Below are 72,089 nucleotides of genomic sequence, written 5' to 3' on the forward strand. Positions count from 1 at the left end.
GAGTTAAAGAGGTTCCAGTAATAACCCCACACCTATTTATTGGCCAGTTCTAGGATGTCAGAGCTATATTTTTAAACTGAATATTAGTAAAAAAAAAAAAGTTGAAATTCTGATATAAGATCTATGGAACATTATCCTACTGAACAAAATAAAAGGATGTTATTGTGAATTTTGAAACAAGAGCAAAACTCTGGTAATATAGACAGTCCACAACTTACAATGGTTTGGTCTACAAATTTCTGACATTACAATGATATAAAAATGGCTGGTGTTATGGAGTAGTGTGTAAAGCTAATACTTGTGATCTGACTTCCCATATGGGCACAGGATCATGTCCTAAATGCTCCACTTCCAATCCAGGTCCTTGAAAATAGCCTGGGAAAAGAAATGGATCATGGCCCCTGCCACCTACGTGGGAGACCTGAGTGAAGCTCCTGGCTCCTGTCTTTAGGCTGCCTGAGCCCTGGCTGCAGTGGCTATCTGGGGAGTGTACTAGCAAATGGAATATCTGTGTGTGTATGTGTGTCTGTCTGTCTGTCTATTTGTCTCTCTGTCTCTCTCCCTCTCTCTCTCTAATTCTGCCTTTCAAATAAAATAAATAAATCTCTAAAAAATACAATAAAAATAATTAATGTGAAAGCTATTTATGTAACCATTCTGGTTTTTACTATCAGCACTCAAAAGATAAAGTGATCCTAAAAGTACTCAATAAATTACATGACATAATCAATGTTTTATCATCAAATAGGATCTATGTTATGTGTCCTTACCAAATGTCGGGCTAATGTAAGTATTCTGAGCATGTTTAGATCTCACTAGGCTTAGCAGAAATCTTTGATAAGTTAATTGGCTTCAATGCAATTTGACTAATGATATTTTCAATTTAAAATGGATTTATCAAGACATAAGCCCATTCTAAATCAAAGAATACCCATCTTAGAGAAATAAGAAGACAATTTTTGAACAAAACCATAACTTCTGTAATAATCAAATGAGAAACTTACATAAACTAAATAACAAAAGATAAAATTAAAATGGAAATTCATGGAGATCAACGCAGAAAGGACAAAGAGTAAAATGTTAAATGTTGCAATATGCATAAGAGGCAGAAAATACAGTTGCAATCTCAGAAGATAACAGAGTAACGAACAGAACTCATTAAAGAACACACAAAAATGTTCCAACTTATACAAGATTGAATAATACAGATGAAAATTCTCATTAGCTTCCAGTAGGAAATAAAAGAAAGCCCTTCACAAGCATTCATTCTGAAAATAATCTGTAAAATACTGATAAAGAAAAATTCTCGTCTTTGAAAGGAAAAGTATGTTTTTAAAAGGAAGTTTTTGTTTTGTTTTGTTTTTACTAAAAGGCCAAATGTAAGTAAATCAGATATCATAATGACCTTGGTGTTTCTTTCTGAAATACTGTCATTTAGATAGTGCTCTCCAGTTACAAGTAACAGAAACTTATGTCAATTACCAGAAGTGTTCTGAGGATGATAATGGCATAACCAACATGAGAGACCAAGAAGGTATAGTAGTTAATGGAATTTGAATAAAAATGAATGGACCATTAAATATGCAACAGTTATGAATTGCAGTAGATGCTATCTTATGATATCTTGCTGTCCCCAAATATTAATTCTTTATTTTCCAAGAGATATAAATTTCTAATTATTGGTAAGGTTGCCAATTTGCATACTCTATTCAGTTGTTTTCAGTTAATTAACTTTGACAAGTATGGTACAATATGATATGAAATGATATAATGAGTGATTTCCAGATGATCTGCTTAAACACAAAACCCTTAGAGAAAAATCCAAGTACAATGATGAAAGGGCCAAGTTAAAAAGAAAAAAATAAATATAGACTAAAGAATAGCCTGGTAAAATAAATTCCTATCCTATTTGAAATACTTACCATGGTCATTGATTTATGATTATTTTGTTTTTTTCTCAAATTATTCCACTTTTTACAATTTCAGTTAACACTTGTGTGCATTTTTATGAAGTACAGTGAAATATTTCCATATATACATAACTGTTGTGGAACAAACTAGGCAATTTATCTTTTGATTTCCTTATCTGATGTGTTGTCAAATTCGATTCACTAGTATTTTGTTGAGAATTTTTGCGTCCTTGTTTATCAGGGAAATTGGTATGTAGTTGTCTTTCTCTGTTGCATTTTTTTTTTTCAGGTTTAGGAATTAAGTTTATGCTGGCTTCATAAAAAAATATTAGCAAGGATTCCCTCCTTTTCGATTGTTTTGAATAGCTTGAGAAAATTGGAGTTAGTTCTTTAAATATCTGTTACAATTCAGCAGTGAAGCCATCAGTCCTGGATTCCTTTATTAGAAGGATTTTATTACTGATTCAATTTTTTTTGACAGGCAGAGTTAGACAGAGAGAGAGAGACAGAGAGAAAGATCTTCCTTTTTCCATTGGTTCACCCCCCAAATGGCCACTACGGCCGGCGTGCTGCACTGATCCAAAGCCAGGAGCCAGGTGTTTCCTCCTGGTCTCCCATGGGGGTGCAGGGCCCAAGCACTTGGGCCATCCTCCACTGCCCTCCTGGGCCACAGCATAGAGCTGAACTGGAAGAGGAGCAACCGGGATAGAATCTGGCGCTCCTACCGGGACTAGAACCCAGGGTGCCGGCAACAGTGGCAGAGGATTAGCCAAGTGAGTCATGGCGCCAGCCATACTGATTTAATTTTGATCTTGGTTACGGCTCTGTTCATGTTTTTTTTTATGTCTTCATGGCTCAATTTAGGTATGTTGTATGTATCCAGGAATCTATCCATTTCTTCTATGTTTCCTGGTTTGTTGGCATACAGCATTTTGTATTAATTTCTAATCATTTTTATTTCTTTAGTGTTTGTTGTTACATTTCCTTTTTCATCTCTGATTATATTGATTTGGGTCTTCTCTCTCATTTTTTTTTTTGGTTAGTTACACCAATAGTGTATCGATTTTGTTTATTTTTTAAAATAACCAGCTTTTTATTTCAGTGATTTTTTGTATTGTTTTTGGCTTCAATTGTGTTTATTTCTTCTCTAATTTTAATTATTTCCTTCCTCCTACTGGTTTTGGGTTTGGTTTTTTGTTGGTATTCTAAGTCCTTGAGATGCCTTCACAGCTCATTCATTTGCTACCTTTTCAGTTTCTTCATGTAAGCACTGACTGCTATGAACTCTCCTTTTAACATTGCTTTGATGTATCCTATAGATTTTGTTATGATGCATTTTCATATTATTTTGTTTCTAGAAACTTTTTGATTTCTCTTTTGATTGCTTCTATGACCCATTGTTCATTCAGGAGCATTTGTTTAGCCTAAATGTATTTACATATGTTCTAGGGATTTTTGAATTGTTGATTTCTAGCTTTATACCATTGTGGTAAGAGAAGGTGAATGGAACAATTTTGATTTTTTGAATTTGCAGAGACTTGCTGTGTGTCCTAGCATATGACCTATCCTAGAAAATCTTCCATGCACTGTTGAGAAGAATGTGTATTCTGCCACTGTGGGGTGAAAGGTTCTGTAGATATCTGTTAGCTCCATTTGGTCTGTAGTGTCAATTAACTCTGTTGTTTCCTTACTGATTTTCTGTCTGTTGATCTGTCCATATCTGAAAATGAGATAATTTGTTGAGATAATTTATTTTGTAACTTACATATGATGTATCCTAGAAACTATTTCATGTACTGTTGAAATAAATATATTTTCTGCATCTGCTGGTTGAAATGTCCTATAAATAGGCACTTAGAATATTGGATTTTTATTTTAATTTAATTCAACTATCTGGGGACAGCTAAGAACAACAACAAAAAAGAGTGAGGATTTTTAAGAGTCACTGTGAGTGGAACTTGCCACAAATGCCAGCACTATGTGCTTACCTACAATTGCTCAAAGATCCAGGCTTGAGTTTTGTCTGACAATGGTCCACCCTAATTAGCCAAATGATACCACAGAGCCAAGCCAGATGGCCTCATCTGATCACAAAATTCACTACCACCCATGATCTTACCCATCCATAGTCTCAGGGAGTCTCCAGAGAATCATAGACGCTGCCAACTTGTCCAACACACAGTGCTGGGTTGATTGATGGAGACTTTCACTCTGAAGCTAGCATTTACAGATTAGAAAAGGTGACTTTTCTCAAACAAGCAGACACAGATATATGAATGCAACAATCACAAAGAAATTGACAATAGAATAGGAAATATATAAAGCTTCAATCATTAACTCCAAAAAAATGGAGATGTACAAATTGCCTGACAAAGAAAACACATTGTCTTAGAGAAGTTTGGCAAACCACAACAGAACACATAAACTAACAAAACAAAAGAAACAGGGGCATGCACTGTGTCATAGTAAGTTAAGCCTCTGCCTGTTGCACTGGCTTCCCATATGGGTGCCAATCTGAGTCTTGGCTGCTCCAATTCTGATCCAGCCCCCTGCTTATGGCCTGGGAAAGCAGTGGAAGATGGACCAAGTTCTTAGACCCCTCCAAGTGCTTGGGAGACCAGAAAGAAGCTCCTGGCTCCTGACTTCAGATCTGCCCAGCTCTGACAGTTATGGCCATTTGGAGTGTGGACCAGTGGATGGAAGACCTCCTCTCTCTGTCTTCCCATCTCTCTGTCTTTAACCCTGCCTCTCTAGGAAATAAATAAATCTTAAAAAAGAAAACAATAGATGAACAAGTTGAGGGTTTCCACAAAGAAACAGAGTCCATAAAAGTGCAAAATGAAAAAACAAAAAGAGTAACCCTAGACAGACAGACATTTATCTTAGAGGTTATGATGCTACTTGTGATTCTTGTATCACATGTCAGATTATGGGTTCAAATCCTACTTCCACTCCCGATTTCAGCTTCCTATTAAAGAACACCCTGGGGGGCAGCAGACAGTTGTTCAGATGATTGTGTCACAGCCACATATGTGGCAGACTAAGATTGAAATCTCAGCACCTTACTTCGTTATGGCACATCATAACGTGGAGGATTTGAGGAAAGATCCAGTGGATGGAAGACATTAATCAGCCTCTAGCCCTCTCTCCCTCTCTCTCCCTCTCTTTCTCTCTCATCTCTCTGTTTCTACCTTTTGTGTAAATACAGTTTACACAAAAAGAAAAAAAAAGTGAAAAAAGATCTCTACAATGAAAACTACAAAACCTTACAGAAAGAAATAGAAGAGGATACCAAAAAATGGAGAAATCTTCCATGCTCATGGATTGGAAGAATCAATATCATCAAAATGTCTATTCTCCCAAAAGCAATTTATACATTCAATGCAATACCCATCAAGATCCCGAAGACCTTCTTCTCAGATCTGGAAAAAATGATGCTGAAATTCATATGGAGACACAGAAGACCTCGAATAGCCAAAGCAATCCTGTACAACAAAAACAAAGCCGGAGGCATCACAATACCTGATTTTAGGACATACTACAGGGCAGTTGTTATCAAAACAGCATGGTACTGGTACAGAAACAGATGGATAGACCAATGGAACAGAATAGAAACACCAGAAATCAATCCAAACATCTACAGCCAACTTATATTTGACCAAAGATCCAAATCTAATCCCTGGAATAAGGACAGTCTATTCAATAAATGGTGCTGGGAAAATTGGATTTCCACGTGCAGAAGCTTGAAGCAAGACCCATACCTATCACCTTACACAAAAATTCACTCAACATGGATTAAAGACTTAAATCTACGACCCGAAACCATCAAATTATTAGAGAGCATTGGAGAAACCCTGCAAGATATAGGCACAGGCAAAGACTTCCTGGAAAATACTCCAACAGCACAGGCAGTCAAAACCAAAATTAACATTTGGGATTGCATCAAATTGAGAAGTTTCTGTACTTCAAAAGAAACAGTCAGGAAAGTGAAGAGGCAACCAACAGAATGGGAAAAAATATTCGCAAACTATACTACAGATAAAGGATTGATAACCAGAATCTACAAAGAAATCAAGAAAATCCACAACAACAAAACAAACACCCACTTAAGAGATGGGCCAAGGACCTCAATAGACATTTTTCGAAAGAGGAAATCCAAATGGCCAACAGACACATGAAAAAATGTTCAAAATCACTGGCAATCAGAGAAATGCAAATCAAAACCACAATGAGGTTCCATCTCACCCCGGTGAGAATGGCTCACATTCAGAAATCGACCAACAACAGATGCTGGAGAGGATGTGGGGAAAAAGGGACACTAACCCACTGTTGGTGGGAATGCAAACTGGTTAAGCCACTATGGAAGTCAGTCTGGAGATTCCTCAGAAACCTGAACATAACCCTACCATACAACCCAGCCATTCCACTCCTTGGAATTTACCCAAAGGAAATTAATTTGGCAAATAAAAAAGCCATCTGCACATTAATGTTTATTGCAGCTCAATTCACAATAGCTAAGACCTGGAACCAACCCAAATGCCCATCAACAGTAGACTGGATAAAGAAATTATGGGACATGTACTCCATAGAATACTATACAGCAGTAAGAAACAACGAAACCCAGTCATTTGCAACAAGATGGAGCAATATGGAAAACATCATGATGAGTGAATTAAGCCAGTCCCAAAGAGAAAAATATCATTTGTTTTCCCTGATCGGTGACAACTGAGCGCCAAAGGGGAAACCTGTTAAGTGAAATGGACACTATAAGCAACAATGAACTGATCAGCTCCTGTCCTGACTTTAGATGTACAATGTAATACTTTATCCTTTTTAGTATTTGTTGTTGTTGTTGTTGTTCTAGTACTATTGGTTGAACTCAGTAATTAACACACAATTATTCTTAGGTGTTTAAATTTTAACTGAAAAGTGATCCCTGTTAAATCTAAGAGTGGAAAAAGAGAGGGAGGAGATGAACAATTTGGAACATGCTCAATCGGACTGGCCGCAAATGGTGGAGTTAGAAATGTGCCAGGGGATTCCAACACAATCCCATCAAGATGGCATGTACCAATGCCATCGCACTAGTCCAAGTGATCAATTTCAGCTCACAATTGATAGTTCTGATAGGTCTAAGAGTCAAAGAGATCACACAAACAAGACAAGTATCTGCTAATACTAACTGATAGAATCAAAAAGGGAGAGAAAGATCCAACATGGGAAGTGGGATACACAGCAGACTCATAGGATGGCAGATGTCCTAAACAACACTCTGGCCTCAGAATCAGCCCTCAAGGCATTCAGATCTGGCTGAAGAGCCCATGAGAGTATAGCAGGCATGGAAAGCCAAGATATCATGGAAAAAAAAAAAAAAGACCTAAATGAATGATCTCTGTGAGTGAGATCCCAGTGGAAAGAACGGGGCCATCAAAGAAGGAGGTACCCTTCTCCGAAGGGAGGAGAGAACTTCCACTTTGACTATGACCCTATCGGAATAAGACCAAAGTCAGCGAACTCTAAAGGCTTCCATAGCCCTGGCAACTCATGACTAGAGCCTAGGGAGATTACTGACGCCATGAACAGGAGTGTCAAATTGTTAAATCAGCAACAGGAGTCACTGTGTACTTACACCCCATGTGGGATCTGTCCCTAATGTGTCGTCTAAAGCGAAGTGATGCTATAACTAGTACTGAAACAGTATTTTTATACTTTGCGTTTCTGTGTGGGCACAAACTGATGAGGTCTTTACTAATTATATACTGAATTGATCTTCTGTATATAAAGAGAATTGGAAATGAAAAAAAAAAAACAACCTGGTGTTAAAATGGAAATGGCATAGAAAATTAATTAATTTGAAAAAAAAATTATGTAGGATCTCTGTCTTTAATGTGCTGTACATTGCTATTTAATGCTATAATTAGTAATCCAATGGTAGTTTTTTCACTTTGTGTTGCTATATGGGCAAAATGTTGAAATCTTTACCTAATATATACTAAACTGATCTTCTGTATACAAAGAGAATTGAAAATGAATCTTTACATGAATGGAAGGGGAAAGGGAGCGGGAAGGGGGAGGATTGCGGGCGGGAGGGAAGTTATGGGAGGGGGGAAGCCATTGTAACCCATGGGCTATACTTTGGAAATTTATATTCATTAAATAAAAGTTAAAAAAAAAAAGAAAAAAAAAAGTGAAAAAAAAGAAGACTTAAGGGACAGCATCAAGTGAAGCATTATATATGTATGATAGATTATTTACCAAGAAAAGAGAGTGAGAAAGGTGAAGAGGGCTTATTTACACAAATAATGACTGAAAATTTCCAAATCTAGAAAGGGAAAATAATGTCCATATTTATATAACCCAAAGATTAGGTTTAACTTTAAATAGGTTTACACTGAAACACATCATTATTAAATAGTCAAAGTTTAAAAAAAAAGAATTTTAAAATGGCAACAGAATTCCCACATAGAAGAAAACTGTAAAACAATACTAGTGAGTTTCTTTTTTTAAAAAGATTTATTCATTTATTCGAAAGTCAGAGTTACACAGAGAAAGGAGAGGCAGAGAGAGAGAGAGAGAGGTTCTCCATCCAATGATTCACTCCCCAATTGGCCTCAATGGCCAGAGCTGCGCTGATCTGAAACCATTAGCGAGGTGCCTCCTCTGTGTCTCCCAGGCAGGTGTAGGGGCCCAAGGACTTGGGCCATCCTCCACTGCCCTTCCAGGCCACAGCAGAGAGCTAGATCAGAAGTGGAGCATCTGGGTCTCAAACCGGTGCCCATATGGGTCACCAGTGCCCCAGGCCAGGGCGTTAACCTGCTGCACCACAGAGCTGGCCCTGACTAGTGATTTTCTTAACAGAAACTTTACAGGCCAGAAGAAAGTAGAATGATATATTCTGCTGTTAAATATTAATAAATAAATTTCCACAATGAATATTATACCTAGCAAAACTGCCATTCAAATATGAAGAAGAGATAATGAATTTCCCAGAAATACAAAAACTGAAAAAGTTCATCACCACTAGACTTGCTGTACAAGAAATGCTAAATGGGTTTCTTTGAGTTGAAATTAATAGACATTAAATGGCAATATGAAGGCAAATAAATTAAAATGTCACTGATAGCAAATATATAGGAGAATACAGAGTATTGGGATACTATTATGATAAAATCACATTTAATAATGGCATACATTTTTTAAAAGCATGACCAATAGCTATTACCATAAAAATTATTTGATGGGTGCACAATATAAACAGGAGTAAAATCTGACACCAATAACAAAGAATGACAAGGTGGGAGAGTGCAAATGTAATTTTCACAATTGACTTCATGTTGTTATATTCTCAAACAAAGCTATTATGGTGGTTACTACTATAAGGGATTTGATGGAAACTTAAAGATAACCACAAACAAAATTCTTATAATAGATACACTAGAAATAAAGAAGTGTTTTATTATTCTGTTGGGATACATTTTGCTATAAAAAAGGGGGGAAATATGTACCATCAAGAGTATTGAGCAGCTGGCGCTGTGGTGCAGTAGGTTAATCCTCTTGCGGCGCTGGCATCCCATATGGGTACCAGTTCTAGTCCTGGCTGCTCCTCTTCCAATCCAGCTCTCTACTGTGGCTTGGGGAAGCAGTAGAAGATGGCCCAAGAACTTGGGCCCCTGACCCACATGGGAGACCAGAAAAGAGGCACCTTGCTCCTGGCTTCAGATGGGCACAGCTCCAGCCGTTTTGGCCAATTGGGGATTGAACCATTGGAAGGTAGACCTTTCTCTCTGTCTCTCCCTCTCACTGTCTGTAACTCTACCTCTCAAATAAATAAATAAAAAGTCTTAAAAAAAGAGTATCGAACCACTAATCTTCCAACATATAATTCATGTGTCAGCAAGGGAATCTCAGTAGTCAGCATAATAGAATAGTAGTTCTTCCATCCACTGGTTCTCTCCCCAATTGGCAGCAATGGCCGGAGAAGCACCGATCCAAAGCTAGGAGCCAGGAGCTTCCTCCAAGTCTCCCATGTGGTTTCAGGGGCCCAAGGACCTGGGCCATCTTCCACTGCTCTCTCAGGCCACAGCAGAGAGCTGGATTAGAAGTGGACCAGCTGGGACTTGAACTGGCGTTCATATGGGATACCTGCACTGCAGGCGGTGGCCCCACCTGCTACACCGCAGCACCAGCCCCATACATAGAATAAATTTTAGTCAGAATTCACATGTTTATGATTTTTCAAAGACTCCTATCAAAGTCTATATCTCATTTTACAGGGTTGCACACTTACCTAGGACATACTATGTTGTATGATAACATTTACAATCTTTCTGTCAGAAAATATTCCACACTTGTTAAGGTACTTGGGAAACTTTCTGATGAAATTAATGGGCCGAATATCATATCTGGTGAAGTAGTGATCCATAGACCCAGATAATGCCAATTTCTCACTTTATTATCTTACTTGAACATACTTTCCTCTTGTTTCTAATATAACATGATTATCTAAAGCTTTCCTTATGTACAATCCTTATGAAGACATGATCTTATAATTGACCTCTCGAGTTCTCCTTTTGGCAATATAATTGAAATAAAACTATGGCATTGTAAATCTCCAAAACTTCTGTTTTTTTAACTTGTTTGAAGCAAAAGAGGCAGTTAAAGCCTGTGTTGGATTGATTTTCACTTGTAGGTTTCCATTATAAGAAAAGACTCAAAATAAGAAAATGTTACTTAAATTCTCTTGAGGTGCATAGCCAATCTTGCTCCTTGATGTTATCATTGTTTTATAGAAGATGGGGTTGTTAAGAGGGACATTTCCATTTCTGTAAGTTTTTTTTTATTGTTAATGAAATGCTGATGAAAGGACTTGAAGGAAGATTATACTGTAAATAAAAAAATAAAAAGTAGAAAAATTGCATGGAGTCGACTAATACTTTTTCTTTTGACTTTAATTTCCTTTAAGTTGAAAGCTGAATTTCAAGATAATTCAAGAAGAACCACAATTAATATATACACAGAATTCATTTAATATGAAAAAGTATTGTTATCACTATCTTATTTCTAGAATCAGAGTGTTTGAATCATTGAACATACTTAACTGTGAAAACAGTTTAGTTTTCAAAGCTATGAAGTGTCATCACTTTGTTGGGATTTATTAACAATATATCAAACAAAATTTACAATTTTCCTTGTGAAATATTTTATGAAATGATGATGCTTGTGCCACTTTTTAAAAGCTTATGATTGAAGAAGATATTTAGGACTTTTTCATAGCTTCTATAAAAATGTTTTATAAAATGTAGCCATAAGAAAATATAAATACCATAAATAAAGTGAGAAAATTTGTACATTTTATAGATTGAACCAACAGTGTCACACATTTATGGGCTATTGCAAAGCACCTGAAAATTTTAGCTCTTGGAGACAGTGCTCATTTCTATTTTTCAGTTCAATGTTATTCAGTAAAACAGTTTTGTCATATTTTAAAAATATGTTCCCTGTTGTGTACTTGACAGCTTCTTTCCAAAATTTTAAGGGCATAATTTTCCTTCTACACAAAATATTCAAGGTTAACAATATTTTTATGGATGTGACACCAATCATAGTATTTCAATTATTAACAATTTTCACTATTATTACTGCATTTGATATTTAAAATTAAAAAGTAGCTACTCTCAAAGTAAAAATGCCCTTAGTTATTAATGTTTGTATCTACAATTATGTATGACATATTAAAGCATGTAAATATGCTTTTCTGTCACTGCAGTCACATATAGTTATTTGTCCCACCACTAAATGATAATAATTTAAGATAATGATATTCAGACTAATTCATGAGTGACCAAAGCTTACGGAAAATAGTTTGGCTGTAGTAATCAAAAGCCCTTTAATGTAGGATGATACAGTGAAATAATCAAATGCTGTTATTTGTCATGGACAGTGGATGAGAAATATTTTAAGTATTTTCAGTACTGTTAAAAAAGTAGGCTGTTATGACTCAAATGTAAAGTCCTCATTGAGAAATTTCATTCAAGATATAGAAAAAAATCAGAATAGGTTTATGTTTTGCTTTAAATATCACAGAGAATGGGACAGTGGGTTAAACCATATTCTGCAGTGCTAGCATCCCATATAGATGCTAGTTTAAGTCCCAGCTGCTCCACTTCCAATCTAGTTCCCTGGTAATACTGGGAAAGCAGCAGAGGGTGGCTCAAGTCCTTGGGCTGATGCACCCACATGGGAGACCTGAAAGAAGTTCTTGGCTCCTGGCTTCGACCAGGCTCAGCTCCAGTCATTGTAGCCATGCCATCTGGGGACTGAAGCAGCAGATGGAGATATTTTTCTCTGCTTCTCTTCCTCTGTAACTCTGCCTGAAAAATAAATTTGTAAAATCTTTAAAAAAAATCATGGGGGGGGGCGGGAAATGAAAGTGATAGGGAAATGGAATAATGTTTTGGGCATTGTGGCATGTTTCTTGAAATTGGTATAATGTCCTCAAAGGACAGAAATAACTGTGGCCAGTATTGTGGCTTTACAGGTAATGCTGCAGACCAAGAAAAAACTCTTTGTTCCTGGCTTTGGCCTGGGCTAGACATGGCTGTTGCAACCATGTGGAGAGAGTAAACCAGCAGAAGGTGGATCTTTTTCTCTCTGTCACTCCCTCTCTCTGTAACTTAGACTTTCAAGTAAATAATCTTTTTAAAAATATTTTTTCCTATTTTTGATTTAAAATGATAATTATACTAATAAGTATGATGTGATTACTAACATTGACTCCTTTCTATTGATGTGATATTATAAAAGTGTTCTAAGAGACTTTTCATTCTAATTGTAATATTCCATGTGGCAAAAGGTATTTTGGGGGGGGAATTTTTATTTATTTATTAGATAAACAGAGTTACAGAGAGAGAGGGAGAGAGAGACTTCTATCTGCTGATTCACTCCCCAAATGGCCACAATGGCCTGGGCTAGGCCATTGAGAAACCAAGAGCCTGGAGCTTCTTCCAGGTCTCCCACATGGATGGCAAGAGCCCAGAGACTTGGACCATTTCCACTGCTTTCCCAGGAGCGTTAGCAGGGAACTATAGAGGAAGTGCAGCATGTAGCCTTCAAGCCAGCACTACATAATATGTAAATACATATGTATACAGATATACACCCAAAATATTAATATTTTCTTAGTTTCTTATTTACCAACAAATAAAAGCTGCAAAGCTACCCCTTAATTTTCAATTTAGTGATTTAATGATGCATACCCTGATAGAATAGAAACAGCATTGCTTTTTTTTTTTAAAGATTTGTTTTATTCATCTGAAAAACAGAGTTACAGAGAGAGATAGAGACAGAGAGAGAGATCTTCAATCAGCTGGTTCACTCCCCAGATGGCTGCAACGGCCAGAGCTGTGGCAATCTGAAGCCAGGAACCAGGAGCTTCTTCTGGGTCTCCCGCGTGGGTGCAGGTGCCCAAGAACTTGGGCCATCTTCCTCTGCTATCCTAGGCCATAGCAGAGAGTTGGATCGGAAGAGGAGAAGCTGGGAATAGAACTGGCGCCCATGTGGGATGCCGACACTTCAGGCCAGGGCTTTAACCAGCTGTGCCACAGCGCCGGTCCCCAGCATTGCTTTGAATGAGAAACTGTTGGAGGAAAAATAATAATTATTGAAAGTAATTAATTGAACTAAAAGAAAGCAGAAAAAAATCACAAAAAATCAGATAGTATAAAGTAAACATGAATGTGGATTGAAAATTCCAAAATAACACTGTGTCCTTAGAAACATATTGAAATATGCAGATAAAAATAGAGAGAATTTTGAAAATCTATCAAATTTCTGGCTTCCATCTCTGATATGGTAAAAGGTTGAAAATCATCACACAGGTCCTTAAAAATTGGAAGAAAGATGATGAAATAATTGAAAATCAAACTCTTGTAGGATCCATAAGAAAATTGAGAGGTTAAATAGCAAAATGACATGATTAAATCTAGAACCAGATTAACCAGAAAGTCCTGGTTGAGTTCAGCTTATTTTGAGCACAAGAGAAGGAGATGTAACTACCGGAAACACTTTAATTTTAACTGTGACTTATTGTTGTAGGGTAAGCTTCAAAGAGCCGAGAGTGAGGAACCCTTGGGGATCACAATCCCAGAGACATCATCACATTTTCTGGGTCTCATCTAAAGAAGCTCATTGGGTTCTGAAAGGAAAATCTGATAAAGTTTATGCTTTTCACTACATCAGAAGGAGGAGAAAATAAAAATACAAGCCTGTAGAGTATATTCTCAGACTAATTAAATAAGTAGAAATCAGTAAGAGGAAAAGAGTTGGAAATTGCTAAGTATTTGAATTTAAACAATATTCTTCAAAAAAAAATAGGGTGGGTTGAAGAGGGAGGAAGGGATCACAATATTCTTAGAATTAAGACTATAGGGCATAGAGGGTTAGGTCGCCTGCAGTGCCTGAATCCCATATGGACACCAGTTTGAGATCCAGGTACTCCACTTCCGATCCAGCTCCCTGCTGTGGCCTGAGAAAGCAGTGGAAGATGGCCCAAGTTCTTGGGCCTCTGTACCTGTGTGAGACACCCTGAAGAAGCTCCTGGCTCTGACTTCAGATCCACACAGTTCTGGCCATTGTAGCCAACTGAGGAGTGAACCAGTAAATGGAAGACCTCTCTCTCTCTCTCTCTCTCTCTCTCTCTCTCTCTCTCTCTCTCTGCCTCTCCTTTGCTCTAGGTAACTCTGACTTTCAATTAAATAAATAAACCTTTAAAGAAAAAAAGACTATAGGGGCTGACTGTGGCATAGTAGATTAAGCATCCACCTGAGACATTGGCATCCATAAAGGGACCAGTTCGATTCCTGAATGCTCCACTTCTACTCCTGCTGATGGCCTGGGAAAGAAGTGGGAGATGGTCCAGGTTCTTGGGTCCCTACACACATGTGGGAGACTCAGAAGAAGCTCCTGGCTCCTGGCTTCATTCTGGCCAAGCTACAACTATTGCAGCCATTGGGGAGTGAACCAGTGGATGGAAGACCTCTCTCTCTCCCTCTCCCTCTCTCTCTCTAACTCTGCCTCTCAAATAAATAACTAAATCTTTAAAAAAAAAGAATTAAGACTAAAAACTACATAGAATGTTTTCTCCTTGTATTAATATCATATTAACATGAAAATTTGAAAGAAAAAGAAATTTAGGATTGTTCTGATTATTGGATGCTGTAGAATGTATATGTATCAGTATGGTTGCCCTCACAATTATCTAATCCTTCATTTTAAAATCTTCTTTTTCCACTCTATTGTACTTTAACTTTTAATTCCATAATTGAGGAAATAAAAACATTATAGTAAAAGAAAATAGCACCTATGTCAAAGACAAAACTGAACACTAAAAACGTATTTTGAAGTGAATTAAAATTAAAATAAACACCATTTATTTAATATGAGAAATGCAGTGAAATTTTTAGTTTATCAATATTTGCCTTTATAAGGTTTTATTACTTTTTCCCCTTTTTTAAAATGGAAACATAACTGAATGAAAGGGTAAAGGAAAGAATTTTTACAGAGATGTCACAAGGAGGACTCTTCTGGTATCATGTTTTATCTGAAACTCTCAAACGATAACATTTCTCTCATAAGATATCCTTAGTACTGAAGGACAGGAAGTAACACTCATGAGCAAAAGAAATAATAATAATGCTTTTAAGTTTATTACAGCCCAGAAATATTTTCATTTGTCTTTGTAAATCAACTGATACATAATGTTTCATAAAATAATGAAACAGACCTATTCAAATCGTCATCTGTTTTTCATAATGCTATCTTACTTTTATTTCACAAAATCATACTTATTAATATTATAAACAGAGCAAACAGAGAGGAGAGAGAATATGCACTCACAGCCAAAAAAGAATGATTCAAAAAAAATAAATTCACAGAGGTGACTGATTGCCACTGTGTACACATGATGAACTCATGACAGAAACACAGTCCTCCATTAGGGTCTTAAATATCTTAGGAAGGGCTAAGGGTCCAGAGGGGAAGGCAGTGGGGTGAGCTGAGTTAGTTTATATAGGTTTTTCCTGAGCTTTCAATCTTGGAAAAGAATACAGAGGGTGAGGCTGGGAACAGTACAGGGCATTGGGTTGAGCTGGTTTTTTGAAAGAATGCAGATGTATAGTCCCTCAAGAAATTTGATTTACTATAAGGCAAAGAAGTAAAATGGCTGAGGCTTATGTTTGTTCTATCAAATATAATGTAAAGGATGTTAAGATAAATATCTTTAAGGAAAATATATTGCATCCTTTATCTGAAAAGGTCAATATAATGAAGACACACACACACACACATATGTATATATACAGGTTAATCTGAAAATTGATGCAATGATGTCTTAACACAAATTGATTATACCACATAACAAAATTCTGATAATTAAGCTTTTTTATCATTGTATAGAATAAGGAAAAGAGTGAGAAATCCAGAAAGGAAAGGAAACCGAATATGAGCATACAAGTCTTGTAGCTGTTCATATGTTGGAGTTCCATACAATTTAAAATGCATTTAAATGAAGAATGGTCTTCCAGATATCCTATTTTTCAAATAGTTATGGGTCTTGGAACTTATCCTTTTGCAAGACTCAGAATAAGCTGAAAATGTGGCATCCCAGGAAATGAATTGCCTTAGGATTCAACTGAAGACTGACATCAAACATAATTGGGTTCTTTCATCTCTAAGTTTAAAAAGTGGTCAAATTTTCTCTGGATGTGCCTTGAGAGAAGCTGACTTGTCTTTATGTATCTTTAATAAGTGAATGACTTTGCACAAACTTGATAGGCACCTTGAGAAAAACATATAATTTGTAGTATCATGAATTCTACCTATCACCATGTTTTGCTGTTAGAAATACTTCTTTTTAAAATAAATGATTAAAATAAATCTGTTTTTATTCTGATCTTATCCTAAAAAATTATCTTGTATTGACTAAATAGAGTCTTCTCTTGGAGTCCTGAAAGTTAGAATGAAGCAGAATTCAGGTGACTAAATCAATGGGAAAAAGTCAAGAACAATCAAGGAAACCTAGTACAGGATGGCTTAACATAGAAGTTTTTAGTTTCTTTTTCTTTGATGTAATACATCCATGCCAATTGCTTTAGTCTTAGGTTTTGAAGATTTGTTGTCTTATGGAACAGCAGCAAGGATCAGGTTCTTTGCTAAGCTGCATAGGAAAAACACCAGAACACCGTGATACAAGATGAGAGACACACATCAGACAGAGAAACTAGAAACACAGAGAATAAGAAAGCACTCAACATGAGCTCATAAGACACCCAGACAGAGGACTGGAGTTGATGCCTATTTATCTCAGGATCAAAGGTAATTAGATGGTATCAGGTTGTAGATTTAGGTCTTTAATCCATTTTGAGTGGATTATCATGTAAAGTGTAGGGTCAGTCTTGCTTCATACTTCTGCGTGTGGAAATTCAGTTTTCCCAGAACCATTTGTTGAAGAGACTGTCCAGGATCCAGGGATTGGTTTTAGCTACTTTGTCAAATATAAGTTGGTTTTAAGTGCTTGGGTTGATTTCTGGTGTTTCTATTCTGTTCTGTTGTCTACCAATCTGGTTTTGTATCAGTACCAGGCTATTTTGATTATAACAGCCCTGGTATTTTGATGCCTCGGGCTTTGTTTTTGTTGTATAAGATTGTTTTAGCTATTTGGGGACTCCTGTGCTTCAATATGAATTTCAGAATCATTTTTTCTATATCTGAGAAGAGTGTCTTTGGTATTTTGATTAGTTTCACATTGAACCTGTAAATTGCTTTCAGAAGAATGGACATTTTGTTGATATTGATTCTTCCAATCCAGGAACATGGAAGATGTTTCAATTTTTTTTGTAACTTCTGTTTCTTTATGTTTTGTAATTCTCATTGTGGAAATTTTTGAGATCCTTGGTTAAATTTATTCCAAGGTATTTGATGTTTTTTGTAGCTACTATGAATGGGATTGATCTTAGCAGTTCTTTCTCAGCTTTGGCATTGTCTGTGAACACAAAGGCTGTTGATTTTTGTGTGTTAATTTTATACCTGCTACTTTACCAAAATCTCCTGAGTTCCAATAGTCTTTTGGATCTCCTATACATAGATTCATGTCATCTGCAAATAGGGATAGTTTGACCTCTTCTTTCCCAATTTATATCCCTTTTATTTCTTTTTCTTGCCTGATGGCTTTGGCTAAAAGTTCCAGGACTCTTTTGAATAACAATGATGAGAATGGGCATCCTTGTCTGGTTCTGGATCTCAGTGGGAATGCTTCCAATTTTTTCCCCATTCAGTAGGATGCTGGGGTGGGTTTCTCTTAGATTGCCTTGACTGTGTTGAGGAATGTTCCTTCTATACACAATTTGCTTAGAGTTTTCATCAAGAAAGTGTATTGTATTTTTTCAAATGTTTTCTGTGTCTATTGAAATAATCAGATGGTTTTTGGTCTTCAGTTTGTTAATGTGATGTATCATATTGATTGATTTGCAGATGTTGAACCATTTCTACATACCAGGGATAAATCCGACTTGGTCCAAGTAAATGATCATTTGGATGTGTTGTTGGATTTGATTGGCTAGAGTTTTGTTGAGGATTTTTGCACATATGTTCATCAGGGAAATTGGTATGTAGTTCTCTTTCTATATTGCATCATTAGAGAGACCTAGAGAAACCCTGAAAGACATTTTCACAGGCAAAGATTTCTTGGGAAAGACCCCAGAGCACAAGCAATCAAACCCAGCATTAGCAAATGGGATTACATCAAAATGAGAAGTTTCTGTACTGCAAAAGAAATACTCAGCAAAATGAAGAAGCAACCAACTAAATGGAAGAAATTATTCATAAACTATGCAACTGATAGCAGATTAATAACCAGAATATATAAAGAGTTTAAGAAACTCAACAATAACAAAACAAACAACCAAGTTAAGAATTGGACAAAGGAGTTAAACAGACATTTTTCAAAAGAGGAAATACAAATCATGGGAACATACCCATGAAAAAATGCTCAGGATCAGTATTCATCATGGAATGCAAATCAAAACCACAATAAGGATTCACCTCATCCCTATTAGAATCACTTTCACACAGAAATCAACAAACAGCAAATGTAGGTGAGGAAGTGATTAAACAGGTTCCCTAATCCACTGTTTTTGGGAATGTAACTGGTGAAGCAGCTATTGAAGACAGTATGGTGATACCTCAAAAATATGAATGCAGACCTACCATGTCACCCAGCCATCCCACTCCTGGGAATTTACCCAAGGGAAATGAAATCAGCATATGAAAGAGTCATTTGCACCTCCATGTTTATTGTGTCTCAGTTCACAATAGCTAAGACATGGAATCATCCCAAATGCCCATCAACTGAAGACTAGATAAAGAAATTATGGGATATGAACACCATAGAATGCTACACAGCAATATAAAAAATGAAATTGTGTCATTCACAATTAAATTTATGAATTTGGAAAACATTGTACTTAGTGAAATAAGCTAGACCCAAAGGGACAGATACTATATTCTCTACCTGACTTGTTATAATTAACAGAATACCTAAAAGGCAATCTGTAGAAGTGAAATGGACACTTTGAGAAGCAATGACTTGAATATCCCTTGTCTTGACTTTTAAGGAACAGCTTTTGTTTTTTCCATACTATTTGTTGAACTCTTTACTTAGTGTGGAGTTAAACTTATGTGTATAAAGTCAATTGCAAATAGACCTCAGTAAAAAATAAGAGTGGGAATAAAAGATGGATGAAGAAGAGGAATGGGAGTATGGGCGGGAGGGTGGCATGGTGGGAAGAATCACTATGTTCCTGAAGTTGTAATTATAAAGTGTATGAAGTTTTAACTGTAAAGCTGTATAGTTCTGCATAGATTCCTACAGACGTGCTTCTAAGGGTACAGTTTAAAAACTTGCCATGGGACCCCAAGTCCCCTTAAGCTGAGTGGTAAAAATACCATTATAAGCGTTAAAGTGATAATATGAATAGGATTAATTGTCTGGTAATAATAATAGATAGAATTAACAAGGAGTGAATACTCCAACATGAGAAGCAGTCTACCCAGCAGACACATAGAATGATAATTGCTTTTATAGCATTCTCACCTCAAAATCAGCCCTTAAGGCATTCTGGTCTGGCCGAAAAACCCACAAGAGCAGTTCAGGCATGGAAAGCCATGACACTGAGGCAAACATTGTCCTACATGAAGGACCCCTGTGAGTGAGATCTCAGTGGAAAAAAGTGATTATTAAAGACAGAGATTCTTTTCTCTGAAGGGAGGAGAGAACTTCCACTTTGTTTATTGCTTTGTCTGGATACTGATGGAGTTTGTGGATTCAAAAGTCTTCCATAGCCTAGGCAGCTCATGTCAAGAGCCTTGGGTGATCACTGACATTATACATAAGAGTGCTTATTGTTAAATTAACAACAACTCACTGTGCACTAACTTCCTATGCAGGGCCTCTGTCCTCAAAGAGTGTGTTATAATTATGTATAAGTGTTTGCAAAAAATGTATCATTCTTAGGTGCTTCTTTAAATTAATTCAATTTCTTAAAAAAAAGAAGTGAAATTAACTTCAAGATGCAATGACTTTGAACAGCCCTTGTCTCCACCATTGAGGAGCTGATTTTTGTGTGTGTGTGCAAATTGTTAAGCTCTTCACTTGGTATATAGTTGGTCTTCTGTGTATAAAGTTATTTAAAAATGGATCTTAGTGGAGAATGGGACTGGGAATGGGAGAGTGAGGAGGAGAGGGAGTGGGAGTGTGGGTGGGAAGGTGGATATGGTGGGAAGAATCACTAAATTCCTAAGGTTTACTTATGAAATGCATGAAGTTTGAATTCTGTAAATAACAGGTTTATTTGAGAAAATAAATAAATAGATAATTAGGTAATAAAGATTATTAGAATATCATGTTACCTGAAAAAAAATAAGAATGGCCCCATTTACTGATAACTAAAATAAAGATATCCATAGAGACAAAAAGCAAAACAGTGTTTACCAGGGTGTGTAGACTGGGAAACAGTGGGGCAGGGGAGAGGAAGGAAGAGTTATTTTTCAGTGGGTTCAGAGTTTCTTTATGAAATGATGAGAAAGTTGTGGGAAAGTATAGTCATGAAGTTTACATAACATTGAAAGTATATTTAATGCCACTGTATTGTAAACATTGTTAAATATATTCATCTATGACTAAAGAAAACACTCAAGCAACCAAAATACAGGAAATATGAAGTACAGAAAAATTTATGAACTGGCAAACAATGTAATTGGCAAAATACAGACTGTGACAGTCTGCAGATTAAATCATCACTCCAACAAAAGAAGGAAGGTAGAAACAGACAGGTGCAGAGACAATGTACTTTTAAGATGAGAGACATGTCAACATGTAAGAATGCTGTTTGAATTCCAGTTTGAAGTGCAAAAAAAATTAACAAATGCATTGTAACCCCATTGAGAAAATGGAAAAGTTGACCTTTAATGATCTTAAGGAACTATGACTGTTAATATTTTAGATGTGATAATTATACCATCGATGTGGTTTTTTGTAAAAGACTTGATCTTTTAGAGAAACACACAGGAATATTTTCAGATGAATTAGTGTGGTAATGTGACATTTGCTTTAAAATAATCTGAGGATGGGTGAATAGGGCAAAATGACTTATCATTGTTAAAACTAAGTTGTGGGCACACTGAGTTTATTATACTATGCCTCTTACATACATTTGAAATTTTCCATAGCAAAACATCCAAAGAACTAATGGAAGTAATTATCAGAGGCTTGTGCATTACTGATATTCAGTAGGCACAAAATTAAGTTAGAAAAAATAGCTTTGAGAGTAAGGGCTAAGTTATGTGTGTGAGAATAAATTAAGTCATACTAATTACAAATCAATGTTAGATCACACAGAAAAACACAATATAAACTTAAAGGAAATTGAATATATCCTACTACTAATTTACAATGTGTTCTATTTTTATGAGACATTTCTGTTTCCAATTTTTTGTAATTATGATTGAAACCACTAAAACCAATTATTTACAGATTCTTGTGTAAAGATACATTTTCAATTTCCCTGGCATGAATGAACACTTTGGAGTGGAATTGCAGGATCATCAAATGATAAGTGTTTATTCAGCTCTTGACAAATATGTCAAAATGTTTCCCAAAAGAATTTTACCATTTCACATTTCAACCAGCAAGCCATGAGAGCAGTTCTACCTTGTTGCCAACACTGAAAATCATTAGTTTTTCATTTATTCTTGCATAAACGTACTGTGATTCTAACAGAAAAGCAATCATATAACATTGTAATTTTAATTTGTATTCACAAATTACTGGCAACATTGTGTATCACTGTATATTTTCACCCATTTATTTTCTTGTTTGATGGGTTGGTTAAACATTTGGTCCATTTTTCAATGAAATGTTTACTGAATATTTGAGTATTACCTATTTGAATCACTTGGAAAATTATTTCATCTGATATGTTTCTCACATATTTTCCCATAGTCAGTGGTTGATTTTTTTCATTTATATTAGATGTTTTTAAAATAGGAGGAAATTTTCATGTTAATGAAATCCAGGTATGGCATTTTCTTTAGAGCCAAAATCTTGTGCCATGTTTAAGAAATTTGTGTCTACTGTAATATCACAATTATACTCATGAGTTTTATTTTAAAATTCTTAAAGTTTTAGGCTTTACTTGTATTTATTATCCAATCAGAAAAATATATTTTTAGGTTATCAGACATTTGATTAGATTTTCTTCACATGGGGAATTCCAGTTGTGTTATTATCATATGCTGCAAATTTTTCCCTATTAAATTTTCTTTTGCTTTTGTTTTAGATTAAATGTTATTTATTTATGGTTTTGTTTCTGTATTCTATTCTTCTTATTGATCTGTGATTCTATCATTTGGACAAATCTACTTAGTCTCAATTATTATAAGCTTAAGGCAAAGCAGTAATCTATATGATGTGGATTTTCCAGTTCTACTCTTTTGCAATTTTTTTTTGTTTTTTGAATCTCATTGCTCTTATTCAAAAATTTTTAAATAAGCATTCAAAAAAAAATAAATCCTACCAAGGCTATGAATGTGTTTTCATTGAGTCTATATATCAAATTTGGGTGGCTTTGCTATCTTCAAAATATTGTCTCCTATTTTGTAACTACTATAAATAATTCTTGTTTTGTGTTTCAGTTTCTAATATTTTAGATTGAAGGTACACAACAGGCATTGGGAAACACATTTTTTTCAAAAAATATAGTAAATATTCACTTTGCCTACCTCTGTACTACTTGACTTTGTAATGTAGAAGGAAAGTCAACAGAGAGATCACAAAAGTTGAATGAGTTGTGTGTGTTCCAACAAAAAATTATTTCCTTCCTACACCTTCATTTGTCAAAGGTAATGATTCTTCTTTTGATTTCACCTATTGTTTAAAAAATAATTAAACTGGGAATTAGTTTTTGGTGCAGTGGTTAAGATGATGCCTGAGACATTTGCATCCCATAATGGAGTAGCTAGGTTTGCATCCTAGTTCTGTTTCTGATTTCACCTTCCTACTGATGCACACCCATGGGGTAGCAGATGATGGTTTATATAAATGAGTCCCTGTCATGCTGGTGTGAGACCTGGATTGTGTTCTAGGATTCTGGCTTGAGTCTGGTCCAGCCCTGGCAGTTGTGGCCAGTTGGGGAAATGAAACAGTGATGAAATATCTCTCTATGTCTGTCTTTGATTCTGATTCTTTCTCTTTGTCTCTATGCCTTTTAAATGAATATGAAAATAAAATAAATAAAAATTATTAACAGAACGTAGCACAAAAAAAGTATGGACCCATGTACTTTTTGTATGTTGATCATTTATCTGGCAACATTGCAAATTGCACATCTGAGATCTGACAACTTTTTTTGAAATTATTTTGGATTTTTGAAATAAACCAACCCATAATTTGTAAATAGAGTTTTGTTGTTTCTAACATGTATACTTTTGATGTTCTAAAAAAAAATAAGAAAGGTAGAATGACAGAAAAGAGGGAGAAACACATCAATACACAGAATGAGAAAAAGAGTGATATCTTTCTTCTGCTGATTCAATCCCCAAACTGCTGCAACAGCCAGGTCTGGACCATACCAAAGCCAGAAGCCAGGAACACCCATTCTGATCTCCCATATGGAAGACAGGGTCTCAAATACTTGGTCCATCTTCTGTTGCTTTCCCAAGTGTATTAGCAAGAAACTGAGTGGGAAGTTGAGCCTGGACTTAAACTGGAACTCTGGTATGGGAAAAAGTTGTCCCAATCAATGGCTTAACCTACCACACCACAATACTGGTCCCTGGGCAATTGTATGTCATACTCTGAAGAACCTTCTTTAACATTTCTTAGAGATTAGTTGTGCATGTAATAAATTATCTCAGCTTTGACTTGAGTAAACACAATCTTAATATGCCTTGAGATTTTGAAAAATGTCTTGGATTATAAAATTCTAGTATTATTTTCATCTTATTTTATAATTTAATGGACAGCAATTATATTTCGAATTTAATAGTTTTGATGAGAACTACACTAAGATGTTCAACTATGTCCTTCTTTTGGTAATTTTTTTGTTTTTGTTTTTGTTTGTTTCTTTGTTTGTTTGTTTTGTCAGGCAGAGTTAGACAGTGAGAGAGAGACAGAGAGAAAGGTCTTCCTTCCGTTGGTTCACTCCCAAAATGGCCACTACGTCCAGTGCGCTGCGCCGATCTGCAGCCAGGAGCCAGGTGCTTCCTCCTGGTCTCCCATGCAGGTTCAGGGCCAAACTTGGGCCATCCTCCACTGCCTTCCCGGGCCACAGTAGAGAGCTGGAATGGAAGAGGAGCAACCGGGACAGAATCTGGCGCCCCGTCCAGGACTAGAACCCAGGGTGCCAGCACTACAGGCAGAGGATTAGCCAAGTGAGCCATGGCGCTGGCCTTGTAATGTATTTTTAATCTCTGTATGCCTTCCAAATAAGTTGATTTTTCTTCACACTTTGATTTTAGGCAGTTTTAATAATATGGATAGACTTTTGCTTTAAAAATTTGATTTTTAATTGTATGTTTTCAAAAATATTGGCCATATGTAAACAGAATCAAATATAAAGAAATCCTTAACATAATGTATGTTTTATATATATATGTATATATATATATATATATATGATATATAAATAGTCCCAAAATGATGTGAGTAACAAATTGATAACAGAACCCAGAAGCAAAATGTTGCATAGAATAAGGCAGCTTGAACTGACCAGAAAATATGAGGTTCAGGAAAAAGTAATATAATTCATATTATCAGTGTCTGGGAAACAGAATACAGTGAAAAAAAGGTTTAAAGAGAGTATATCTGGGTATACAAATAGATAATAACCAGCACCATCAAGTTAAAGTAACAGACTTCCATATCAGAAAGGGGTGTCTGTATCTTAGTGGATGTACAACACTAAGAATCTTACAGTGTGTACCACTAAGTCAGAAAACATGAGAAAAAGATGTAGTACACAAAGGAATTTTATATGTATTTGGAAGGCTAAGGAGGTCATCATTAGATTTGTGTAGCCTATTTTATCAAATATAGAACATTTGACAAAGTTCAGGGCAAAAATGAACTAGAACCCTGTAGCCCAATGATTTATTTTCATGATTCACTGATAATTACAGATGCTGTTCTAAAGAGAATCTTGCCTCTGCTTACTATTATTCTATCACATCACATTTGATCAAAGATAGTTTAATGTTCAGACACTTAAATTTAATGAAGTTTCCCTTGTAAAGTCTACTGATCCTGAAATCTCTTTCTCTTTTTAATACATCAGCTTGTTTAAGGTGTGCATCAGGAATGATGTCTATTAAGAAGCATTAGGAACAAGAGATAGCATTTTGAGTGTTATATCTACCTTTACCTACATTTCCTGATTTAGTCATCACCATATTATCTCTTGAGATAAGTGTTTTATACTTACATTTTTGGTCTTTTGTTGGTTTGATTTAAAAGAAAATAAGAGTATCACACATGTAGACAGTATAAAAGATTATTGTTTACTATTTCTCATTAGCTGAGAGAAATATTTCAGTTTAAATCCATGGGTGTCTATAAAAGTATACATGCTTTTTAAAGTGTCTACATTCTTTGTTTCATTTTCTATTTCTCTACTGAAATTGCTTGTGCTTTCCACTTATAATTTATTTTTGGAATCAATATTTTGTATACTACATTTTATAAATCCTCTTAAGACCAGTTAACTGTTTTCTGAATCAAGAGGCCCTCCTAGGTTAAATGCCTAAAGGCACAGAAGGAAATAAATGATTAATAAATTTTCTGCTGAAAAATATATCAACTCAAGGAAGCTGATCCAAATGATCTACTTCTGAGAGAATTTTCTCTATGTTCATAACAGATCTGATTTCTGAGCTCTAAATACTCAGGGCCAAATAGTAGTAAATTGGAAATTCACCATGTTAAGTGCTACCTTTTAAACAGCACATAAATGGCCTCACCCTACTTCCCCTGCATCCTCCCTACATGAATCTACCATGTAAATGCTTTTGCTTTAGAAATTTAAAGAAGTACTGCCTCAGTTCCCATTTCCTGCATAGCTGAACACCAGGAAGACAAGATTTAATGTGACATTTTGGGAAAACAAGGTAGGATTAGATAGAGAAGTTAATTAAGCTTAAGGAGATTGTTCACAGAGATTTTGGTCAGTTCTACAAATTCCAAAGACTGAATGACCTTTTGGACAGTTCTCCAACACATGAGGATTGTGGCTTTATATTCCACTTGACCTGCCATTGAACATAAGCGACCTCATAGAAATGGGGTGTGATTTTGGTCTCCATAGCTCATTAGCCCTGGGCTATTCCTGGGAAGAGATGCAGCTTCAAGATCTCAGAAGGCAACACTCCCAGAAGCTGAGAAAATGAAGCGCTCTGCTTTGAAGGGTGGGGGGCATCTTGGTGGTGCCCTACAGTCCATCCTACATGTGCTTTGTATAACACAGTAGAATGTACAACTTCTTCTCTACCAGTATACATTGATAATTTTCACAAGATATTGGATTGGATACAAAGATTAGAAATAAATATTAAAACTGGATTTCTTGACGTGACCTTTTGTGAGCTAGATGTTAATTTGAACAGAAAATACTAGTAGGGATTCTATCACCTGCTATTCTTTGTTCTGAAGTAAGATGTTGTCATTTATGTAGCACTTCAAATATGAGGCAAATGCAGTATTACTCTCAGTAGGAGATAAGTTAAGCATCTTAGAATGTGTGTTATGTTGAGATTATTGCCAAAGCAATAATCCTTTGAGCACAGCTGGTAGAACTCTGCAAGCAGGTCATATTTTTCCTCTATTTTGAGAAGACCAGTGGCAAAAATCCTGCCTTACACCTTAATTTGCCCCATTTTTAATGCTAGCCTCAATAATTGCATGTGTTTTAATAAATGTGCACAACTTCATTATGTCAGGGAATATACTTGGCAGAACACATCCTGAGTTTTCAATTTTTTAATAATTACTCAAACATTTGCAGTCATAATTTGGCATTATTTTCATTGTTAAGGGATTTTATTGTTTATATAAAATCCCCTACTTTAATTCCCAAATTGTATTAGCAGTTGAAGCTCTTTCTTCATTTAATTCCCAACTGAAATGAAAACTATTCTCTTCATCTTTGTGGTTATCTATTACTGAAACAACCCCAAAATGCAATCATTTAAAATAATATCCTTTCTGTAGTTTCGTGAACCAGTGATTATGGTAGGTTTTTTCATGTGTCCAGGTCACAGTACATCTAGTTATTTGGTTACTGCTTGTTTCCAGGTGTGTCTGTGACATAATGTGTTTCTGTATGAGATTAACATTACAGAGGAAAATTGAATCAAGCACATTGCCTTTCCCAGTGAGAGTGGTCCTCATCCATTTCATTAACACACTAGAAAGAATAAAGACTGGGTAAATCTATGCCAGATTGTGTATAAGCAAAGACATCAATTTTCTTTTCCCTTCCGAGTTGGACTATAACTAGAATTTACACCAGTGCCTGTCCTCATCCTCAGGTCTTCAGACTCAGACTGGCACTGTCCCAGTGGTTCTTGAACTTTCTGTCTGCAAATATTGGGCTTTTCAGTCTCCACAATTGTGTCAACCAATATAATTGTATGTGTGCTTTACATTATTACACACACACACATGCACACACACACACTATTTTGTTTTTCTGGAGAATGCAGAATAGTGACCATGCAAAGAATCAGGCTTTTAAATCAATCTCTGAATTCTGCTGTTAAATCAGCTTAGATTGATGTCTCTATTTTTGTTGTCTTAACAGGCAATGAAGAGACAGACAAAGCAGATGCAGGTCTGGGACATCAAGAAATATTTTCAGTTCTCTTATTTCCACATTTGACATCTGCTTTTTTGCCAAAATAATAGATATAGTAGTGAATGTCATTATTTTGGATTATTACCAACAGAAGGAACAGTTAGGTAATGAAACATCCCTGACTCATACCCAAAGTGAATGTCTTACTCAGTGTCCTCTAGGGATCTAAGCTTTGTAAATCTGAAGATGTTGCATTTATCATAAACAACCCTTAACTAGGATAATTCATCTAAAATTTTCTATATGTAGCAGTTCTCTTTAGCAAATATTTTTTGTGCTTTTCAACTTCCTGATCACTTGAGCTTACAATCAATGAAAGAAGTGTCAACAAGGGAAGGGTGTTTTCCATTATGGTTGGGCTGCCTGCATCCATTTGAGAGAGCTGAGCTAATGTTCTGGCAGTGCTGCTGATACAAATCCCTTCTAACACACATGGCGAGAGGCTCCAAGCGATGTCTCAGGTCCTTGTGTCCCTGCCAGCCACATGAGAGACCTATATTGAATTTCTGGCTTTGGGTTCAGCTTAGCCCAATCTCATCAATAGTGACTTCTTTAAATCACCACATTTAAAAGTAAAATGGATGAAATTAAATATTTTATATTTCAAGAAGGACTCTTGCTATACTAAACCATAAATGCAGTATGTTTTTCATGACCTGCTCTTGATAGATTAACATTTTTAAAAGATTATTTCTTTTTTTTATTTTAAAAAAAGAGAAAGAGAGAGACAGATGGTGACAAAAGAAGACAGAGATCTTCAAGGGCCAATAATAGCTAGGGTTGAGGCACATCAAAGCTGGGATGCAGAAACTGAATCTGTCTCTCCCATTTGGGAGGCAGGAACCCAAGTATTTGAGCCATTATCTGCTGCTTCCCAGGATGTAAATTAGTAGGAAGCCAGGTCAAAAGCTGAGCCAGAATTTAAATTAAGCACTCAGGGGATTCTGGTGCTCCAAGTGGCATCTTAAATACTAAGCCAGGGACCGGCACTGTGGTGTTGTGGGTAAAACTACCACCTGCAGTGCCTGCATCCCATATGGGTGCCAGTTCAAGTCCCCGCTGCTCCACTTCCGATCCAGCTCTCTGCAGTGGCCTGGGAAAGCAATGGAAGATAGCCCAAGTCCTTAGACCCCTGCACCTGTGTCAGAGACCCAGAAGAAGCTCCTGGCTCCTGGCTTCAGATTGGTGTAGCTCTGGCCATTGTGGCCATCTGGGAAGTGAAACAGTGGATGGAAGATCTTTCTCTCTCTCTTGCTCTCTCTCTCTCTTTCTGTCTCTCTCTCTCTGTGTCTCAGCCTCTCTGTAACTCTGCCTTTAAAATAAAATAAATAAATCTTTAAAAAAAAATGCTAGGCCATTGGCCGGCGCCGCGGCTCACTAGGCTAATCCTCCGCCTTGCGGCGCCAGCATACCGGGTTCTAGTCCCGGTCGGGGCACCGATCCTGTCCCGGTTGCCCCTCTTCCAGGCCAGCTCTCCGCTGTGGCCAGGGAGTGCAGTGGAGGATGGCCCAAGTGCTTTGGCCCTGCACCCCATGGGAGACCAGGATAAGCACCTGGCTCCTGCCATCTGATCGGCGCGGTGCGCCGGCTGCAGCGCGCCTACCGCGGCAGCCATTGGAGGATGAACCAACGGCAAAAGAAAGACCTTTCTCTCTGTCTCTCTCTCACTGTCCACTCTGCCTGTCAAAAAAAAAAAAATGCTAGGCCAAACACATTCCCTTAACTTTATCACATTTTTCTGAAGATTTATTTATTTGAAAGGCAAAGTTACAGAGAGGCAGAGGCAGAGAGAGAGGTCTTCCATCTGCTTATAAGTCCTGGTGTCTCAAGGAGAGAGAGCCTGAAGTTCTGCTATGTAGGCTATGGGGAGAAGAGTGTATCCTAGCTCCAGCAGAGACATTGGTTTGCCTTTCTTCCATTTCTGTTCCATCTGGATCTCAGTGTACTTGCTGATGACCGCCCACCTTGAGGATAGATCTTCCCTGCTTAGTCCACTCACACTGGGACCAATGCTCTCTGGAAACACCTCAATAACACACCCCAAAATCATGTGCTACCAGTTCCTTAATCCAGTTGTTGATATCTAAAATTAAACTTCAGAGTGGGATTCTTTTTTGTTTCCTGAAAGTTTACTCATTCTAGTGTTTTAGGAAGAATGTTGCATGACATTAAATTGCATTTGTAATTATTGGCACTGAGGTGCTGATATAATATTTAGTACAAATATTTAGTACAAATATTTAGAATGTAAAAAGATCACTTGAATTGGAAATACAGAGGTGGCATCAGCAACAAAAATGATGAACTGAGGGCATGAAATGGATAGGAATACATGCAAAGTGAAGTCAAAGAAGGAAGGAGGAGGAACACCTATGTAAGATCATGGAAACCGACGTAGAAAGCACCACAAACTATTTTTTCTTTTTGAGTAGGAAGATATATACTTAAGCACATTTAAATACTGAGGAAAATGAGTAATAGGAACACAGGAAAATTTCATATTTGAAAGGGAATTCACTAAAGTTTAAATCCTTGGACAACAGCTTTTATTCAAGAGTAGGTGAGGGAGGTAACAATTATATTAATGTTGACATTCACATGATATGCAATTCATTTAATCATTTGAAAATACTCACATATAGGAACATTTCATCTGTAGCCTAGGAATGTAACATGGAATATAAACAACAAGGAAGAATTCTTTTTCTAGGAATCTTAAAAAGGCAACATCAGACTCCATACAATTTGTACAAAAGTCGTATCTATACATACGTATCTATACATACATACAAATCTGTGCTTTTCCTTAATTCTTGTGTGTTTACAAGATTGAAATTTGACTTTATAAGGGTTTTGGGAAATTTCCTTTATACAATAAAGATATCATGAATGTGCATATTAGGTTACATTTGTGCTTTTAATGCCTCACATAATCAGCTCCTATACTGGCACAAACTAATCTAATCAATCATGTTCCAGTTGCTTATAGGTTCAAATTTCACTATTATAAATAAAACTGAAGTGGTCATTTTTATGTATATTGTTGCACAGAATGTGCTGGCATTGCTATAGGCTAAATTCTTTATAGCAACAATGGTTAGCCAAATATTATGTAAGAACATCATGTATAAACCATACAAAATTCAACATAGCAATAGTGTAGCTAGATAAATAAACCCACCAAAATAATGTACATTATTAAAAATGGAGAATTATTTCATTATGCATATCTACTATCTAAAGAATGTCATATGAACCAAACTAGTTATACATGCTTTAATTCTAAAAGATGAAGAGGCAAGGAGAGAGAGATGAGCACTTGGTACGATGATTAAAATGCTGCTTGAAGTCCCTGTATCCCAAATCAGAGCACCTGGGTTCCTCTGATTCTCACCTAACTTCTTGCTTATGCACAACCTGGGAGGTTACAAGTGATGACTCCAGTATTTGGGTCCAGTATTTGGCCACTCATGTAGGAGACCTGGATTTAGTTATATGTCTTTCACTTTGGCTGTTCTGGATGTTGCAGGCATTTGGAACATGAACCAGTGTATGGAAGATCTGTTTCCACCTATATCTTTATGAATCTCTGGATTTCTAACAAATAAATAAAATTTTGCAGAGATAGAAATGGGAGAGAGGCACACACAGAGAGAGATACTGTATTGAACATCATCAGATTTGTCAACATAAAAGAACTTGTAATGGCACAAATATTCATGAAGTTAAGAATAACCATAGAAACAAAGAGAAATATATATCTTGGAGGTGTTAACTCTTATATAAAACTAATTAATTAATCACAACTTAAGATCCTATGCAATAAACTTCACTCAGGACAGGAGCACACTTTTCACTGAAACTTCAAACAAAATTATTTTCTACCCACCTCAAAGCTAATAGATTTGAAAATTAAGTGAATTGGAAGCAAAATCAGGTGAAATCATTCCGTATTCATTACTCAATGCATACCACACAGAAATAGGATTACTTTAATAAGGATTTTGAAGAGCATAATGGAGAACTACATGAATGATTTGTGAAAAGTGATCCAACAGTCTGAAAATGACATGAGTAAATAGTGTTAGTGCAAATTTAGTTCTCATATGGATATTTCTATAGCAAATTATGTTAAATTAAATTATAACCTGTGCTTAGTGAAGAGGTTCATCCAGAAATGTAAGAAAAAAGTTAATTAGCCCATGCCAGCCAATTTATTTTAATTGCATTCATCTATTCCGGTTTATAAATAAATGTTTCTGAGATGTTTCCTTTATTTTAAATTGAAAGCACTGGGCATGCAGTTTTAAAAGGTATCCACTCTTCATTATTAACAGCTCAGTGATTTTATTTGTAATTTTTCTCTAGTTGAATCATATGGCTATATAGCACAAACCATTGCATCTGAGAAAGAAAAAAATAATCTTTGGTACACATTTCAAAAGAGAAATATTTTATCATACATATATCTATATCTCCAAAGAAATCATATTTATATAATATAAATATAATTAAGGTCAATGGCAGCAGTTCCATTATTTATTCAAATTATCCCTTCTTTTCTAGTAGCAAATCACAGGATTTAACTCCTTTTTTCTTGCTATATTACAATGAATCTTCTGTACAGACTTTATTTTATTTTCCCATTAAAATTTTATTGTTACTTAAAAAGGGCCCAGCACTTCAGCTATGTGTTTATATACTTACATTTTGCTTATTTAAATAAAATCTTTATGAACTTATTTCAAGAATTCAGAAACTACAATTTAAGCAAAATAAAGCAAATATTATTGGCATTTCTGTTAGCATCATTATAATAATATCAGTTCAAACTTGCCTTTTCAAGAAATATTTTGGGAAGATGTGTGTATGTGCATATAATTAATTAAATGAAAAGTAAGCATTTTTACAATATATATCTGTTTCTATTTCTAGGCATTAAACTTGTTATATTATGGCCTCCTTCCAGGTCTTACCTAAAGTTTATTCAAAAGATAGCAATGAATGTGAGTCAATGAAAAATACAGAAGTTGAATAGGGCAGACAAGGAAGATATTGACCTTTTGATGCTGAGTTTATGGAATCAAGAAGTGAATATATTTCTTTTAGCAGATAATTTGTCATAAAATAATCTAGATTATACCATAAGGATGATAGTGAGGTTCCTGGTTACTGAGAAAGGGACAAGGGGCTTCCTCACCACTGTCTGGAGATGAGTCTTTATCGTGTCTCAACTTGAGACTTAATTTTCACCCAAGTAAAACAATCAAAACTTTGACTTCTCGAGAGGCGCGGAGCCTCAGGGGTGCACGCGCAGCTGTCGAGTCGGCCTGAGTCTCCCAGGACCCACGACCTCAGAAGCCATGTCGAAGCCCCACAGTGAAGCCGGGTCTGCCTTCATCCAGACGCAGCAGCTGCACGCAGCCATGGTGGACACGTTCCTGGAGCACATGTGCCGGCTGGACATCGACTCCGCGCGCATCACGGCCCGCAACACGGGCATCATCTGTACCATCGGCCCTGCCTCCCGATCGGTGGAGATGCTGAAGGAGATGATTAAGTCAGGAATGAACGTGGCGCGCATGAACTTCTCCCACGGAACTCACGAGTACCATGCGGAGACCATCAAGAATGTGCGCACGGCCACGGAAAGCTTCGCCTCGGACCCCATCCTCTACCGGCCCGTCGCGGTGGCTCCGGACACCAAGGGACCCGAGATCCGAACGGGGCTCATCAAGGGCAGCGGCACGGCAGAGGTGGAGCTGAAGAAGGGAGCCACGCTCAAGATCACGCTGGACAACGCCTACATGGAGAAGTGTGACGAGAACATCCTGTGGCTGGACTACAAGAACATTTGCAAGGTGGTGGACGTGGGCAGCAAGATCTACGTGGACGACGGCCTCATCTCCCTGCAGGTGAAGCAGAAAGGTCCTGACTTCCTGGTGATGGAGGAGGAGAACGGTGGCTTCTTGGGCAGCAAGAAGGGCGTGAACCTCCCCGGGGCTGCAGTGGACCTGCCTGCCATGTCGGAGAAGGACATCCAGGATCTGAAGTTCGGCGTGGAGCAGGACGTGGACATGGTGTTCGCCTCTTTCATCCGCAAGGCGGCTGACGTCCATGAGGTCAGGAAGATCCTGGGAGAGAAAGGGAAGAACATCAAGATCATCAGCAAAAGTGAGAACCACGAGGGGGTGCGCAGGTTTGATGAGATCCTGGAGATCATGGTGGCTCGCGGTGATCTTGGCATTGAGATTCCTGCAGAGAAGGTCTTCCTTGCACAGAAGATGATATGCAACCGTGCTGGGAAGCCTGTCATCTGTGCCACGCAGATGCTGGAGAGCATGATCAAGAAGCCCCGCCACACCCGCGCCGAGGGCAGTGACGTGGCCAACGCGGTCCTGGATGGAGCCGACTGCATCATGCTGTCTGGAGAGACGGCCAAGGGCGACTACCCGCTGGAGGCCGTCCGCATGCAGCACCTGATTGCCCGTGAGGCGGAGGCTGCCATCTACCCCTTGCAATTATTTGAGGAGCTCCGCCGCCTGGCGCCCATTACCAGCGACCCCACAGAAGCCGCCACCGTGGGCGCCGTGGAGGCCTCCTTCAAGTGCTGCAGTGGGGCCATAATCGTGCTGACCAAGTCTGGCGGGTCTGCTCACCAAGTGGCCCGGTACCGCCCACGTGCCCCCATCATTGCCATGACACGGAACCACCAGACCACCCGCCAGGCCCACCTGTACCGCGGGATCTTCCCGGTGGTGTGTAAGGATCCGGTCCAGGAGGCCTGGGCTGAGGATGTCGACCTCCGGGTGAACTTGGCCATGAATGTTGGCAAGGCCCGCGGTTTCTTCAAGAAGGGAGATGTGGTTATTGTGCTGACCGGATGGTGCCCTGGCTCCGACTTCACCAACACCATGCGCGTGGTGCCCGTACCGTGACAGCCACAGCCGCTCCTCCAGCCCCTGTCCCATCCCTTCCCCCAACCCATCTGTTAGGCCAGCAACACTTGTAGTGCTCCCTCGGGCTGTAGTGTGGCACTGGTGGGCTGGGACGCCGGGAAGACGGCTCCCCGCCAAACGTGTTTGTTCCGAGTCCGGGTCCAGGTGGGACTGCCTGAGCCCGGCGCCCCTGGCGGGGCTCACCCAGGCCCGGAGCAGGGCAGGACCTGAGGGCCCCCTCCCTAACCTACATAGGGGAAGGCCAGAGCTGGGCCTCAAGGGAGGTGGCACAACCAGTTGAAGCAGATGCAGATCTCCCCACTCCATGCTGTGTGTTGTGCTCATCTGTGTTCCCCACCCCACTCAGCTGTGGCCGCCAACAAACACTCCACCTCCACCTCCGCTTAGCCTGCCTTGTGTCAATAAACAGTGGCTGAACACCTGAAAAAAAAAAAAAAAAACACAACTTTGACTTCTCAATGCATCTCCTGGATCAGTCATGGAACTTCTGATATTGCAGCCTACAAAAACCCTAGGCAATCAGCCTTTAATGGTTCTATCCTTCAGCATTGCCAGGAGATTTTTTCTTTTGCTTTTGCTTTCTCTGCTTTTTTTTTTTCCCCCAATAAACTACTTTTTTGCCTTATACACTCTTCTGTGCTTCTAATTCCTCATGGTGAAGACACAAAGCTGCACACTCCTGCACATTTCTAGGGGCCTCATTTGGAACCATTGGACGGGGAAGTAAAGACAAACCACCTCTGCAGCTTTTTCCAGAGATGCTTGTTCTCCACCACTGTTGACTATCAATTAAAAATTTCAGGGCTCTATCAGAAAGTTAAAGTGATTAACATTTGGTCTTAAAGACTCAAAGGGCAGGCTTGCTGAAGTAGAAGTAATTCATCCCCTTCAGACTTTGAGCACTGGGAATGTTGGTCTTTTTCTGCCCCAGTTTCCTTTCGTGGAAATTCACCCAATGAGTGAGACTGGAGAAAAGTCTTGGAGTAATTGCAGGTTTCTAGCCTGGAGTGGCTCCCCAGTCTTGCTTGAAGGCTCCCTGATTAGATGAAGACTCCAATCCTCCAACCACCTGTTAGTGTATTAGACTAAAATCTGCACTCTTCACTCTCTGGCTCTCTTGCTACACTTCTTAACTCAGTCTCAAATATCAGGAAGGGAGGAGGAGATTCCTGCATCTACAGCTAGTCAGACATGTTTCCCCACCTTAGCTAGCAAGAGACAGGCCTTAATTATTTAACCCTTTTTAACCTGTTAGAATTTTTTGTCCCTTCTCTGTGATTTCCATTTCTTCAGCTCTTGACATCAAGATTAAGACTCATTTCTATTAAGCAATAGAGAAGCAGATTACCTTAGGAGTTAGCGTAATCTGCCTATTTTTAGTTGAGTGATTATTGTAACTCTGATTAGATCTGGCCAAAAACGTTTGTTATAATTCTCAGATTCCAAGCATTGAAGGTTAAATATGGATCAAAAATACAGGTTCAGACTCTCAGGAAGATGAGCAATTGGGGCCCAGGAGGTTCATAGAGCAATTAGGCTAAGGTATAAGATATAAGAGATCCAAAAGAGGATCTAGGGTCCCAGGAACATATGGGAAGAGGTGGAGGCACAAGTAAGAGTGTCTATTCCTATTTTCTTTTTTTTAACTGTTATTTAACAAATATAAATTTCCAAAATATAGTTTATGGATTACAGTGGCTTTCCCCACCATAACTTCCCTCCCACCTGCAACCCTTCCATCTCCTGCTCCCTCTCCCATTCCATACATCAAGATTCATTTTCAATTATCTTTATATACAGAAGATCGATTTAGTATATATTAAGTAAAGATTTCATCAGTTTGCACCCACCCAGAACATAAAGTGTAAAATACTGTGTAAGTACTAGTTATAGCATTGATTCACATTGGACAACACATTAAGGACAGAGATCCCACATAAGGAGTAAGTACAATGACTACTGTTGTTGACTTAACAATTTGACACTCTTGTTTATGGCATCAGAAATCTCCATTGGCTCTAGTCATGAGTTTCCAAGGCTATGGAAGCCTCTTGAGTTCACTGACTTCAATCTTATTTAGACAAGGTCATAGTCAAAGTGGAAGTTCTCTCCTCCCTTCAGAGGAAGGTACCTCCTTCTTTGATGGCCCGTTCTTTCTACTGGGATCTCACTCGCCAGAGATATTTCATTTAGAGTTTTTTGTAGTTGTTGTTTTTGTTTTTTTGTTTTTTTTTGTTTGTTTGTTTTTGTTTTTTGCCAGAGTGTCTTGGCTTTCCATGCCTTAAATACTCTCATGGGCTCTTCAGCCAGATCCAAGTGCCTTAAGGGCTGATTCTGAGGCAGGGTGCTGTTTAGGACATCTGCCATTCTATGAGTCTGCTGTGTATCCCACTTTCCATGTTGAATTATTGTTCTCCCTTTTTGATTCTATCAGTTTTAGCAGACACTAGTCTTGTTTGTGTGATCCCTTTGACACTTAGACCTATCAGTGTGATCAACTGTGAACTGAAGATGATCACTTGGACTAGTGAGATGGCATTGGTACATGCAATCTTGATGGGATTGTATTGGAACCCCCTATTCTTAGGTGTTGAAATTTAACTGAGGAGTGATCCCTGTTAAATATAAAAGTGGGAATAAGAGAGGGAGGAGATGTACAATTTGGGACATGCTCAATCGGACTTGCCCCAAATGGTAGAGTTAGAGATCAATGTTTTTATATTCTATGTATGAGTGAAATCACCACTTAATATAATGACCTCTAGTTCCATCCATGTTGTGACAAATGATTATATTTCATTCTTTTTGTGAATAAAGACTATTATATTTTATGTACCAAGCTTTCTTCTTTCAATAGTTGTTGATCACTTAAGTTCTTTTCATCTTGTCTATCTTGAGTAGTGCATATTTCATGTATTGCAGAATTTTCAAGTGAAACCAGAGTATCATTCAGAAGCAAACATACTAATATTTACATTAAATGTGATTATTAAGAAAACATCAATGCTAGTCAGGCTTACATACCATTTATTTGGTTAATATTAAATTTATTATTAAATTGTGGATATTATAAGATAATTAGTACAGTGTATATTACATCTAAGATATGTTTAAAATTCTGTACTAAGCTAAATAGTTGTATTTAATTAAATGACCTCTTGTTGTTTAAGGGTATTTGGGACAAAAGTGAATCAATATTGCTATCAGCATCATGATCATGATCATGAGTTGAGCATTTAATGATGAAAGAAGCAAGGTCTTTGATTAATTACTGAAACAATGCAGTATAGATAGTCTTTGTAAGGATCTCTTTCACTGTCATCTGTCTCATTAACAAAAGATATTTTTGTTCAAATTGTTCACAATACCATGCAATGTCGATGCATAAATTTCACATTCTCAATAAATGCACAAGAGATGCTTCATGATCACTGTTCACTGTTTCTTAGATTTCAGCTCTTTCTAGTTTATTTTATACCTTCAGTTGATAGAAGTTGACATGTGCAGTAGAGTTTGAAATGATTTCCTCACTAGTGAGACAAAATGCTTTATGGTCTTTATCTGAATTTTCAAATACAACTGAGATACAACTGAGTGCTAAAATCTGTACCAAGAGTTTGCTAATGATGGCTTATCAAACTTTTCATTACTAAGCTCCTAAATGCTATTCCTAACACTTTCCATGAATTCTTGCGTCTGAGATTTCTGATAATTGCTTCAAGGACACAGTAAGTTAACTGTAGCAAACACAGAGAAAAGCAATCAATCTATTAATCAAATTGATTAGATAAGTTTTTCATGCTGCATAGAAGTCCTTGGTCCTGAAGTTGTATTGTGGCTTTTAATTGGGTTAAAATGAATGATAAAAATATTAAAAAATACACTTCACATAATCAGAAGGTGATGTGTGGGACATATTTCCATAAAAAATCATTTTGCACTTTTATACCAACTGATCTTTAAAAGAAATATTTTGCACTGATACTAAAAAAGGATTGTTAAAATGGCCAGAAAATATCTTGATTGCTACCAATATTTTCATATTTCAAAGAAAACACTGATCTAAACTGCATACACTTTCATAATAAATCAAATATCTGCATTTCCCCAACATGAATTATAACTTTTTATTTGTATATCTGTAACATTTGCAACCAAGGACAATTGTATGTTAATATGAATAAAATATTTAGTTGTATTTTCTCAAAAATATTATACTTACAGTATACTTCATGAAAGATAGAGCCTTACGTCAAAATGGTTTTACTAGAGTCCTCTAAATTTTGTATTTTGAAGAATACGATTTACACAAGATAGTCACTTGGAAGGAGAGGCCATTGTCACTTTGTAGAATCTTATGAGGTTCAAACTGAGGGTCTATTTCAGGGATCATCACCTTTACTACTTCAGTAGCCTTCACAGTTCTACAGGGGAAAGCTTTTACCCAATTCATGAAGGTGTCTACCCATACCAAATGGTATTGGATATTTCTTGTTTGGGGCATGCGAGAAAAATACAGTTGTCATTGTCCCCCTGGATAGCTTCCTTTTTTTTTGTACGCTGGGGAAACAAAGCCTTTGATTGAAGGGGCTGCTCCTAAGACAAAACTCCCAGGACCCCACATGTAGCCAGAGAGAGCATGGCATGAGTCCAAACTGGAGTCCTGGAGGCTAGAGTTGCTAACAGTTGCTAGCATTTTTCCAGGATCCAGTGGAAGTAGAGGGGGCACTTTTATCTCACCCCAACTTGCCCACAACAGTGCCTGCTCCTTGCTAAGAAAGTGCAGGTATCATTTTGGGTTTGGATGGGAGCTGTGGAAAACTTCGTGTGCATGCACAGCAACTGACTGAAACAGGACTCTGTCTTCCCAACAGTACTGGCATCACTGGCCAAAAAAGAGCAACATTTTGCCAGTGGCTCTGGTATATGCATGTGATACAGAGATTCTAGCAGAAGGAACAGTCTGCAGTCCCCGCTACTTTGAGCCTGGCTGGAGGTGGCTGGGCAAACACAAGACTCTTAGGTGGAGCTGTCTCAGGAAACATCTGCTTCTCTGTTAACTGGAAAGGCTTTCAGGGCAGAGAGAAACCTTTGCACCCTGCGATTATGGTAGCCTTGTGTGCTGAGACTTTGGGAACTCTGTGGTTACATGAGAAGGTGCAGGGTGTAGCAGGGTCTCTACACAATCACTGGGTGTGGCTCCACATTGTCAGACCTCCTTGGTAGCCTAGAGAAGGTCATTGCAGCAGGAACTCTGCTTAGAATGAGGACTGCACAGATCTCTTGTGCAGTTCACATGGTGGCACAAAACACACTGTTAACTAATACCCCGGGGCAATGAGATATACCATGCCCAACTTGGGTGTTACCTTGGATACTCGTCTCACTTTGCAGCACTGAACAGAGCTCCCTGGCCATACCCACTACACACCACTTGGTATTCACTGGAAGTGTAGACAGTCCACTAAGACACAGAGGCATAGCTCAAAGAAAAACCATCAGAGGAAAAAAAACAACACTCAACTCCACAAATGCCTAAAAACAAATGCAGAAATTCAAGAACAAGGAAGACACCATGATCCTCCAAAGCAACACAACATTTCAATATTAGAATGTGAAGATGAAGAGATTGAGGAAATGCCAGAAATGGAACTCAAAAATTAATCATAAGAGTACTCAAAGGCAATCAGAAGCAAATCCCTGAACTAAAGAATGAATGAAAATTTTTCCCATGAAATTGAGATTTTAAAGAGAAATCAAAATGAAATATTAGAAGTGAAGAATTCAATAGATCAAATAAAAAATGCAGTGGAAAGGCTTAACAGCAGCCTTGGTGAGGCAGAAGAAAGAATATCCAAACTAGAAGAAAAATCTTACAGTCAGAGCAAAAAAGAAGAAGGAGAGGAGAAGAAGAAGAAAATAGAAAATTTAAAAACAATGTTGGAGATTTTTGGAATACTCAAATGAACCAATGTGTGGGTTTTAGGAGTTCCTGAAGGTGTGAGAGGAGAGAATGGACTAGAAGGCCTATTTAATGAAATAATTACAGAAAACTTCCCCAATCTGGAGAAATAAGGGGATGCCCAAGTAGAGGAAGCACATAGAACTCCTAATAGACATGACTAGTGAAGGTCTTCACCATGACACATTGCAGTCAAACTTTCCACAGTAAACATAAAGATTCTAAAATGTGCAGGAGAGGAACACCGGGTTATTTTTAGAGGATCTCTAATTAGACTCACAGCTTACTTCTCATCAGAAACCCTACAGACTAGAAGGAATTTGGCAAGATATAGTCCAAATCTTAAAAAAATAAAACCTCTCAACTCAGAATACTGTATCCTGAAAGCTCTCATTTTTGAATGAAGGTAAAATAAAGACTTTCCATAACAAACAGAAATTGAACAAATTTGTTAACCACTTGTTCAGCTTTACAAAAGATGCTTAAGGATGCACTACACAAATCAGTTGTTAAATGGCTTTAGTTGTGGTGGCACAGTAGTTTAACCTGATACTTGCCATACTGGCACCTCACATTGGAGCCACAGCTACACTGCTTATGCACATAGGAAATCAGAAGAAGATGTATCAAGGACTTGGGCCACTGGTAACCTTGTAGGAGACTGGATGGAGTTCCTGGCCAGGTCTTGTTGACATTTGATGAGTGAATCAGCAGATGGAAGATCTCTCTCTCTCTCTGTAGTGTGTGTATCTGTTGCTCTAGATTTAAATAATCAATAAATCAATAATCAGTCAATCAACAAATATTTTAAAATATCTTAGATTGTAACCATTCAATTTTTCTTAATTATTTATGGATGAATTTTTGAGGGTTCATTTATTTTACAGTGGTGAACACTCTGTGGGAAGTATATTATAAAATGTATGTTAAGAAAACTGATACACTAAAAATTAAATTGTTGAGGTCAGGGCTGTGGTACAGTAAGATAAGCTGCTGCTTGCTTTCCATAGTAGAGTGCTGATTGAAGTCTTAACTGAATTGCTTCCAATAAAGCTCACTGCTAATGCACTTGGGATAGCAGTGAATGATGTCTCAAGTACTTGGACCCCTGCCACCCACATGGGAGACCCAGAAGGAGATCTTGGGCATTGTCTTGGGCTTTGCCCAGTACTGGCTGTTGGAGCAATGTGGGGAGAGAGCCAGTGGACAGATCTACTTTCTCTATCGCCCTCTTTCTCTGCTTTTTCAATAAATGAATAAATAAATGTTTAAAAAATGAGTTGTCATCATTAATTTGGTAGGATAACCACAGCAAAAGAGCAAAGAGTAGTTGACAAACACAAGAGAAATTTATTTCTCATAATTCTGGAAGCTTAAAGTTCTTCTACTCAAGGAGTCAACAGGATTGGTTTCTTTCTTCTAAAGCCTGGCCACCCTCTGGCTGTGAGCTCATATGTCTATACCTCTGTGTGTGAGTATCCCTGGCATTTCTTTAGCCTCTAGATTTCCACTTCTAATGAGAATAATGTTAAGACTGGATAACAGCCCACACTAGCAAAGCTCGTTTTCACTTCATCACCACTTTAAAGGTCCTGTCTCTAAATATAGTTACATTCTGGGACAGTGGGGCATTCAGGGGACACCTTCAGCCTATAACATACATAAAGTGAAATTAAATGCAGATTGCAAAGTACACATCAACATTTCTCTTGTCTAACAATCCCTCTTGAGAATCTATTCTTGAGGACATATAAAATAACTTCTTTTACTTTCTGCCTGCAGCTTATTGCCTGGCATTTAGCAGACAATGAAAAACAAATGTAGTGTATTGAATTAAATTCAAAGACAAAAAATGAGCCAATTTTCCATTAAACAACTGATGGTTAGTTGGCATACACAAATTCTTAATGCATTACGTACTTAGAATAACCACAGTACTAAAGAAATTGTGACCTTTCTGTGATCCTTATTTGAATATTTAGAATTTTCCATGAATCTTCTCATCCAACTTTTTGTGTTAATGAAATCCATAACTATGCAGAACTCTGCTTTGGATATTTTTAATACTGTATTTTACAGTTTTCTAGTCTGGACTCTGCTGTGAAATAATGAGGTCAGGTGAAAACCACAAGAATTGCCACAGAGAAGTAATCAAACCAACTTGACTTTTTAGGATTAACTTTTTGAAATTAATCAAGTCTAAGATAATTCAGTGTATGTTTGCTCAGCCGTGCTAAGATTGGAATCTTTTTTCACCCAAAAAAATGCTTTTATATTACTTCTTCAAAAATATGAATATATATTTATGATAAGCTATTTCAACTCTATGAGAAACAGTTAAAATGTCTCTTACATGTGTGGGCTTTATTTATTAGTACTCCTAACACTACTTCAAGATGTTTAAGTTGTAACTGCACATCCAGGATGAGATTAAATCAGGATTTCCAAAACATTGACATCTCTCAGCAGTGGAATATTATTTGATCATTTTTAGAATACAAAATTATGATGAAAAATGATGTGATATGGCTTAATGTAAATATGTATAATATGAATAAATGAAGCAAAAACATTTGCTCTTCCATATAAATCAGGAAGCAAGTACTTTTTAGTAACTTTTATTGTTTAAATTTTTACTGCATGTATTTCTTTAAAATTTTAAACATTGAGAAGTACAAAACTAAGTTTATCTCTTGAAAGTATTATGATACATATTGTTCATTAAAATTGAGAAGCAATGTATATTAAACTTCTTAGGGAAATAATACTAATTTGGATTTTATTTTGTATTTGATGCCAAAGTTGTTGGAAAATTTTGTACAGTTTTATCATTTTTTATTCATCTTTTAATAAATTACATATGCATGTATTTTGAAAGGCAGAGAGAGAGAGACAGACAGAAACAAAGGGAAACAGATAGGCAGACAGATATCTCCTATCTACAACACTTGCAACTTGGCCAGGTTGAAACTGTAAGCCAGGAATTAAATCTGGGTCTTACACATGGAAGTAAGAGTCCAACTATTTGAGCTCTGCCCCACTGCTTCCCATGAATCAGGAATTGATTGGAATCAGGAGTGCAAACTGGACTCAGGTTCATCCACTGTGGTGTAGAGTGCAAGTCTCCAAAGGGACTTAACTACTGCACCAAGTGCTCATCCCTAAGCAAATTTTTCTCTTGTCAGAGTCTGCACAGTACTTCTCAATGTAAATGATTAAAATAGGCTTAATTTACTTTAACTCACATAAAGAGGACTCCTCAGATGGACTCCTAGTGTTTTGTAGGTAGTGTGTGGTAAGAAGAAACTGATGCTGCAGAAAGGGACTGTATGATCATTTGTATATCATGAAGTCATGTGATATCTGTACCCCTCATGGGCCCTGGTATTTTAAATGAAGCCCCCTGCACATCCACCTCTCTGATACTGGTCTTGTTTGCAAGGACTTTATAGACTAGAAAGACTACTATAGTGCAAGTTAACTATAGCAAATGTATATTCTATTCCTTTGACATTCTGATGAACCAAAGCTAAAAGATGATCTTGTGACTAACTAGTGGTTTCAATTTTACAGATACATAAAGCTTGCTTGAGAATTCCAGACACTGACTTTGAGAAAGCCATCTAAAAAAGGAATGTAACCTAGCCCATACTGGTCAGCATGGCCAGAGGACTGGATTTTTTCTATAGAGGAGAAAGTAAACACCATTACTCCAGTCAGCCCCTTATTGCCTGGCCAGAGGCCATCACACTCTATCTTTGTTCCCCTTGTTCCTGATTCCTACTTTACCTTACCCCACCCCACGCCCTTCAGAAGTCTTCCTATTAACTGGCAATTTGAACAAAACACTTTTGGGACCATGATGTTTGATTCCCCCACACAATTGTAGCATTTTAAGTGAGCCTTTTCCCTCGCATCAGCGCTTGTCTCTGTGGAATTGGCTGTCCAGTGTTCCGCTGCCAGGCCTCATTTTAACTGGTATCACAAGGATTAATAATTGTGAAAAGTGATATGAAAGGACAAATAAACTATTCTCTGTAAAAAATATGTTAGATAAAAATCAATAATTAGAACAACAAGGAATAAAATGCCCTCCTTTCGGTGAAGATACCCTGGTCCACTTGGACTTATGGCCCTGGTTCCTTAGAAAGTCACAGATCAAGAGCTACCATGATTTGGGGGCTCACCTCATCAGATGTGTTTCTCCCAGATGAGGTAGCCTTATAATAGTATTCCTTTTCACATACCCATTGGCTCAATGTAACCTTTTGCCACAGTGCATCAAAAATTTCCTTTGCACTTTAGGGTCTGATTTAAACTTCTTCATCATCTTCCAAATAGTTACCCTCTCAGTGCCTCTTCATAGGGTCAGGCTGGTGTGCATCAATGTCCTTGTTGTTTCTCAGTCCTAATCTCCTTCTAAAGACATGGATTAGACTGGATAGAGTCCACCCTATTATTTTCATTTTAATGTAATGACCTCTTTGAAGGATCTATTTCCAAACATAGTTACATCCTGATATACTGGACTTTAGGGCTTCAACATATAAATTGGCAGGAGACAGAATTCAGTCCTTTATGAGGACACACTGGCTCCATGCTTTTCCTTCAAAATGGCTTCCATATAGAAACCCACCATAATACTTATTCCAGGAACGCTACTACTTCTGTTACCATTAGCAAGTTTGGGAACAAGGAACCCACGACTGGAACCAAGGAATTCAAGCACACACACTTTGAAAATTGGCATCAAGGTATCACAAAGCTGATTAAGTAAGACAGAAAGTTCATTCTATCACCCTTCTCAGAACTGGTTAAAATACTTTTAATATATCATTAAAATTATTTACATAAATGGAATAGATCACTTTAATTTTATTTATCTGGATAAAATTCTGATTGTTTCAATGTTCTCTATTCTCTGAGTGCAGATAATTCTTATAATTTAGTTTGGTTTAAATATTGTCTTTAACTGTGAACACATCTATCTCAATTTTTTACTATTTTTCCTATTGATAGTCGTATTTAGTCATCTACTGTTAGACTTTTTCTTTCAAATGTTATTTTTTAAAATATTTTATTTATTTATTTGAGAGGTAGAGTTACAGATAGTGAGAGGAACAGACAGAGAGAAAGGTCTTCCTTCCTTTGGTTCACTCCCCAGTGGCCTCAATGGCCAGAGCTGCACTGATCTGAAGCCAGGAGCGAGGTGCTTCTTAACAGTCTCCCATGAGGATGCAGGGCCCAAGCACTTGGGCAATCTTCTACTGCTTTCCCAGACCATAAAGAGAGCTGGATTGGACGAGAGGCAGCTGGGTCTTGAACCGGCGCCTATATGGGATGCCAGCGCTGCAGGCAGAGGATTAACCTACTGTGCCACGGAGCTGGCCTCTCAAATGTTATTTTACAATCATGTTGAATGAGCATCCTAAAAACTGCATTTTTAAGCAAATTTCTCAGCAGAAATAAAACAACTTTAGCTCAGAATATTCTGCTTATTATACTGACATTTTGAAATATGTAATCAAGTTTGATTTTAATTGTATAATACACCTTCTCTGATTCATTGTTACTGATTCTGAAAATAAATGTTTCAGTTGGAATATTTATATGGCAGATATTCTGGTGAAAATTTAAAACAAAGACAAGTTAGGATGGGTAATCATGAGTGTAAAAGAAACATGAAAATCTAATACAATAATTTGTATTTGCATAGGTGGGTCTATCAGTTTTTTTTTTAAATTTTCACTATATATATACTTATGTATGATAATTCCCAACATTAAAAATATGGAAGTTTTAACTTAAAAACATTGAGCATTTATCTAAAGACAGTTTATATGGTATTGGATGACTTACTTGAGCAGACCCTGTATTCATTATATTTTTCATGACTAAATGAAAGGAGACAATGAAGAAAGCTAGATGAATTTTTCATGAAAAAAAAACTAAACTGAGATGATGAATATATTAGACTCCTTAAATCATTACATTATCTGTGTGTGTGTATGTTGAAGTCTACATATACATATATATATATATATATATATATATATATAAAATGTGCATTTGTATGAAGAAGTATGTATAATTTCAAAAAGTTTTTGAAAAAGGAGTTGAAAAATAAATGTAAAGAATAGAAAGCTCACAAAACTTCTGAAGTAATAATAGTAAGCTCTGTGTGTGTGTATATATATATATATATATATATATTTAAGAAACATATATCTTTAAAAATAAAATAAACATAAAAATATATAAACAAGTTTTACTACAGGGTCGTCTACTACTTTAACTTTCAGAGATTAGAGACTAAGAAGTTACTCACTCATCACTACACCTTTAGTCACCAGTGCTTAGTGGTGTTTGCTTGTTTGTTTGCTTAGGTTTCTTTCAGGGTTAAACATCAAGGAAAATTATGACCTGCACTTATTTTTTTCTTCTTTAGTCATGAAAAATTTTCTAGCTAATCTGTTGGTAGATTTATCTCTTTAATTTGTAACCTCATTTTAGTACTCCTTCCCCCCTTTAATGTTTTGAATGAAAGTGAATTAAATAAGAAAGGATTGATAGAAAACATAGAACACTCATTTAATATAAGGAGGCAAAAATAAGACAGAAAACTCTCTGAATTAAAGGTGAAATCATGTATTGATCCAGGCTTTTGTGGAAAGAGAAATTAAATGAGCCCAATTAAACCTTGTTCCAAGCTTAGCAGACCTAGTGTTTATTTTTCATTAGAAATTGGAAGAGCGCACTCATGGGAATAGAATGTTTTAAAGGAAGATTCTTGACTTTTGTTAATTAAAAACCAGAACTAAATTCAGGCTGAGTAAAGAAATGCCAAATGCTTTCTTAGCACTGGAAAGCACCAGAAAGAGCTTTGTTCATTTAATTGCTATGTATAACCTTGAGTTCATAGCGTTTCATTCTATTTATCAGTCTGCACTAAAAAAGGTGTATAAGTATTTATTGTACTGGCTTTGGGAATAAAAATGTTTTTGAAATAGAAAATTCATGATACTTTTAAAATTAATTTTAAATAAAATAATAAACACACTTCTCCTAAACATGAAAGTACAAATTTAAATGAGTTAATTTTAATGCATATGGTTTTGAAATACATGCAGATGAAGGATCTTCAAAAAGTTCATGGAACATATATGTGTTATAAAAAAGCATGGATTTCAATTTTTTTGCACAAAATCAACTTATTTTTAGTTTCCTTTTTCACTTAACTTTTTAAAGTACCTTTTAATAAGCAAATTCATTTCAAAATTGTAAATAAATATAATATCTAGTTTATAATTAGTATTTTATATAGGGATGTTTTACACATTTTGTAGTTTTATGGAACAACACTTCACTAGATAGATCAGAAAATTATTTAGATGCATGTAGTATTGCTATTTTTATCATTTTTCCCATCATTAAAATACAAAATAACCTAGTAAAAATAATGGAAAGTATTCACAACCCGGTATACATATCAATAATATACAACCAGTGGAGAGTATTAGGAACTGGACTGACTTTTATCACTTTTGCCTAGAATACATTTTTGTTGAAAAAAACTTTTTACTGAGGACAATACTGCAACCATAAAATTATTCAAATCAATCAAATCAATTTTGTAAAATGCAAGGTAAATAAATAGACATTTGTGGACAGCTAATGGTGATCATATTCACTTTACCACATGAGTGTTTATAGGACATGTTTATAATGCCTTTACTATTTCACCAAGTTTATTTTATTTTTCAGTTTCATTCTTACTTTGCTTGACAAAATGTTATAAAAACATATAAATCATTTTTAAATCTATAAAATATTAAGTTTGTTGTCAGTATACTGTACCGAAAATATCTTGAATTTCTTCCACCTTTGTGAAATTATATAACTTTTGATCCTCCATGACACTACCCCCATACAACTCCTGATAATCATCATTGTTTTCTCCATTTTTATGTTTTTTTTTAGAGTTTATATTTATGTGAGATCATATGGTATTTGTCTTTCTACCCATGGCTTATTTCACTTAACATAATGTCATTCAGTTTCACTCATATAGTCACAAAATTCCTTTTGTTTCAAAAGTTAAGGGTTTTCAATTTATCTATCTATCTATATATCTTTCTACCATTTTATGTATCTATCTAAAATTCATTTACTTCATTCATTCATCCATTGATGGATAGATGACTGATTCCGTATCTTGGTTATTCTAAATAAAGTGGCAATAAACATGCGAGTGTAGATATTTATTTAACAAATTGATTTAGTTTCCTTTGGCTATATACCCAGGTTTGAGATTGCCAGACTATATAGTGTTTCTATTTGGAAGTGTTTTGTGGAACTTTAGCACTATTTTTCTTTTTTTTTTCTTTTTTATTTGACAGGTAGAGTTATAGACGTGAGAGAGAGAGAGAGAGAGAGAGAGAGAAAGATCTTCCTTCCATTGGTTCACTCCCCTAATGGCCATTACAGCCGGCACTGTGCCGATCCGAAGCCAGGAGCTGGGTTCTTCCTCCTGGTCACCCATGTGGGTGTAGGGACCCAAGCACTTGGGCCATCCTCCACTGTCCTCCCGGGCCACAGCAGAGAGCTAGAATGGAAGAGGGGTAACTGTGAATAGTATCCGGTGTCCCAACCAGGACTAGAACCCGGAGTGCCTGTGCTGCAGGTGGAGGATTAGCCAAGTGAGCCATGGCGCCAGCCAGCACTATTTTTCATAAGGGCTTGCTAATTTACATTCTCAACAATGTACAATGTTTCCTTTTTCACCACATTCTCTTGAAATTTTTGTCTGTCTTACATTTATCTGATAATTAATTTAACTTACTTTAGATCATTTGTATATCTGCTTTTGAAAAGTATTTATGCAGATATTGTGCCATTGCTGAAAAAGAACCTGTAAGATCAATACCATTCACAATAATGCATAAAAATTTAAATAGCATGGGCTAAAATTAACCAAGGATGCAACATATCTCTACAATGAAAATTACAGAACACTAAGGAAATAAAGTGAATAGGACACTAAAAAATGGAAAAATCTTCCTTGTTCATGGAATGGAAGTATTAATATCATCAAAATGTCCATACAACCCAAGTAATTTAGAGATTCATTGTGATACCAATCAAAATACCAAAGATGTTCTTTTCAGACCTGGAAAAAAATAACCCTAAAATTAATATGGAATTGCAAGAGACTCAAAAAGCTAAAGCAAGGCTAAACAATAAAAATAAAGGTGGAGGCATCATAATTCCTGATTGCAAGACATAGTACAGGATAATTATACTTAAAACAGCCTGGTACTGGCACAAGCATAGACACATTGAAGAACAGAATAGAGACCCCAGAAATTAATCCACATATGTACAACAAACTTTGACAAATGAAATAAAATCACTCCCTGGAAAAAAGGACAGTCTCTTCAATAAATGTTGGTGGGAAAATTAGATTTCTGATGCAGATGTATGAAACAAGACCCCTGTCTTACACCCTATACAAAAATCAACACACAATGGATTAAAGAGCTAAAACTAAGGCCTAAAATCATCAAATTACTAGAAAACATAGGAGAAACACTGCAATACACTATATATGCAAAGATGTATTGGATAAGACAGCAGCACAGGCAATAAAGCAAAAGTAGACCAATGGGATTATATCAAGCTAAAAAGTGTCTGCACAGCAAAGAAAACATGAGACAAAGTAGAGAGGCAACTGGTAGAATAGGAGAAAATATTTTCAAACTATAGTCTGAAAAAGGACTGATATCCAGAATATATAAGGAGATCAAGAATTCAACAACAATAAAACAAGCAATCCTGTTTAAAAAATGGGCTAAGGATATGAAAAGGCTTTTTTTCAAAGAATGAAATACAAATGGCCAACAGACACATGCAAAGATGTTCAGGATCCAAGACTAGTGTCTGCTATTACTACGTGATAGAATTAAAAAAAGAGAATGAGCCAACATGGGAAACGGGATACACAGCAGACTCATAGAATGACAGATGTCCTAAACAGCACTCTGGCCTCAGAATCAGCCCTTAAGGAATTCAGATCTGGCTGAAGAGCCCATGAGAGTATTTAAGGCATGGAAAGCCAAGACACTCTGGCAAAAAAAAAAAAAAAAAAAAAAAAAAAAAAAAAAAAAGCCTAAATGAAAGATCACTGCGAGTGAGATCCCAGTGGAAAGAATGGGCCATCAAAGAAGGAGGTACCTTTCTCTGAAGGGAGGAGAGAACTTCCACTTTGACTATGACCTCGTTTAAATAAGATCGGAGTTGGCGAACTCAACAGGCTTCCATAGCCTTTTCTTCTGGTTTCTATTGCTTTTTCTGTAAACAAACAAATCAAATCTAAAACAGCAAACTGAAGTAGATGCTATAAAATATATCCCAAAAAAATTACTGATTTATCAGATGGTACACTAGAAATTTGAGATACCACAGAGATGTCATATTTGGTACAGTATTAATTTAATGAAAGGTATGTGGAAAAGAGTTATTGAAATTCATTTTACCCTCACTGACAGTAATTAGAACAGTTAGTATAGCTGTCTATATAAAACCCTAAACTTAGGACTAGAATTTTAAAGGCCAATGTAATAAAATGAGATTATGCCTTTAATGTCAAAATTTGCAAACGTATAGTTTCATTGATGTTCATTCCAGTATTGTGTAAACAGTGATATTGGCATCTGAATGCACAATAATATAATTAACTTACAAATGCTAAAGTAAACATTATGTTTATTACAAGTATAATTTAAAATAACTTACATGACAGCAAAAAATAATTCAAAAAAGATCATAATACCCAAGAGCTAAGTAGGCAAGAATTTTAGATAGTAAAACAGAAAAAGTAAATGAATGAGGAAAGAAGGCTTTGTAATATCCTACAGAACCCATGCTTCTTTAATAAAAGATTTCTAAAATATTGAAATCCTTTTTTATTCCAAAGTAATTCTATCATGTAAAATCCAGGTCAAATTTCACCTAAGTGGTACCATTTTGTATACTGTGACCTAAGCAAGTTTAATCAAAGAACAACAGCAAAAAATAATATGCTCAAAACATCTTAGAGGTTCACATACAAATTTTTGCAATTAGTTCTTAAAAGTATGAAAATATCCTAAATCTCTTTTTAACTGGTACTGTATATAAGAATTACAATGACCTATATTGTTACAACTTCTCTTTGATGAAAATATATAAATTTGAAACCATTCTAGGCTGAGATTGTGAAGAATTGGCCAGTTTCAGTGTATATGTAGGGTTGGGCAGATTCCAAGCCAAACAGAGTCAGTAATTTAATCCAGGTCTACTTTGTGAAATCGGGACACAATTATTTGAATTATCATTACTGTATCCCAGGAAGCTGCAATCAGAAAGCAGAGCTGGCTTTTGAATCCAGACATTCCAACATCTTGACCACTGGACTAAATACCCACCCCAAAACAATGAATTGTTGAAAATACAAAATGGTATGATTTCTGTGGCAGAAGAAAAAATAAAATTTAGTTATAAAATCACTGATGAAGTCTTTTATTTATAGAACAGATCCTGAAACAAGGGTTAACTTCATAGGACATTGGGGATGAAGCTAAAAGAGAAAATTGGTAGAAAAACTAAAATAAAAGGGATCCATGAATGACTTGGATAGAATATACCTAAAACCATGTAGGAAGAGCCACATACACAAGGTTATTCAGCCATATAGGATATCTTCAAACAATATGTACTCAGAAGCTGTGTCTGAAATCAATCAATAGAAGGTAGAAAATAGAATCCATTAATCTAGCTTTTCCCTCTCTCCTAATGCCCATGTATATTCTGATTAAACTTAAAATTAATAGAAGACCAAAATCGCAGGAGATATGTGCTTACTACATGTTCACTATCTCACAGACAGATATATACAATTGTCTCTTAAATGCACAAAACCATGTTCAGGTGTCTTATGAAACTGGCACTGTAAATCAAAATTGCAATGGGCTACATTTTGATCCAGGGGAGTAATAACTCTCTAGTGACTTAAAATTTTGCTATTTGGCTCCTTTGTTTCTTAGCCAGGAAATCAATTCCTGGTGTTTTTTTAGAATTCCCTTCTAGCAGACAAAGATTCCGGGTATTGGCTGTCCATCCCTGCTGCTATTAAGGAACAGCGTTCATCACCACCAACAGGCAAGTGGTTTCTTGGAACCACGTTATCTGAATAGTGTCCATCATCTGTAAAAACAGGTGAGGCTGAGCAGGATGCTGATTTAAGTGGAGGGACTATGGGAAACTGAAGAGTTAGGTGAAGAGTCAATACAATATATACTACTTGCAGGCACAGAAACATTGTTTCCCCACGCTACAACCAACCCCCATGCTACAATATAGGGTCGCTATATTTTATAAATATAATACTCCCTTTGTCCTGAGACAGTAGCTGTATATCCAAATCAATCATGGGGTTGCTTCTCAAGGTATTTCAAGTAATAATCCCATGGAAAACTGAAGATGATAGGAGAGAAAAAGTGTAATCTCAGCTTCTACAGCATTTCCATGGCTGTCACAACTAATTCTTAACTCTCTTGCACCAAACTCACTCCAGTGACACTAACCTTTTGTCAACACTTTCCTTGGTTTTGTTTTGCCTGGTGTGGGGAGTGCCTGAGTCCCTGGATTCTCAAAGGATCTGAACTATTAAATTCCTGCCAATTCTTTTTTTTAATTGTTGTCCAGTGACAGTTGTCCCTGAACATGAAAACACTAATGACAGTGATGGATTTTGTGGCACAGTATGTTAAGCCACAGCTTGAGAACCTGCATCCCCAGTCAAAGTACTTGGTATCAAGTTTCTGTCTCCCTCTTACATTCCAGTTTCATGATGACATACCTGGGAGACAGCAAAAGTCAGCTCAAGCAATTGAATTCTGGTCTTGCATTGAGAGACTTAGATGGAGTTTCTGAATCTTGGCTTTGGACTTGCCCAGTCCTGGCTGTTGTGACCATTTGGAGAGTGAAGCAGTGGTTGGATTATTTCTCTCTCTCTCTCTCTCTCTCTCTCTCTCTCTGCCTTTCAAGTAACTCAAAAAAAAAAAAAGGAATAAATATTTTAAAAACATTAAAGATCCCCCAAAAAATGAGGACAAGGAGGATTATCCTGGTTTTCAGAGAACCTTGTCCTCATTTTGTGATGATAATATTAGATACTCCAGGAATGAGGACGCATTGTATTAGTCAGTAAATATTTTGATTGTTTGTCTGTCTACTATCATGAAGATCCCAAAGTAACAAAACGTTGTACATCTTCCAAATCAAAAACTCACTAACTCAGTCCTTGTGTGAAATATTCCATCCCTTCCGTGATTGGTACCTATTACAGTGAAGATCCCATTGCTGACAGTGGGAAAGGAGGACTAAATATTATAAATGGATCACCAGGATTATAACGAGCTGAACTAGAAAATATTACTCTCTCTGCTTTACAGAAACATTTAAAATACTATATGCATATTGACTGTTTGCCTGATGTCTCTTTCTCAATTCTAGAAAACAGTCTGATTTCCACATTTTTCAAGATCCTCCACACATGACATTTCATTCATCTGGCCAATTATTTCCAGGTGAATGTACTTAGCAACTGAATTCTGTAACAGAGAGTGTAGCATCACTCCTCTTTGGACATAAATTCACTTTTTTCTTTTATTTTCTGAAAAACTGTGTGGTTTACCTTTTGTTAAATAGGCCATTTGGTAAAATTTCAGATAGTAGTGTTGGCATACACAAATTCAGATCTATATTAATTCCAGTTAAGAATTACTAAGAGGTGGTGATGTGGCATAGCAGGTTAAGCTGCAGTCTATAACAGCAGCCTTCCATAAGGGCACTTATTTGTGTCTTGGATGATCCACTTCCCATCCAGCTCTCTGCTAAGGCCCTGGGAAACCAGTGAAAGATGGCCCAAGTCTGGCTTGGGTCTCTGCACTCAGGTGCAAGAAGGTTTTGGCTCCTGGTTTTAGCCTGTGCCAGTCCTGGCTGTTGCAGCCGTCTTTGGGGTGAACCAGCAGATGGAAGATGTCTCTATCTCTTTCTCTCCCTCTCCCTTTGTAACTATGTCACTTAAATAAATAAATAAACAAACTTTTTTTAAAAAAAATACTATCAAATCCATAATGGCACTGTATGTAAGCCTCAGTAACAGGTCTTAGTCTCAGTTCCAGTTAAGTTAGTTACTTAACAATGGAAATAGGTAGGCTAGGCTGGATAAATAAAAGCCCACATGTTTTAACTGAAGCAGACACTATATCCTAAGTATCAGAGCTCAGTGGACAGGCACAGGACTAGGTCATAAGAGAGACTGCGTCAACCTGCTTATTGAGTGCCACCTCTGCAGTGAGTACTCTGATGGGTATTGATTTGAACCATGAAGATCGTTATTCATTGCTTACACTCTGAAATCTACCCATGCATCTTTTCTCCCAAACTCCTTAACTATAACAGGTCAGTCTCGATGAGATGGAGCCCTCGTGGTTTACTCCCCATAACTTGTGATCTTTTGGAGTTTTCAGAAGCAATGTTTTAATTTTTATTTTGTTCAGTTTAAGTTTACCACAAAATGGCAGTCACAAATAAAAGCAAAGGTCAACATCATTTATATTTCCAAAACTCCATAACCAATTTTTCAAATACACATAATTTCTTTATTTTTTCCTGCCAATGTCATGTTATAGTCATGCAAATTTATAATTGTTACAAATTTTTAAAGTTTCAGCTGAAATAATAATGTGTTACTGATATATAGGTTTAAATTTAAGTAATTTTTATGAGTATTGAGTCACAGATATCTAATTCTGTAATCAAAGCTTCCTGAACGCTTTACAGTATATCCTAGCTAATTTCTTCATGGCTATAAGATGCTAATTTGTAAGATTTTCAGAATAACTTATTGCAGTTAATTCTAATGGCAGTATATATGGTAGCTTAAATTAGTGTTCTGAGTTCAGAACTTTAATCACTGCCTTAGAATGTATATTGTTTCAAAACACTACCATTATAGATTCTTTTAAATTCAATAAGTATAACATAAATGTGATTTAATGTTTTCTTAAAAACTCCTTTTTTGAAAGAATGTAATTGACTAAAAGCCTGTGGTTTTTAAAGGGTTCATGAAATGAATCTTGGATCTTGATTTAGCCATAAACAAATTTTGATCTACAAGAAAAACTCATAATCACTGGACAATATTGGCAGTTTATTAAAAAAATGAAGAATGAAAGACATACATAAATCTACCCACAGGATCAATGAAAAAGCCACCTAACTTGTATTTCAAATCAACATAGTTAACTGGTGTGTGTGTGTGTGTGTATACTGAGTTTTGAAAGGAATATAATTTGGCCTCTATATTTTAATATTAAAATGTTTCCTTTTTAATTTTAGCATTGTCAGTGTATTCACCCATTACAACATACATTTTAGTACATGAAATTTATTTTAGCTTACTATACATGAAATAAAAAGTACATGATTATGTCAGACAAATGAAAACTACCTATGCTTAATTGATAATGTAATTGATAGAAAATGATATTAACAAAAATTTATTTTTATGTCACACAGAATTTAATTTCAAGTTCTTAGTAACCACAAAATCCAGAGGTATTGTTTAAATATTAAAAATAAAATCCTCATTCTATCTTAAATGCTTTTTGGTATGCATGTGTTTTCATGTCAAAAATATCTCAAAAAGTTTGAGTGACTTACATTCAATCAGTATAGGAATGTGCATGTCTTTCTAAAGATATAAATTTGCAATTAATTTATGGCAGCTCTAAAGAGAGACTACGCAAAATCAAAATGAGTCTAGAGACACCGCTGTTCCAAAATGATAGATTATAATACATTTAGCTGACAGTGCAGAAACCAACTCATCAGGAATAAATATATTATAAGGAGAGCCTTGAACAGCTTAATAAAATCCTGTAAATCACAGCCTTGACTTGATCTGCAGTGTCAGCAGCAGCAGCAGAGATGTACACATTGGTAAATGTGATCAAGCTTGAATTCCGATGATAAGGAAGAAGGTTGGAAAATACCGGAATCCATAGTTCTTATATTTCCTTATTAAAACTTTTGTTTAAATTCCCAAGACCCTTAGTTCTTAAGTAATGAATAAATGACTTAGATTATTTCTTTATGAACAACGTCTTAGATTTTATTAAGCTTATGTTGAGAAATAAAGTTATAATTTTTATTTTTATCTTTTAATCCAATTTTCCATGAACATTCTCAAATCTTCTCAGGTAAAAGTAGTAGATATGCTGCAGAGAATTTTCCAATTCCAAGTTTTTAACACACAAGTTACTCAGAAACAGCAATACTTAATAATCTGATCTCATTTCCATTTTTCACTTCTGTTCAGCCCAGCATTTTACATGGGCTTCTCAGATATTGGCTAGATTCTGGGGATTTATTTATTTTTTTAAACTGGAAATATGAATATTATGCTTCAAATTCTTTGAAATTTTTTCCTAATATAATTCATACATTTTGCAAAGCTTTTCTTACTGTACATTTGGGTGAATTTCAGTTTTCAAAATCATATTTAGATAGTAAATAAACAAGAACATGTCCTTGTAGGTCAATGGCTCAACATTCATTAAGAATATTCGTGCTTTTCAGGTTTTTTACCAATAACTGTATCTTTTCCACTTTAATGCCATTTCAGGATTATCTGAGCCAAACAGTTTTTATTTTAATGCTTACTGTAGGTTGATAAAATACACACCTGTGCTTATTATTCAATTCCTTTTGGTTTTTCATAAGTTCTAGAAGCCTATCTAATTGCCTAATGTATCTCAATTTGGAAGTCTCATATACATAATAAGTTCAGTATGTCCAAATATTACCTCATAATTCTCATCTAAATATGCAGTGCTTTCCACTTTTGATGCCTTGTGTGAATTGAATATTTATCGATCTATCTGTTCATTTTCTGTCACCTGCAGAGAACTAGCTTAATGGTTATCACTTCCTACTGGACCCACCACAGATTCCTGACTCAGCCTTGGATCTCTTGAGTGTCTAATTTGTTTTCAAAATTCTAGAAATTGATTTTCTTAGTTACAAAAACTTTAATTAGCTTTCCTAACGGAAATTAGAATCTAGCTTAGTTTTTTTTTTTTTAATTCACCCTAGCAGGCTTTCTGTTCATCAATGTCATCAATTTTTAAACACTGTGAACCTTCATCAAGTGATCTCACCTTATAAAATGAATGTTTCCTTAGCATTAAGTTCTTTTATGCCTCTTTAGCTCTATAAATGCCACACTTACTTTATGACATGACTTTTACCCAAAATTAATAACTTTTACTTGGAAATATATGCAAAGTTTCCTTTTCCTGTGGCTAGTTTATTTGCTTATTATGTATACACTTTCTCCTTTTCTCTCTTTCACACACACTAGTACTCTAATGTCTATCTTACTATACCGTAACTAGTGTTTGCTCTGCTATTACCTGGAGAGGGATACTATCTTTTTGATTCGAGTCCCTAGCATTTAGCACAAGGTTTATGACATATCAGACCCCTAATAAGTGAACTTAACAATTGAATGCAAACATTCTTAATAGGCAACTGATATATAGATAATAGCAGCAAACACTGAGTAACCTCATTTGGTAATCTTTTTAACCCTGAAGTGAGAAGAAATATGAAATATGTCAGACAGTTCATAGAATTTTTATTAATTCTCTTAGATGGCCCCACACCTCCATCTAGGAAACTTCATTTCTCCAAACATTTTTTTAAAAAAGACTTTTATCGTAGTTTGTCTCAAAAATTGTAATGAATCATAATTTTATTTTATAATAATCAGAATAATGAAGCTATGTTGAACTTGCCTTTTTAAATTATTGAGGTGATAAAAATAGGATTTTTCTCATCTCTGTATCAAAGGAAATAAATCATTAGGATTGAAGTTTTCTGCTTCAACTAATGATATAAAAGTCTTGAGAGTAAGGGAACAGTGAACAGTTACCTATGATTTGATTGAATAAACATGATGCAGTTATCAAAGAAACAAATGCACCAGATTCCTGAAATAGGGTTGAATCAGTCGTGATTGCATTCATCAAAACATGATGATGACTGAGACCCAGCATTACCTTTCTGCTTCTTAAAATGAAGAAGATGATAGATTGTCTGTGAAGCAAGGGAGCTTGGAAGAATAAAAAATACAAAAAGAGGAGTGGAAGAAGTTGTGGTGGGCATATTGAGCAGTAAGAAACCAATTCAAAATAATTCTAGTATATAAATTTGCACTTTAAATGATGGAAAAACTTCCATGTTCATGAATTGAAAGAATTACTATAATCAAAATGCCCATACTACCCAAAGTAATTTACAGATTCAATGAGATATCAAACAAAATAGCAGGGACATTCTTCACAGACCTAGAAAAACAATCATAAAATTCATATGGAAAAACAAAGACCCCCAAAATAAACCTTTAGGCATCACAATACCATATTTCAAGACATACCAAAGGGCTGTTATAAACAAAACAACCTGGTTTCAGCACAAAAATAGACGTATAGAACAATGGAAAAGAATAAAAACCCCAGAAGTTAATCCACACATTTATAACAAACTAATTTCTGACAAACTAAAACCATTGGAGAAACGAGTCTCTTCAACAAATGGGGTCAGGAAAATTGAATTTTCATATGCAAAAGTTTGAGACAACACCCTTATGTTACACCCTATATAAACATCACTCACAGTGGATTAAAGATCTAAAGATAAAACTGGAAACCATCAAATTTCTAGGGGAAAACACTATAAGACATTGGCATAGGCAGGCTTCTTAAATAAGACCCCAAAAGCACATGCAATAAAAGCAAAAGTAGACAAATGGGATTACATCAAGCTGAGAGCCTTCTGCAAAGGAAACAATTTAAAAAGTGAACAGGCAGCCAATAGAATGTGAGAAAATAGGGCCAGCATTCTGATGCAGTGGACTAAGCTGCTGCCCGTGACACTGGCATCTCATATGAGCACCAGTTCCAGTCCCAGCTACTCTGCTGCTGATCCAGATCCCTGCTAATGTGCCTATGAAAGCAGCAGAAGGCAGTCCATGTGCTTGGGCCCTTGCCGCACATCTGGGAGACCTGGATTGAATTTCTGGCTTCTGGCTTAGGTGTGGTCCTGCCCTGGCCATTGTGGTTATTTGGGGAATGAACCAAATGGAAGATCTCTCTCTCTCTCTCTCTCTCTCTCTCTCTCTAACCCCCCCCCTTGCCCCTCAAATAAATAAACAAATCTTTTAAAAAAAGGATGGGAGAAAATATTTGCAAACTATACGTCTCATAAAGGATTAATGTCTAGGTTATATGAGGAGCTCAAGATAATTAACAATAAAAGAAACAATCCAGCTGAGAAATGGGCAAAAATATGAACAGATTATCTTTCAAAAGATGATGTACAAATTGAAAACTAACACATGAAAGGAAGTTAAGCATTGATAGTCATCAGGGAAATGAAAATTAGAACCATGGTGAGGTATCACTTCTCTCCAATTAGAATGTGTATCATAAAAATTTTTTAAAGACAAGTAATGGCGAGCATGTGAAGAAAAAATTATCTTAATGCACTTCTGGTGGCAATGTAAACTGGTACAGACAATATGGAAGACAGTATGGAGGTGCCCCCCCCCAAATGAAATTAGATATACCACATGTCATAGCTTTCCCTCTCTCGAGAATCCAAAGGAAATGGAATTAGAATGTTAAAGTGTTATACTACAACTACAAACATGTAGTAGTTCAATCCATAATTACTAAGATATGGAATCAACATAGATGTCCATCAACTGATGATATATACTGCATATATATATACTGCATTTTCTTTATCCATCACACACATATGTGTGCTTTTGTGTGTGTGTGGTGGAACATTATTTAACCATGAAAAAGAATGGCATCCTGACATTTGTAACAAAATGGATACAACTGGAGATCATTATGCTGAATGAAACAAGCCAGATCCTAAAAGAAAAATATCATATGTTTTCTCTTATTTGTGGAAATGAATATTTAGAGATAGGATAAAAATTGTGTGGTGTCACATTATCTGAAACATAGTCATAAATATTGTTTCACAGAATCATTTTATGAAAACAACGGTATACTCTTATTTCACAAATTAAACAAACAAATGGAGAGGTGGTGAATAGTGAGGACTATTGGATTATTATTTGTGCTTTCTTCTCATTTGGGTATTGGTTATGAATGTGATCAAATGACAAAAAAACCCCTAATTTATCATATACTTATGTGCATTTATTGGTATATTTAGCACATTTTAATAAAATGTTCAAAAGTAATCAAAATAAAATAGAATTTTTAAAAAAGAATATAGAAAAGTGGTATGATATTATTTCTGGGATTTAGTTATAAAATAATTTTTAAAGATTTATTTGAAAGAATTAAAGAAAGAGAGAGGGAGAGAGATCTTCCTTTTTCTTGTTCATGTCCAAAATGGCCATAATAGCCAACACTGTGCCAGGCTGAAGCCAGGAGCCAGAATCTTCATCCTGGTGTCCTATGTGGATGGGAAGGGCCCAAACACTTGGGCCATCTTCCTTGGCTTTCCCAGGCTACTAGCAGGGAAACAAAACTACATTGTACCTAGCTGATTGCCTGACATATAGTGATTTTTAAAATCTGTTTCTCTTTCACAAAAAACCACAACAATTTTACTAAGTACTATAGATTTTTAAGGAGATGAGATATTATGTTTTGAGAAAGCTGAGTAATAAAAGCAGAAAACAATATTGGTATATCCTAAATGACCTTTTGTCACACAATATAACTTTTAGCTTGAATACTTTATGACTTATTGGAAGCAATTGTTTTTAGTAGGTTCAAGATGATACACTTGAGGAGCCATTTAACTAATCAATCAGTTTTAAGGTAAATCTCCCCCACAAAGATTTGTACTTCAAAAGAAAAATGAGAATCTTAGCTTTGAATCAAAGTCAGATATTTAAGTTCAGAAACAGAGCTTTCAGTAACAGCTTCTATAAAATATTCAAAATGTAGAAGTCATTTTTATTGAATGTTAAATGTGAAATGCTTATTTTGGGAACAAAACTTGATGAATTATGGCTTATGTATTTTTTGTTAAGCCAGATACATTAGTAAGTTAAGACTTACAAATAATGAAAAAAAATGGTAGAAGTAGAGAGATAAATCCTTTATGTACATTTAAGAAAGTTAACAGAAATATTTCAATGATGTCTGTTTGATAAACATTAAAAATAATAATTTGAGAACATTCTCATGTGTTTAGAGAACAAAGGAAATGTCTCTTGATAGATAGATCAATCGATAGATCGATCAACTCAGGTATTCTGATATGGGATATGGGAATCTTAACCACTATGCTAAATGCCCATTGCAGTTTTAACTTTTTATAAATTTATTTCTACTAATCATAATTCTTTGCCTATAACTACATAATGTTATATGATTTTTTCATTGATTATAGATAAATTTATGTTTTAAAATTTATTTTCATTTTATTTGAAAGATAGACACACACAGAGAAAGATAATGATATATTAATCTGCTGATTCACTTTCCCAAAACTTGTAAGTGCTAAAGCTGGGTCTGCTTGAAGCCAGAAGTCTGGAACTGAATCCAAGTCACCTACATTGCTGGCAGGGACCAAGTTACTTGAGTCATCACCTGCCTCACAGGATGTTCATTAGCAGAAAGCTGGACTGAGAATGGAGCCAGGACAATTTATTTGAGATGTAGAGTTACAGACAGGGAGATGGAGAGACAGAGAGAAAGGTCTTCCCTCCTCTGGTTCTTAGGAGAGTAGAAATGCAGCAATATTGGCATTTATAACAGAGTTCTGAGGAAAGATGTTTCTTAAAAGTATCCCAAGCCTACCTAATTTTCTCCTTTATGTGAGTAAGTGCAGGTCTGACTTTCTGGTCTGAACATGTCTACCATCCTCTTGGGATCCTTCCTGGCAGTGACTGAGCCAAACAAATGGAGCTCTTCACTAGCAATGCTGCACCACTTTGCACCATTCAAATGACAATAAGGCCTTCTGACTCCCAGTGAGCTCTTAGAACTGATCTGCAGACCTGGAACCTTCCCCACTGAATGCCTTTCCCTCCATCTTGCTTTCTTAGGGATCGGGCTGGCTTAATTTTCTGAAGGTTGTATTTGTTCTAGCTTCTTACTAGTTGTTTTCCTCAATATATATATATCCTGCAGGCCTAATCCTGGTTGTCCATGTGTTTCACAGAAGTCCCCAAATTATATGGTTCTTAGAATCAATGGTCCAGTATTCTAACCTTCTGATTTACCTTCTTCTTCTCTTTCACTCCTTCTTCCTTCTCTTCTTTCTTTTCTTTTCTTATGCTTTCTTTGTGTGGGGTGAGATAGATATTGAGAGATGATACTGTGAAAGCCACATACAAATACTAATTAATTGCATTCTTCTTATCACCAAAAAAGATCTGACAAATTGTGAGAAATAATGGTTACAATAAACAAGTGAGATTAATGATGAGGCAGAGGTGTTTTGTGAAGTGAACATTTGATTCTACATTTCTCATTCGCAGATTCTTAATTTACCTTCCAATTAACCTATGCAGTTTTTCAAATAACCAGCAACAACAAAACAAATGACCCTAATCATGTTTTTTTTCTGATAGCAATATGCAAGAAAGATGTTTTTCCTGAGAGTTAAAAACTTACTTAAAAGATTGCAATCTTATTTCTGTGCTCTATGTTAAATGCTAATTGTGTATCACCATTTACTTAGAGCTAAAATTAATATTGAACTTATGTAATAAGATAAAATTCACAGTACTATTTTTCAAGATGATCTTGGAGAGATTCAAACTATCACTGAACCAAGCTACATTTTTCTTCCCAGTATTTCAAGCGTGAACAACCATTTCTTTTGAAGAGAATTCATTCTGTTATTCTTCTTAGTTATTTTTTAGTCTTATGTAAATATGTAAAATTATTCAGAAAAAGCTAATTTCTACTTCATGTACCTCGAGATACAGGTAGAAAGAAGTGATACTACCCTAAACCTTTAAGTGATCACCTTGATCCACTAATGGGAAATCTTTGATGCGTTCACTTGATAAAACAGTTATTTTTGTGCATTTTTTCCAGATATTTATATTTTTCCAGTTATTGTTCTGGCATGAAATGTTGTGATATAAACAATGTATGTTGCCTGTGTCCTCTTGGAGCTGGAAGAATATAGAAAGTATATATCCATAAAAATATCAAATCAGTTGTAATACAGTGGGATGTAGAGGATTTTAAAACTTGGTCAGCTAGTTAAGGATAAAAGTCAAGGTGGTTATTTTATTCAAGAATAATAGAATATCTGACAAGATTAAAAAGCAATGTGTTTGTTTATTGATATATACCCTGTTTTTGTTATTTGATTAAAACAGCTTGAATGGGCTAAAATATGCTTAAAATATGTTTATATTGATGCATTAAAGGACAGATTTGATTTTTTTGTAATAGTACCCTCTAAACACCAGACCAAGTGTTTTAAACTGATTTGCTCTGTGATCTATTTATAGTTGGAATTTATAATCGTTTAAAAAATTAATGATGTGGTCCCATATACATTTCACTTATGTCTGGATTTGGACAGTGTTATTGTTGAATATTAATTATACATGAGTACATTTGTATGTTTATATTTTGTGAATGCTTGCTTACAGTGGATCAATCTGTATGTTACGCTATTTTTCAACTCACATTAAAGGGAGAATTGTTTTAAATACCATTAATGATAGCACCAACATATTGGTTGCTTTTTACATTTTGTAATAAATCACAACTAGAATATTAAAATGTATCATTTTGGGTGTCTTGAGAATTATTTCAATATGTGTCCAAGTACAGCCACAAATCTGCTATATAGTAGGATTTAATCAGTCCGTATATTGTTCTATAGATGGATTTATTTTATAAAATAGTTATTTACTTTGACATTGTTAGAATAACCAGTTATTTTACTACAAGTTTGGTTCAGTTCAGCATCTGAATTATATGTAATTAGTCTTGCTCATTTCCATTTAGATGAATGCATGATTAAAGAACAATAAAACTCTGACTTCCTAATATGAATTTTATGTTTTTGATAGGAACACCTAATCTCTTTACATTGTTTAACAGATGGAAATTTGGATTCCACTAAAACACTAATCATTTGTTTTAATTAGTATTTTCATTATGATCTACATATATTACAATGCTTGTTTCAACTTATACAATGATGTCTAATAGCATTTTTCTCAGAACATTTTAATTATCTATAACTGGAAAATAGTATTTGAGAAAAACCTATGAAGGACAAAGGGGAGAAAAACAATGAAAAATTAAAATTGAGGACCATGATGGTGTAGTCTTCAGTGGTACTAGAAACAGACATTAATATATTGAGTATACTGGAACACTATTAAGAATAAAATGTTCATTCAATAAGATTTGTGCCATTTTCACCATTTTTTCTATATTACAGATTGAGAAATGTTATATCTTTGGAATGAGACAAATTAAGCTTTATAAGATTACAACTGTGACCATGGGAGCTGGTGCTGTGGTGCAGAGGGTAATGCCACTGCCTGCAGTGCCAGCATCCCATATGGGTGCCGGTTCAAGTCCTGGTTGCTCCACTTCTGATCCAGCTCTCTGCTACGTCCTGGGAAAGCAGTAGAAGATGGTCCAAGTTCTTGGGCCCTTGCACCTGCATGAGAGACCCGGAAGAAGTTCCTGGCTCCTGGCTTCAGATAGGCACAGCTTCGTCCGTTATGGCCCTCTGGTGAATGAACCAGCAGATGGAAGACTTTCAATCTTTCTCTCTCTCTCTCTCTCTCTCTCTCTCTCTCTCTCTCTCTCTCTGCCTTTACCTCTCTGTAGCTCTTACTTTCAAATAAATAAATAAATCTTTAAGAAAAACCAAAATCTATGGCCATGAAAACTAAATTATCATTGATATTCATTATGAGACACATTGGGAAAATTTAATAAAATATACATGATGAAAATCATCAATCTAAAAATATTTTTTAAAGATTCATTTGAAAGAGTTACAGAGAAAGACGGGGAGAGAGAGAGAGATAATTTATCTACTTGTTCACTCACCAGATGGCCACAATGACCAGGGTTGGGTCAAGTCGAAACCAGGAGCCAGGAGCTTTTTCTGGTCACCCAAGTGGGTGCAGGGGCCCAAGGACTTGGGCCATCCACCCTGCTTTCCCAGGTGCATTATCAAAGGAGCTGGATCAGAAATGTAGCATCTGGAATATGAACCATCACCCATATGGGATGCTGGTATTACAGGCTACAGCTTTACCTGCTATGGCACAATGGTGACCCCTAAATATATTTTTAAATAATAGATCCTTAAAAATAAAAAGAGAAGTCTAATTACATTTTGATGTTCTTGTGAAAATGCTTCCTAATTTTCAAAATTACAGAAACTGTTGGCTAACTAATGTTTTCTTGGTTCAAAAAATGTTTTTCTTTTTTTTTAAAAACTTTTATTTAGTAAATATAAATTTTCAAAGTACAGTTTATGGATTACAATGGCTTTATCCACCCCCATAACTTCCCTCCCACCCGCAACCCACCCATCTCCCGCTGCCTCTCCCATTCCATTCACATCAAGATTCGTTTTCAGTTATCTTTATATACAGAAGATCGATTTAGTGTATATTAAGTAAAGATTTCATCAGTTTGCACTCACACAGAATATAAAGTGTAAAATACTATTTCAGTACTAGTTATAGCATTAATTCACATTGAACAATGCATTAAGGACAGAGATCCTATGTGAGGAGTAAGTACACAGTGACCTGTTGTTGACTTAACAAATTGACACTCTTGTTTATGGCATCAGTAATCACCCTAGGCTCTTGTCATGAGTTGCCAAGGCTATGGAAGCCTTTTGAGTTTGCCGACTCCAATCTTATTTAAACGAGGTCATAGTCAAAGTGGAAGTTCTCTCCTCCCTTCAGAGAAAGGTACCTCCTTCTTTGATGGCCCATTCTTTCTACTGGGATCTCACTCACAGAGATCTTTTATTTAGTTTTTGTTGTTGTTTGTTTGTTTGTTTGTTTTGCCATAGTGTCTTGGCTTTCCATGCCTAAAATACTCTCAGGGCTTTTCAGCCAGATCTGAATTCCTTAAGGGCTGATTATCAGGCCAGAGTGCTCTTTAGGACATCTGCCATTCTATGAGTCTGCTGTGTTTCCTGCTCCCCATGTTGGATCATTCTCTCCCTTTTTTTATTCTATCAGTTAGTATTAGTAGACACTAGTCATGTTTATGTGATCCCTTTGACTCTTAGACCTATCAGTATGATCTATTGTGACCTGAAATTGATCACTTGGACTAGTGAGATGGCATCGGTATGCCACCTTGATGGGATTGAGTTGGAATCCCCTGGCACGTTTCTAACTCCCCCATTTGGGGCAAGTCCGATTGAGCATGTCCAAAATTGTACATCTCCTCCCTCTCTTATTCCCACTCTTACATTTAACAGGGATCGCTTTTCAGTTAAATTTAAATACCTAAAAATAATTGTGTGTTAATTAAAGAGTTCAACCAATAGTATTAACTAGGGCAAAAAATACTAATAGGGATATAGTATTAAATTGTACATCAACAGTCAGGACAGGGCTGATCAAGTCACTGTTTCTCATAATGCCCATTTCACTTAACAGGTTTCCTTTTTGGTGCTTGGTTAGTTGTCACCGATCAGGGAGAATATATGATATTTGTCCCTTTGGGACTGGCTTAATTCACTCAGCATGATGTTTTCCAGATTCCTCCATCTTGTTGCAAATGACCGGATTTCATTGTTTTTGACTGCTGTATAGAATTCTATAGAGTACATGTCCCATAATTTCTTTATCCAGTCTACTGTTGATGGGCATTTGGGGTTGGTTCCAGGTCTTAGCTATTGTTAATTGAGCTGCAGTAAACATTAAGGTGCACACTGCTTTTTTTGTTTGCCAATTTAATTTCCTTTGGATAAATTCCAAGGAGTGGGATGGCTGAGCTGTATGGTAGGGTTATATTCAAGTTTCTGAGGAATCTCCAGACTGACTTCCATAGTGGCTTGAAATAGTGTCTCTATATTTTCTGGATAGCAATTTCTTGTCACCTGAGAGATTTGCAAATATTTCTTCTAATTTCTGGTGAAATTTCTTATGAGTAGTCCAAGTTTTTTTTTTTTTTTATGCATTTGATGTCTTATCTAAGAAATCACAGTAAAAATGTCATGAAGTTTTGTTTTTGTTTTCTTTTAAGAGTTTTTTTAGTTTTAGGTCTTATGTTTACATATTGCTATACTGTGAGTTAAGTTTTCTATATGTTTTTAGGTAGGGATCCAACTTCATTCTTTAAATGTGTACATCAAATTTTTGGAAGATCTTTTTTTGAATGGCTGACATCACCCTGTTGAATGACACTGGCATCCTTGTCAAAACTCTGAACTTAGAAATAATATCACAAAAATATTGTGGAATATGGTTGCCTAGAAATATTTAGATATTTCTTTGTTTTAAAGGAGGTACTTTTTAAATCTTAGTTTTATATTAATCCACAAGGATTGATGTGGATTGCATCAATTTCTCATTTAATTTATCTAACACACTAATACATTGATTTGATCCTTTATACTGCAATTACTCTTTGTGTCTCAGGAAAGCCATTCTGTTTATTATTTCTCCTAGTAAGAAAGGTGTCCCAGGTGTTTAATTTCAAATGTAAATGGGAAGAAATTCAAAGAGAAAAATAATATAGCACCATTCAAGCATTCAATGACAGAAATACAAATAGAAGTAAGGGGAAATTATCACAGAAACAGTTTCTCCAGAGAGTATGTGGAGCCCATTCTGTGTGTGTACATTGTCATACATACATATATATTAATATATATGTATATATTTATATACTTCACACACATTACAAACTACATTACAAACTTCTGCCTGCATTTATCAAAATTTTAAGATGATATTTATGATGAAATTTTATAATGTAATTTTAAAATTTCAAGTAATTTTACTCATTTTTCATTTTTCTATTATTTTCCCAAAAATATAATTTTAATTGGAAACATATTATCAAATTTCCTAGTTGCTGGTTATATCAATATAGATGTTCATTTCCACCACTTGTTTGTTCATGTAGTGTATAAATAATAATATGTGTGAAATTTTAATATGCTAGTAAAAACTCTAGCTGGAGAAATTAATCCTAGATGATGGAGTAAGGAAGTTAAAATATTGAAGTGATAAATATTGGGAAATATCACATTGTGAAAGGGATGTTTAAATTGAATTATTTTAAATTTTACTCAATAAAGTGTGTGATCAAAAATCTTTGTTCCTCATAATTGGTCTGCATTCATCAGAGACTAGCATTGTTGGTAATGATTTTGTAAAAAGACACCCTTAATTATTCTGTGAAGTACTACCATAAAGTAGGTGAATTGAATCAATTTACTGTAATTCGGTTCTTTGTGAATAACCTTCAAGCCTGAGAGAAAGGAAATAATAAAAAGATTCCTAAAATGGTCTGAATGTGTCTTGCCAAGTACATAGAGTTAATGTACACCATTGAATACTATAATTCAGTTAGTTTGCAGAAATTTTCTTGACATATTAAAATCCAAGATTTTATACAATTTTAATACTTTGTGGTGGTAAGACATTTAGAAAATGAATTACTTAACAAGAAACTAGATGAAAATGAGACTGTGAGTAACTATTAAAAATCATGATTCTAAAAAAAAAAAAAAAAAAAACAATAACACTGGATGAAGTTGAGGCATAACAGGTAAAGCCTCTGCCTGCAAGGCGGAAATCCCATATGGGCACCAGTGTGTTTGGGTTGCTCCATTTCCAATCCTGCTCCCTGCTAATTGAGAAAAGCATCAAAAGATGCCCAAAGTGTTTGTGCCCTACAACCTCACGTGAAAGACCTGATGAAGCTCCTGGTTACTGTCTCTGGCCTGGCTCAATCCTGACCTTTGTAGCCACATACAGCATACAGAGTTAATCAGCAAGGTTTTCTGCCCACCCCTACACCCCTGCTTAACTCTGAAGCTCTGATAAATAAATAAATCTTAAAACAATATGGATTTGATTGTAACATATACATATTTACTTTCCCTATAATGATATTTGTACATATTAAGAAAATTCTTGTCAGTTTATGACAAAATCACTTGTCTCCTTAGTGTGGTTTTTAAACAATATTATTCCATGTATGTGCCCAAATGAATTTTACTGAACTGTAATAGAAAATTCTCTTTGTATTTTGGAAATTAAATTAAGAATTAAAGTTGTGAGAGTTTGAGTGTGTTGTTCATATACCGTGAGACTAAGAGCAAAATGTTAGAGAATTAAAGTAAAACTTGAAGAGTAACATGACCTGGTAAATTGAATTCAAGTAAAAGTGATAATCTACCTTGGAAAACTAGGGTGAAGGGGATCTCTGTTGGCATCCTTTATTGCTTTAATAGAATATATATGGTGTATGCATGGATTTTAATGTGTAGTCAAATGTTAGTCATGCGCATCTGAGGATGCAGTGTTGATAAAATTGCAGAATTCCATGTGGAAATCTCAAGGAAGAATTACAGTGAGTCATACATAGATAATCAATAGTTATTTTTCAGTAAGTGGCTGGAATGGAAGCACTGATATCCTTGGTTAGCTGTTGGTAGACACTACTTGAAAGGAGAATGTAGAGATATGTTTGAGTTATGTGAAATTATACAGGAGAAGCTATGTATCTCTATTATCTACCAAAGCTGCTAATACAATGAAATACAATAAAGAATGAAAACAACCAAGATGTATTTGAGTAAGAGTCCCTGAGGAGAAATTCCCACACTTAGCCAGGATTTTTATTATATAGGACTCATACAAAGAAGTCCAGGCAGTTTCCAATGCATCATAACAGGAATAGATTGGAGTTTATTCGAGGCTGTGCTTATCATTCACCTGAATCAACAGCTAAAATAAATTAGTATTTATAAATCTGTGCTCACTAAATATTTATTATCAAAATAAGAAATGCAGTTTATTTTTGCCAATAATCCAAAATATTCTTAAAAATTCCATCATATGGATATATAGCATGCCTTGTGTACTCTTTCATTGAGAACTAAGACATTTAAATGTCTATTGATAAAAGTGAGAAAATACCATGGACTAGAAATGTTAGTGGGTTCAAATGATGAATTTGTTTTTCGTCCAAACGTTAAGGTGGAAAATCCCTTTGCAAAGACTGTGGGGATGTAGTCTTTGGGAGGAATGGATAGGGGTTATGTGATCTCTCAACTTCCAACTCTTTGCAATGTACATATGTTCCATTCTCTTGAAATGGATTGTGTCTTTGTGTATCCTGACAAAGAAAGGCCCTATTGTTCAGAGCAGTTCTTCAGTTCCTCTGAAACTGCCTTTGCATTTTCTAAAATAAAATTAGCTGGGGAGTGATTTTCCCTTATTGGCTCAAAAAAGACTGGTGGCAATATGCTGTATTTTATCTTCCAACTGAGAGTAGACAGTATAGGGAGTTGCATCAATTCCAAACTGGTAGTTGAAATGTGGATGAACAGTATGGCTGAAATAGAAGCTCCCATTTGGGTCACTGATTTGGTGGCATGATAGACAATAAATAGAAAGAAGGAAAATTGTGGCAGTTGACAGTGAAGT

General features: G+C 36.0%; 1 protein-coding gene across 1 annotated transcript; it reads left to right on the plus strand.

Moving 5' to 3' along the window:
* The first annotated feature begins 33,664 nt into the window (after positions 1–33,664).
* On the plus strand, positions 33,665–35,428 carry LOC133774463 (pyruvate kinase PKM-like). The gene has a single exon (XM_062212175.1). It carries the CDS (start codon positions 33,730–33,732, stop codon positions 35,302–35,304), a length of 1,575 nt encoding a protein of 524 aa, XP_062068159.1. The 5' UTR covers positions 33,665–33,729; the 3' UTR covers positions 35,305–35,428.
* Positions 35,429–72,089: the final 36,661 nt, after the last annotated feature.

Source organism: Lepus europaeus, chromosome 15, assembly GCF_033115175.1.
Source record: "Lepus europaeus isolate LE1 chromosome 15, mLepTim1.pri, whole genome shotgun sequence".
Taxonomy (NCBI): domain Eukaryota; kingdom Metazoa; phylum Chordata; class Mammalia; order Lagomorpha; family Leporidae; genus Lepus; species Lepus europaeus.

Bases quoted from the DNA above. Each gene is read 5' to 3' on its own strand.
- LOC133774463 (XM_062212175.1), top strand. From the start codon at position 33,730: ATGTCGAAGCCCCACAGTGAAGCCGGGTCTGCCTTCATCCAGACGCAG.